This window comes from Sciurus carolinensis, chromosome 4, assembly GCF_902686445.1.
Source record: "Sciurus carolinensis chromosome 4, mSciCar1.2, whole genome shotgun sequence".
NCBI lineage: Eukaryota > Metazoa > Chordata > Mammalia > Rodentia > Sciuridae > Sciurus > Sciurus carolinensis.
The window spans coordinates 112,351,365-112,408,169 of NC_062216.1; the positions used below are offsets into that span (position 1 = coordinate 112,351,365).

The following is a 56,805-nucleotide window of genomic DNA, read 5'->3' on the forward strand; positions in this document are numbered from 1 at the left end:
GTCACCCTGGGGTCAGATGCTGGACCCAGGTAGGAGCAGACGTGTGCCCAGTGGCCACCTTATCACAATGCCTGTTGCTAGTACCTGAGTCTCAGGAGCTGGGAAGCAAGGCCCTGGGGTTGCACTGAGCACCCCAGCTCTGTGCGCTGAGGGTGATGTTGAGACAGGCTGCATGATGTGCAGACACTTTTCAGAACAACCTAGAAAGGGCCCTGACAAGTCCCAGAAGGCACTGCTTTCACAGTCACTGCTGTTGTTGCTGCTGCTGCTGCTGCTTCTGCCACCGGGGGCACGAGCTCCAGCCCTGGGCTGGCCCAGCCTGGGGAATCTCTCACTTTAATCAGAGCCCCTGAGTTTAGCTTGCTGGCCCAGATCCCTGCCTCCAATTCCCTGAGAGTTCAATTCTTTATCTAGATCTGGCAAACTCTGTCAGGACCCAGATGTATGTTCCCCAGGATTTGATGGACATCTGATGAGTGACTGTTCCTACTGTTAACCCTTCTCCCTCCATCCCTGACTCTGAGCAGGGACCTGTTATTCCCTGCTGCTGCAGACTATGCCTGCTCATTATAATGGTCAGTGCCCATATGCAGGTAGTTGGGGGTGGGCTGGGGATATCCTGTGCCTTGTAATAGGCATATTTTAGTCACACCATACATATTCCTGGTGCCTGGCTTCCTATCTCTAAGGGCTATTGTTTCTCTGGGGCCAAGAACTTGTTGATTTCTTATGGCAGGTAACTGACTTTTCCATCTCTCAGTAGCTAAACAGGCCATTCAAGGCATCCACATATATAAACAACATTTTTTAGAATGAAGTGTCTCAGAAAGAACTGTGCAGGCTGAAAAATGGAGGGAGGGAAGCAATGTGGTGATGGGACTTTTCTCTTTATCTTCCAGATATGCAAAGACACATAAATGCATGCATATGGAGAGAAGCAGAGCAACTGCTGAGCACCTGCTGTGGACTGGCCTATTAGGCACTGGGAGGGAGTGGACAAAGATGACATCATGAGGTTGATTTGCACAGGCCTTGCGGAGCGGCAACTTGCAGCGTCATAGAGGACAGACACGTGGCATCAGCAGGCACTGAATTCTTTTTCGATTTTTTACATCTGCAGGACTATTCCAGAAAGATCAAACCTTTTAGATATGTAAAAACAAAGCAGCAGCTTTGTTGGGAGGAAAAAAAGCAAAAAACAGAACATACAACAAAAAAAGAAACAAACCTCACAAACCCTTAGTGACCAACCATTGAAACTCGGGTCTCTAAGGCAACCACTTTTGATTCCAGTGGTTACTTACCAGTTGGCTCCTGTCTACCCCTGCCTGCTGGGGAAGGAATGCTGGGAACGTGGCAGAGAGATCCAGGTACAGGGTTTGATGATTTAAATAAGATCAGTAAATGCATAATTATTGTTAACATAATGCGACAATACCAGAAGTCAGACTGTGCGCTCTTCATTCTCTCTTCCCTCTCTTCCCAAGCGCCTCCTTCTCTGAGAGCTCAGGGCCTGAGGAGAAGGTCCTGGTCCCAGTGGGGTGTGGAAAGAATCCTGGCTTGCTTCTCCTCCTACCCCAAGTCCCACAGACTGCGGGCTCCTGACCTACTCCTAGAGGGCTGAGGTTCCTCCCTTAAGCCTTGGCCCGTGGCCTCAGTTCAGCCCTCCCTGCCCAGTCTGGGTCTGAACCCCTGGACAGAGAGGTGTTTGCTAGCCCACGCCTGGCACTCTGTCCCTGACAGTCAGGATGAGCAGGTTTGGCCGCTTGAGCTGGCTACAGCCTTCACTTTTGGTGAGATAAATCAAGAGAGCTCTTGGCTACAGCTGAGAGAAGTTTTTTGGATTTTCTTTTTGGAATCATTTCTAATTTATGGAAAAATTGTGGGAAGAGTACAAAGAACTATTTCTCCTTGGAACTATTTAATCTGATAGCCCTTAACCCCAAATACTTAAGTATTTACAAACAAGGGCATACTCTCTCTTGCTTAACTAGAATATAATATTTGAAATCAAGAATTTAGTATCAATATGGTACTGTCATTTAATCCTCAGACTCCATTCAAATTTTACCAGTTGTTCCAATAATGTCCTTTATAGCAAAAGGACATGGTGCAGAATCATGTGTTGTTGCATTTGATCATGATTTTTTTTTTTTTTTTTTTGTGGTGCTAAGGATCGAACAACTTCCACGTGCTGAGTTGCATCTCCAGCCCATGGCTATCATGTCTTATTAACCTTCTTTAACCTTGAAGAGATCCTCAGTTATGACTTGACACCTTTGAAGATGATAAGCCAGTTATTTTGTAGAATGTCCCTCAATATGAGTTTGTCTGATGTTTCCTCATGATTAGATCCTGATTATTGATTTTAGGTAGAATATCACAGAAACCATGTGTACTCTCCCAGTGGCATCCTCTCAGGCATTGTGTGACATAAGTTTATTCCACTATGGTGGTGTTAACTTGATCACTTGATTAAGACGTATCTGCTGGTTTCCTCCATGTCCACAAAGAGACCACTCTTTGTAATTAAGAAGTAACCATGGTAAGATTCTCTGAGACCATGTACATTTCCTGATCCTCATCAAGCTTCCTTCTATTAGTTTTAGCACCATTGATGTTTCTTGGCTTAATTAATACTACAGTAGTTGCCAAGTCCATTATCCCTACTACATTTATTAGCTGGCATCTTCTGTATGGTAAAACAACAACAACACAACAAAAACAACTTTCTCTTCTCTCTATTTACTCACTTATTTATATTTGTGTAGACTAGACTAAAGGATTCCTACTTTAATCAATATTTTCATTTTATTAATTATTTATTTCGATGTTCAAAATCTTCCAACTTTGGCTGGCGGGGGGAAGCCCTTTAAGCTGGCCTCTGTCCTTTTGATATATCCCTTCCACTCTTTAAGTACTTCCTAACTTTCTGAAAGGAGGTGTTCCTTCCTATTCTTGTGTTTTCGTGTTCCAGCCCTGGAGCTAGCCATTTCTCTAAGGAACATTCAGTTCTTTCAGTGGAGAATGGTATGTTGATGCCAAGAACTGGGTATTAGTTGTGCTCATTGCCTTTGAGATTTTGTTGTGGACCCTTGAGTCAGGAAAAAGGATGCTGCCTTCAAGCTTTAACATTCTAAAACAGTGATTCTAAAGCCTGTTTGGGTGGCGGACAACATGGAAATAATGGAATTTTTAATGGAAAAATATGACATACAGTTATCTCTCGATATCCATACGGGATTGGTTCTAGAAACCACTTCATATGTCAAAATCCAAGATGCTCGAATTCCTTGTATAAAATGTGGAGTATTTTCAAATAACTGGTGCAAATCCTCCTGTATGCTGTACATCATCTCTACATCACTTATAATATCCAACACAATGTAAGTGCAGTGTATGTAGTTGATATTCTATATTGTTTAGTGAACAATGACAAGAAAAAAATCTGTACCACTTTCAGTACAGATGCAGTTTTTTTTTTTCAAGTATTTTCAATCCACAGTTGATTGAGGATTCAGAACCTGTGATTAAGGATGTCTGGGTTGTATTGATTGAGTAAATAATATTTTATAGGAAATAAAATAATCACTGGAGGGTTAGGCAATACAGTAAATGTATCTCTCTGAATAAGTGTATAACTATGTACATGTGTTTACATATATACATATATACACAATTTAGATCTGTATGCATTTTTAATCTGTCTGTCTGCATATCCATCTTTTTCTTTGGTACCAGGGATTGAACCCAGGGGTACTTAACCACTGAGCCACATCCCCAGCCCTTTTTTCATATTGTATTTAGAGACAGAGTCTCGCTAAGCTGCTTAGGGTCTTGCAAAGTTGCTTAGCGCCTTGCTAAGTTGCTGAGACTGGCTTTGAACTTGTGATCTTCCTGCCTCAGCCTCTGGAGCCACTGGGATTATGGGTGAGCACCACTGTGCCCAGCTGCCTATCCATGTTGAAGGCTTTGAGTTCACATTGATACTTCTACTTCCAAAGCAGACATCACATGCTTCACTCAGTTTTTCCTTTCCTTGCTTGTGAAGTCCTTCTGCTGCAGAGAGAAACCTGTCTTCCCTCACATGCAGGTGTAAAACCAGCCTCTCCTTGCCCTCTTCTGTGCTGAGACAAACGACCTTGCCCGCTGCTCCTCTGTCAGGGATGCCTGCCTTCCTTAGCCCCATCTAATTGCTCTGGGACTGAATTATTCAGGCAGGCAGGCAACATTTTGAATATTTTGCTGATTAATGACTCATGACATTTCCAATGTTTGGAATGTTTTGCCCAAGAGGATGGCTTCCTGTTGGCTGGGACCTGAGGGTATTGGGTCTTGCAGACAGAAGACATAAATCCAAGGCAAAACCTCTGGTGTTCATTACCAGGACTGTGATAGTGCTGGAAGGGCACACGAAAGGTGCACACAGGACCCTAAACAGAATCCTCACCATGGGTAGGTTCCTTGAGGATGTTATGTGGTGATACTACGAGAAGCCTTACTGCCAGGACAACAGGGAGCCTGTGAAATCTGCCACTGGATCTTTCTTTAAAATTTTTTAAAAATTTGTTCTTTTTAGTTATACATGACAGTAGAATGTATTTTGCCATATTATATATACATGGAGTATAACTTCTGATTTTTGTGGTTGTATATGATGTGGAGTCACACTGGTCATGTATTCATATATTAATTCTACTCTCTGTCCTATTCCCATCCCCACTCCACACCCTTCATTCCCCTCTGTCTAATTCAATGAACTTCTATTCTTTCCTCCCCCTCTTATTGTGCGTTAGCATCTGCATATCAGGGATAACATTCAGCCTTTGGTTTTTTGGGATTGGCTTATTTCTTTTAGCAAGATGGTCTCCAGTTCCATCCATTTACCAGTAAATGCCATCATTTCATTCTTCTTTATGGCTGAGTGATATTCCATTGTGTGTGTGTGTGTGTGTGTGTGTGTACACACACACACACACACACACACACACACATATATATATATATCACTTTTTCTTTATCCATTCATCTGTTGAAGGGCACCTAGGTTGCTGCCATAGGATCTTCAACATGGAAATGGTTCGAAGATCAAATTCTTGATGTGAAAGAATGGGGTACATCTGTGACTGGGCTGCAGGAACCTGTGGATAGGAGGCCCTTTTCCAGTTTGTGTCTCCATCTCTTTTTTCTCCAACTCCATTTTCTGTTCCTTTCCCCACAGTGAATTCAGTCCCACGAAGGCCCACATACATAGACGCCACCCACAGTCAGCAATGTGCCCTCTCTTGTTAATTGAAAGTCCGAAAGTAGTTTAGGAGCAGAGAGATGGGCGGCCCTGCCAGGGAGGGAACCATGGGAGTTAGCGTTTAATGGGGGCGGAGTTTAAGCTTCAAAGATACAAGCATTCTGCGGATGGATGGTGTTGAATGTGAATGTGAATATCCTTAAGGCCACTGAACTGTATACCTCAGTGGTTGAAATGGCATTTTATGAGTATTTAACCATGACAATTTTTTAAGAGTCAAAGAATGTTTGACTCAAAACTTGTCCTTAAAAATGATGTGTTTTGTCATTGTTAAAAGCTCAAACTACAGGATTAATATTGGTAACGGAAAATTGTTTCTTTACTCACAACATTTATGACACCAACCCTATGGTTTTTCTAAACCAAGTAATTCTCCAATTCTGGAGTCCTACAAATTGATTAAATTCTGATACTAACTACCTGGAGTTTGTGGAGGCCTTGCAGGGCAAGAGCTCAGACCTACAGATGCCCACACTTCAGACACCTGTCACAGGTATTGGGCCCAGGGTACCCACACTTGTGTCCGACGTGGCTAAAATTCAGGGGCTCCTACCACTCCGTGGCAGTTTTGGTAATTTGCTATAATGACTCTTGGAACTTGTAGAAATACTTCGCTCTTGTCTACCAGTTTATTGTAAAAGAGGCTGAGGAGGTAGCTCAGAGGTAGACTGCCGGCTTAACATGTGCAGGGAGGGCCTGGGTTGGGTCCCCAGTACCACACACACAACATGCAAATGAATAGGCATACAAAATAGGTACACAGGGAGATGACTAGAAGGGTCCTGAGCCCAGGAGCTTCTGTTCCATGGAGCTGGAGTATGCCACCCTCCTGGCACATGGATGCATTCGCCCATCTGGACGCCCTCCTATCCTGGTAGTTTAGGGACATTTATGGAGGTTTCATCATGTGGACATGGATGATTATTAACCAGTCTCTAGTCCCTCCCCTCCCTGGAGCATGGGGGATGGGCTGAAAGTTCCAAGCTTCTAATCCTGGCCTTTCTGCAACCAGCCCCCTTTCTGAAGCCACCCAAGAGACCATGGGAGCGGCCTCCTTACAACAGAAGAAGCTGGTATCACCCAGGAAATTCCAAGGGACTCAGGTGCTCTGCATCAGGAACTGGAGTCAAAGACTAAATATTAGAACAGAAGATTCTCCTAGCACGTCTGCCAGGAAATTCCAAGGGTTTAGGAACTCTGTCAGTAACTGGGAGCAGAGACCAAATATATACTTATGTTTTATTTTGTCACAATCTGTCACACAGAGAAAGGGAAAAGTCACCCACAATTTCACCTCTTGAATACAACAATTGCTTAATACGTAAGGGTATTTCCTTTTTTTTTTTTTTTTTTTTTTTTCCCCGGTCCAGGACATCTGTTTTTCTTCTAACTATTACAAGTGTGATGTAGCAACATCTTTCCATTCTGCCAGTCTACTTAAGACAATGAGAGCATAGGCTACTTATGAAATACCTGGGACAGTATGTGCCAGGCTCTGTATAGGCTGTTTTCTCTTTCTCCTTTAATCCTTGACATAATCCTGCAAAGTAGGCATTTTCCTGATGGTGGAGATAGAGACAGAGTCTTGCACTGCCCTTGAAGTAAGTGGTAGAGCTGGCACTGGGACCTTGACTCTGGAATCTGTTCCCTGCCATTGTGGGGCCCAGCATCTCCAAAGCATAAATGTTTTTGTTTTGATAATAGAACATGATTCCCATAACTGATTCTATATGCAGACATGATAAATCAATGAGGAACTGTTGCACAACTTATTTAATGCATCCCTGTTGTAGAACATGGGGCTGGTTTTTTTTTTCTTTTTTTTCTCTTTTTTCTCTCTCTCTAAATAATACCATGATGGACATCTTCATGGATGTTTTTACCAAATTGATTTTCGAATGGGTTGTGCTAATTTAAATGCCAGACTCAAATCAAAATGGCATATTACTGTTTTTAAAAAATAGTTGATACTCTTTTAGGCAGAAAACCTTGGCATAGCCTTTCTTTTAATTTAAGTGTACCTAGAGATGTGGGGCAGAACACCCTGGCCAGTGGGCTTGTGGCAACTACCATTTTGGTTGAGAAAGTGGCCCATTCCAGAACATTCTGAGTCTCTCTCATCAGGTCTAAAATAGGAAGTATCTGACTGGGCTGAGAATTGCTGAATGGAGAAACTGAAGCTAGGATGTTTGGCAGCTGTAGGCTCCCATGGTCAAGAGTATCTCTTGGAGATGGGAGTCCACTAAAAATAGTCTCTCTTGATAAACCCACACAAATAGTTTGTTGTTTATTCCACTGCGTAGCCGCAGAACAATTTCATTTCAACCCTATTCACCAATTATTAGTGAGTGCTTAATAAGGGATAGATGCTATGCTGTGGGGATCTGGAGGTCCAGTTACTAGTCCTTGTCTGGAAGGTCCACAGCCCCCAAGGGAAGACACACATGTGAAGAAATGAATGATGGCTCCCAATTCAATATGGCAGGTGGAACATACATATTAATCTGCTGCCTTTTGAAATCCCTGAAAACTGTAGCGAGGTTTACTTACTTATTTAGATATAGTCAATCAGTTGATTATTTTGAAAATGGAAACTGGTTTCAACATGATTGATACCTTATGGAGCAATATGAGCGTAATGTGAATTTCATGTTTTCTTATTTACAGTTTTGTCTGTGAGCAAAACTGGAATGCAGAAAATCATACCATGTATAACTGAGCCACATGGGACTACACAAAAAACACACACCTTAAACATTTTCAGTTTGCTACTCTGATTTGCTATCCACATGCATTCACATCAGGTGTTAAAATCTTCTGTTGTCAGATTTCGGATAACCTTCCTGCACTTCACAAAGCTGTAGTCCTCCAATTTCCCACTTCTACAAGCAAACAGGGGCTTTCAAGGTAAAATATCTTCTTTGTTGTGATAGTTATGCAGTTCTTAACCATTTAGTAAAACAGCTCTCATTTTTATTAGGTTCCTATCTTTTTGTGTGTCATCAATAAAGTTTTTGAGTGTTATGCTCCTAACCCCATTTTCTCCCTTTAAGCCCTTTTTTTAAAATTATTTTTCGTGTAGCTTGGTGCTTTTTAGGAATGCATCTGTAATGTTATAGAGTACCACTGACTGATTATGAAAACAACATTTTCAACTGTCAGCATGTACAACAGACAAAGAAAACAGCAAGGGAGATGATTGCAGAACTCTTTTGAAACTAGAAAGTAGAACAAGTTGTGACTTAGGCCCGAGAATGCTGAATCTTAAGCCAACTGTGGGAAAGAAGGGAGCTACGCAGGAGAACTCCAGCTATCTGCACTGGGCTCCTTGAGTTCACTGCTAAATGGTGAATTGCATCTGTGTAGGGCATAACTCTGCCAGGCCAGGCAAAGTATAATGATTGAAGAGTTGTGAGCTGAACAGTTTCCAGAGCTCAAGTGGGGCTGTAAGACATGTCACGTTTCAACCAGCCCAAGAGAGTCCTTATTGAACACTTAGGTCATTCAGCAGAGACCCAGCAGGGTCATGTTCAGTGGGAGGCTCAGGCTGTCCAGAAGAAGGATTACTCTCGATTTACCCTAGCAAAGCTTATTGTTGCAGGGCTCATACTCTTAATTCAACACCTGATACAAAACTACAGTAATCAAGGCAGTATGATACTGGCAAAAGAATAGACACAAAAATCAAAGGAACAGACTAGAACCTAGAACAATGCATATGTGGTCAACTGATATCAGACAAAGGTGACCAAGCAACTCCATGGAGGAGAAATAGTCTTTTCAACAAATGGTCTTGGAAGAATTGGATATTCATCTGAAAAAAGTTATACAAAAATTAATTGGATATGGATCATATACCACAATAGAAAACCTAAAATCATAAAACATCCAGAAGAAAACAAGAGAAAATCTTTACAATCTTGGGGGACAGAGAGAGGGAGAGAGATTTCTCAGATAAAATACAAACTATATGGAGCATAAAAGAAAAATATCAGCTAACTTAGACTTAATAAAACATTTTGTCTTTTTGAAAGACACCATCAAAAAACAAAAAGGCAAAACCACAGAATTGAAGAAAATATTCATAGTTTTGAATATTTGATAATAGACTTGGCTGCAGAATATGTAAAGAACACTTACAACTAAATGAGACAAAGAGACCAATTTAAAAATGGGTGAAATATTTGATCATATGTAAAACAGAATAAGATATATTTATGGTCAATAAATATATAAAATATGCTTTGTTACTAATCATTAAGAAAATTAAATTACAACTATCATACATATCACTATAACTCCCATTGCAAATGCTCAAAATATCAAGAGTTGAATATGTTGAACAACAGGGTTGTTCATGTGTTACTGGTAGGAAAGTAAAATGGTACAGCCACTTTGGAAAACAGCATCGCAATTTCTTTCAAAGTTAAAAATACACTTACTACATAACCCAGAAATTTTGCTTCTAGGTACTTATTTATCCAAAAGTAATGAAACTTTATGCTATAACAATACTTGTACAAAAGTGTTTACATCAGATTTATTCATTTAATAACCCAAATTGGAAGTACCTCAAATGTCTGTTAAATGAATTTATAAAAAATTGTTCTATTCACACATGAATGCTGCTCAGCAATAATAAGGAATGGAAATTGATACATATTGCAACATCGATGAGTCTCCGAAAATTTATGTGAACAGAAGAAGCCAGATGGTCAATAGTACTTAATGTATAATTTTATTTATGTGAAATGCTAAGGAAGACAAATCTATTCTATAGAGACAGAAAGCAGTGTGTGTGTAGGGGGAAGTGTGCTTGGATCCTGGGGTTGTGGGGATTGACTGTCAAGAGCACAAGGGAATCATCTGGAGGTAATGGACATGTTCTATGTCTTTATGTTGGTGATGGTTACATAAGTGTGTACATTTATCAGAACAGATTCAAATGCATATTTAAAATGGATGCACTAGACTGCGTGCAAATTGTACCTTTACAAAGTTGGTTTAAAAAATCCTGGAAGATTGATTAAGTCTGTATAATAAGCCACTGGACCTTGGAATCTCCACTGAGAATAGCTAGATTCTGTCCCTTCCCACCTCAGCAGGGACTGTAGCTTGTTCTCTGGAATGGTTAAAGAGAGACAAAGCCTGTTGAGCCCTTTTGTGGGCATGGACATCTCACTGAAAAGATGGAAGTAAGTGAAAGTTTTCAATCAAATGCTGAGACCCCCCCAGCCCTCTTCTCCTCCAGCACTGTGGAAACCTGGTCTATATTTCTAGGTAGAAATTTGGAAGATTCTTCTCTGGACATGACCAGTTGAAAAGAAAAACTTCCAGAACACTCTATATCATATGAGAACAGTTCAGCCAGCTTACCTAGGGTAGAAAGGCTGCCTCTGTGATCCTGGAGCACTCAGTCAGCTGTTAGTGACACCTTCTGATTTGCAAGTTGGCCTTGGGTCATTGGTCATCTGAGAAGGGCCTCCCACAAAAACTGGAGCTCAGACTACACATAGGAACAAACAAAACCCAAATGAACAAAACAGGACTCCAAAACCCCCCAAATGAAAACAACAACAACAACAAAACAAAACAAAAACAAAAAAAACCCCAAATGTGCCCATGGTGGTGCACGCCTGTAACCCCAGTGGCTTGGGAGGCTGAGGCGGGAAGATCGCAAGTTCAAAGACAGCCTCAGCAAAAGGAAGACACTAAGCAACTCACTGAAACCCTGTCTCTAAATAAATACAAAATATGGCTGGGAATGTGGTTCAGTGATAGAGTGCCCCTGAGTTCAATCCCCAGTACAAAAAACCAAAAACCAAACCAAACCAAAACAAAAGAACCCCAAGACCAAAATGCCTGGAGAAAGCAGAGATGAAGTAGGAAGATGGAAACACTGAAACTGAAAACTCCCTTCCTTTTACTAATATTCTGAGAGAGAAAGAGGGGATATTTTATCCATGAAATAGGAACAGAATGCAGTAAAAATGGCAGTCAGAAAACAATATAAAAATGGCCCTTGGAAATCGATGATAGCAGAACTGAAAAATTGAGAAAAGTCTTTGAAGATAATCTGTAGGAAATCTAGAATGAATGTAATTTAAAAGGACAAGGAGATAGAGGGACAACAAAGATAAGAAAACTAAAGAAACCGGCCTCTGAATAAGTAGAGTTCCAGAAATAGAAAAGAGAGAAAATGCGAGCTTTAAATAAGTCATCACAGAAATATTCCCAAGGAAATTTCCAGAACAAAAGGTATGAATTTGCAAATTGAAATAGCTCACTACATCCCAACAGATCTCACCATTTACCAGAAGGTTATCAAACAATATGCTCTACCAAACTAAGCAGTAAACTAAGAAAGAGAAAGAGATAGAATGTAGAAGATGGGGAGTCCGGGGCCAGAGACAAAGGAAGAGAGTCACCTGGTGATGGTGAAGGAGATGTCCACATGAGAGCAGAGCAGCAGGCCTGGGGAACAGGGGGAAGACCCTGGGAGAAATGACTCTAGATGGTAACACTGACCCAAAGTTTGCCATGTTTGAACAGACTGAGAGGTTTACACCAGTCGGGGAGATTCTGGGATAATTTATTAACTCAGAGAAAATCCGAATAAGAAGGTATGTTGGTTGCATGGTTCGAAAGGTAAACGAAATAGAAGCCAGGTGCAGTGGGCACACTTGTATTCCCAGCGACTCGGGAGGCTGAGGCAAGAGGATCTCAAGTTCAAAACCAGGCTCAGCAACTTAGTGAGGCACTGAACAGTTTAGTGAGTCTCTGTCTCAGTATCTCAAACTAAAAAATAAAAGGGCTGGGGGATGTGTCTCAGTGGTTAAGTGTCCCTGGCTTCAATCCCTGGTATTAAAAAAAAAATGTATATATATATATGTGTGTGTGTGTGTGTGTGTGTGTGTGTGTGCGCGCGCGCGCGCGCGCGCACGCGTGCGTTGCATGGTTCTGCTGTGAATATCAGTTAGTGGAATAATTATCAGAGGAGGTGGGAAATGTGGTGGCCTGGGGATTTGTGATAAAGAGATGAATTCTTACTCTCCAAGGTGGCAAGTCAATAGTTAATGCCTAAACCCAAAGAGTTGAGAAGTAGCAATGTAAACATATTATTTAGAAATATGGATATAAAATGATAAAGTAAAAGGTAAAAATTGGCGTGGTTGCCTTTAGGGAATCAAGGTTGTGTGTGACTGAGAGTTGTTATTTTTCATCATGAGCCTTACAGTTTGCCTCTTTAAATTACACGTGTGCATAACTGTGGTAAATTTATATATCTATACCTATATCCATCTGTCTATCACCCATTGATCTCTAGGGCGAATTGGGGAGATGGTGGATAAAAGTAGAGAAGGGTAACTTCTTTTCTCATTGTCCTGCTGGCTCAAATGCTTAAATGATAGGATAGAATGCTCATCAGCTAATAAAGGTAGGCAGGGAAATTTGGTTTCATACTGGAGCCCAGAGCAGATAGGAGTAGGAAATGAGGTGATGGATGGCTGTGTGTGAGGGCAAAGGACAGACGCTTTCAGAAACACAAAGACATCCCTGCGAACCATTTCTACAGAAACTACCCAAAAAGGTAGGCAAATAAAAACTAAATAAAAAAAATGAACAAATAAACCAATCCAAAACTTGCAATAAAGGAAAACAAATACTCCAGGAAAGAGTGAGGAACAATAAAGCTAGTAAAATTTATAGTAAATAAGTGGATGAAGATAAAAGGATTTGAAATGAGTATAAATTGAAAAGGAGTTTTGAAATAAAAGACAAGGGAGGGGCTGGGGTTGTGGCTCAGTGGTACAGCGCTTGCCTAGCACATGTGAGGCACTGGGTTCCATCCTCAGCACCACATAAAAATAAATAAATAAAACAAAGGTATTGTGTTCATCTATAACTTAAAAAAAAAGACAAGGGAGAATAATCCTTAGCAGTAGATTGGAGCTAAAATTATAGATTATTTCAATCAAAGCCAAGATTTGGGATGGAGGTTTGTGGGATTGAGAGAAGAAGGGACTTAGGGAAATAAAAATTGCTAATGTGCTACAGGGTCTGATCCAAGTCAAGGGGTTCAGGCTACTATATTCTTTTGATAGAGTAACCTGGGCTTAAATATAACTTGAAAAATAAAAGTAACAGTTAGCAAACCAGAGATAGGAAAACCTTTAAAATATCAGGGAGGGGAAACTTGAGTAGCCACCTATGGGACAGGTAAGGGGAGTGGGATTTTCCAATTTCCTCCAATGTTCTTTAGTTTTTAAATTCTTTTTTAACAAGGACTCTGCACTGATTAATGACCTTCATAATTAAAAAGAATGATGTAAGAAATACTGAGAAGAAGATGGTGTTCTAAGATGCAAGTTGATGCCGTGAGAAAAGTCTCTGGAGAAGCTGCTTCCCACCATCACTTCCTGTCACTTTCCCAGCATGCTTTTCTTCTTCTTCTCAGAAACAATGAATAGCAACTGTCACTGGGGAAAAGGGCTAGAGAATGGTATGTAGATAACCCTGGGAGGCCCTGAAGTAAAACCAAAGAACTTATGACATAAATATAGATGGGTATCTGTGTGCTCACAAGTTCTTATTTGCTGGAGGAGGGCGATGTTCTAGCATGCCCTACAGGGGATTCGTTGTTCTCATTTGTGAGCATTGGCCTCTGTGATGGGATTTAGAGGCCAATAGGGGAGCAGCAGGTGAGAAGATCTCTGGTCTGGAAGTTAAGGCGCCTGCTTGTGTTTTAGTTGTGTCTCTGCCATTTTTGTGAGCTATGTGTCGTTGTGCAAGTTATTTGTTCTCTCGGAGACTGATTTTATCTCCCCAGAAATGCTGTGTTGCCGCACATGGTCAGCATTGGCTAAATGTTTGTTAAATGAATACTGAATAGATGAGTGATTGACGTGACTTACCCAAGGTCACCCTCTGTGCAAGCTGTGCCCAAGCCCTCAGGGGTCCTGATGTAGCTGGCATCTCTGCCCAGCTTAACATGTAGTAAGGACGGGCCTCTCACCTGCCAGTGCTTCACTCACCAGCCTCAGCACTCTGCACACCTCACGCAGGATCTGTTCCTGGTTCTTCACCGAGCACAGCACCAAGGTGCAGACCACCATGTCCACAGAACTGTCAGCCACCTGGTGCATGTTCTCCCCGGCAGCCACCAAGAAACACTCGAACTGCAGGTGGCGGTTCTCTGCAAGGCTCTTGAATAAGAACTTCTCAAAGTTGGGGTTGGGATCAACACAGGTCACCGTACACTCAGGCGGGTAGAACTTGAAGTTGGTCCCAGTGCCACAGCCCACCTCCAGTAGGGAGAGCTTCCCTGAGGGGCCCACGAAGTCCTGCAGGTTGCTGAAGAGCTCCCGCTTCTTGCCTGCCATTTGTTCATTGTATGTCACAGAGAACCTTACCAAGAAGTAGGGAAACCATTTTATTGATATCTAGTTCCACAAACTCAGAAAGTTCAGCCAGGACATGGAAAAGCCAGGCTGCAGAAGACCAGAAAGAGAAAAGGCAGAAGTATATTAGAAGGAGCACCCAGAACCATGGGAATGGGGAGGAGGGGAGTGGTGGTAGAATCCGCTAACCCCAGTACCACATTGTGGTCAAATGGGGGCAAATTAAGGGTAGTGGTATCCTGAGTCCTGATCTTCTTAGTCCCTGTTATGGTTTGGATATGAGGTGTCCTCCAAAAGCTCACATGTGAGACAATGCAAGAGGGTTCAGAGGGGGAAATGATTGTGTGGTGAGTCTCAACCCGACCAGTGAATTAATGGGATTAACTGAGTGGTAACTAAAGGCTGGTGAGGTGTGGCTGGAGGTGGGTGATTGGGGGTGTGCCTTTGGAGTATATATTTGTTATCTGTATCTGGTAAGGGGAGTCTTTCTCTGCTTTGGGATCATCATGTGAGCCGCTTCCCTCCACCACACTCTTCTGCCATGATGTTCTGCCTCACCTTGAGCCCAGAGGAATAGAACCTGCTGTCTATGGACTGAGACCTCTGAAACCTTTAGCCCCCAAATAAACTTTTCCTCCTCTACAGTTGTTCTGGTCAGGTCTTTTAGTCACAGCAGTGAAAACTGACTAAACAGTTCCTCAACAGAAAAGAGAGGTTCACACAACACAGCAGAAGTTTCAATGATTTGCAGCTACAATCATAACTTTATTAACAACTTCCATTCGTTGAATCTTGGTGATGTGATCAGGGTTTTAAGTACATTATCTTCTCTGATATTTAAACCCATGAGAAAGACACTGATTCCTCATTTTATATAATAAAGACTGAGTCTCACAGAGGTCAGCTACAACATCATGCAGCTAGAAATAGGCCGTTTGAGTCAAACCAGAATCCAACCTACCATTAGAGTGCTGTGTGGTTTCACGAAGGCTTCAGATCTTTTACAGGCTTTAACTGCCATGTGGACTGAGACCAGAAAAAGTTCATGGGCAGGAAGATCAGGCATAAAGAACTCAGGCAGAAGAGGCCCACACGATGTGTCTATCTCTTCCAGAAGCAGAAGTAGCTGTTCTTGGAGAGTCTGTGGAATCTTTTCTGATCTGGCCTCCTCTGCCCACTTGTGAATATCTGTATCCTTGTCCACCATCGGCTCCCCTCTCCTGCCACAGACTTGGAGGCATTTCTCCTGGGCACCATGACTGGCCCCACCTGGATGCAGACCCAAACCTCTGGACCTTGCTCCATTAATTAGCTTCAATCTCTCGTGTTTATGATGTTTTAAACAAGTCTCTGCCTTCCCTTTGTCATTCCGCTTACTCAGGTCTCACTGGTCAACATTATTCTTTTCTTAAGCTGACTTTCTGTTCAAGCTAACTTCCCATCTCACTTTCCCTTCCTGCCAAACATCTTTGGAAATGTTGATCAGCACTCCAAGTTTCCACTTCTTCACCCCATTGAAACCTGGGCCCGCTGACATCTGACTTCTTTCCCCACAGCTCCAGTAAAGTGCAGGCTGCTAACTCTGGCAGGAAGCTTGGCCGTGAGGAGAAGGGAAAGGGAGCCAGGGAAGGAAGGCCTGACCGCATTAGGAAGGAGGGTCAGTGGAAGATCAGAATATCTTAGGAGGTGAGAGAGGCGGGTGTCCAGGGCACAGGTGGTGGGATAGTCTGCCGCAGTCTGTGGGGAGGGAGAGATGTGGAAAGGCAAAGATGTTTTTACCAGTTGAACTTAATGTTCTCAGTGAAGAAGAATGCAGCGATTCTTTGTTGAGGGGGAAGAGAATTGGGGGTAGGCTGGGGGGTCGAATGAAGGTCCAGAGGTCTTGCAGTAGCAATCTGGAGGCCGGGAGAGGCTGCCAACCAAAAGCAGAGACTTTGCTACTGGATGCCCAGTTGCAAAGAGGCCGAGGCTGTGGACTGTGTGTCGAGGTGACACCCGATCTCGGGGATGAAGTTTTCTTCCCTGGGCAATCCACAGTTTAAAGCTGTAGGAGGGAAGTTCAGTGTTCCGGCTGATGGGGGCTGGCTATCTAGGTGGAGGAGGCTTCAGGGGAGGGGTCAGAGAGTGAGGTCATGATCAAAGCATCTGAGTTGTAAGAAAGAGGGTGGTGGGCGGGGAGGAAACGGAACAGCCAGGCTCAGGGCTGGGTGCTGGTGCAGCAGATGAACCCATCCGCTCACAGTGAGCAATTTCGGAATGGTCCTGCAGCTTAAGAATTCAGAGGCGGAGCCGTTTAGGATCTAGAGTGTGACGACAGGCAGTCATGAGAAGAATGGGAAAGTGAAAGTTTCTGGAATTGAGTGGCCCAAGGAGCCCTGAGAGTGAGATGTGAGTGGGCCTGTGTGGAGCATGAGGGTGCCTGGGGTGGAGGGAGGGCCAGGACTCAGGTGCCAGGGTCCCTGGTGAACACGAGGTCAGGAGGTAGCTATGAGTCAGCAGGGATCAGTCAGGAGGGAGGGAGGCATGGTATAGCTGAATGACCTGAGCCCAGAAGGAATTTTTAAAATTACAGTGATTTTATAATCAATATGTAAAGGTTAAAAATCAGCTGGGCGTGGTGGCACACACCTGTAATCCCAGTGGCTTGGGAGGCTCATGCAGGAGGATTGTGAGTTCAAAGCCAGCCTCAGCAGCTTATCGAGGCCCTAAGCAACTCAGTGGTTAAGGGCCCGTGGGTTCAATCCCTGGTACAAAAACAAAAAACAAACAAACAAAAAATCCCCAATCAGCATATAAAAAGAATTTATTAATTTCAACGAATAACACCCTGTTGAATGCATCTAGCTTAATTCATTTATTCACACATAAATGTTCCCACTTTTTCAGGAATATAAAATAGCAGCAGAGACCATGTGTGTATTTACACATTTGTTGTGAACATCTGTAGGATAAGAACCTGGCAGTGGAACTACTTGTTTGAAAGAATAGTGCATTCATTTTTATTTGTTATACTTGTTCATGTAAGGGCTAATGTCTTTCTAATTTTGAGATCTTTTGCCGACTTACCTGCCAAAGAGGAAGTGCCAATCGATAATTCCTCCAACAAAGGACAAAGCTTTCTATTACGTGTACAGCCACCAACCTGGAGTGCTGTTATTAAATATTTCAGTCTTTGATAATTCAACAGATAAAAAATGTTTTTTAAAAAAGCATTCATCTTTTTAAAAGGATTTTTTAATAACTTTATTTTATTTATTTTTTTATGTGGTGCTGAGGACAGAACCCAGTGGCTCACACGTTAGGCAAGCGCTCTGCCACTGAACCCCAGCCCCAGCCCTTTTTGTTTTATTCTTATTGTATTTCTTTGAGTGAAGTTGAACTTTTTTTTTGATAGTTGCGAACTGATTTTCCTTCTTTTTATTTGTTTTTTGTGATGCTGGGGATGGACCCCTGGGCCTTGCACCTGCCTGGTAAGCACTTTACCACTGAGCTACACTCCTAGCCTATTTTCTGCCTTTTGTCTTTTTCAAGTAATCTGGTGATTCCAACTACCAAGGTTCAAATGTTAACTCTTCTACACACTATCTGTGTGAGCTTGGGTAATTCACTTAAATTCTTTGTGCCTCCGTTTCTTCTCTTAAAACAGGGATAATAATACTATATACCTGCATCACAGGGTTATTGTGAGAACTAAATGGCTCAGTAAGACAGGGCCAGGCACGTGTGTAGGAGGCACATGCATTGCATGTAAGCAGTAACTCCTAGGATTCACATCTGTTGCACCGTTCCTTTGGGTCATTTGTCTTTTTCTTATTGATTCATATTTTCAGGAAAGTAGCCTGCTGGCTGTCACATGTGTTGCTTCCTTGTCCTTGATCACTTGACTTTTCAAGTTTTTTGCATTCCACCAAGGAAGTTAAATGACTTTTTAAAAAATGATTATACACATTCACATTCCAAGATAATGAAAAAAATGATCATTTTGTACTTTAAGAATGAGAAGATATGTTTTTAGGGAATAATTGTTCTGAACAGGAGGAAACCAGAAAGAAGAACCAAAAGTTCCCCTTGGAGGCTGGGCTGCAGGGGTCCTGGTGTCCAGGTCAGATTTAGTAGAGCCAGGGAGGGCTGGGAACCTGGTGCTGCTGTTCATAGCTGGGTTCCAGAGGGCGCAGCGGGACAGAAAGAGGAGAGTGGGAGGATAGCAAGTGTGGGCCTGGCTTGGTGTGTGTGTGTGTGTGTGTGTGTGTGTGTGTGTGAGAGAGAGAGAGGGAGAGAGAGAGAGAGAGAGTGTCTTGGGTGGGCAGAGGACTATTGGGGAAAGGCTCTGTGGGAGTAATTTATCAAAATATCAAAATACTGTCCAGGATCTTGAAAGGTGGTCTCTGTGAGGCCGGCAGAGGCATGTGGGACACGCGCATGCGCATACATGGAGCCTGAATTTGGGCTACTAGACTGTGAAACCCTGCGGGGCAGGAATTTGATCTGAGGTCTTGTGGGCCTGGCAGCTCCTCAAGAAGCCCTCCAGAGGCTGCCGTGTGCTGCACTGCCTGGCACCGAGTGGGCTCCTGGAGTTGGCTGGGAATGTAGGAATCTGGAGAGCACTAACCTCCAGGGATGCTTCCAGGAGGGATGAGAGGCCCAGGGTGGGTGTGGGGCAGGCCCTGGAGTGGGAATGTTGCTGGAGGGGGGAGAGGAGCTCAAGCCTGAAGAGCCCAGACACCTCTTGTTCTTAGGAGAGCCCTCTCGGGTCCTACTAGGTGTGGAATCTAAGGATTTGGTGAAGGAGCTATGGGCTAGGGAAGGGCAGCGACACATACCGGGCACTGGCAGAACCCTGCCAAGTCTTCTCAGCCAGGCTTTAGGAGACAGGGAGAAACCCCCGGGACAGAGAGGGGAGAGGTAGGAAGGGGTGAGAGAGGCCAGGACTCGGTGTGAGGGGTGTGTGTGTGTGTGTGTGTGTGTGTGTGTGTATTAAACAATTGGTCTCTTCTGCATGCCTAGGAGTTTCTAATTGAAATAGCAAACCAGGAAGGACATTCCATCCTCACCCTCCTCCACTCAAGACTCCCCCAAGGGCTTGGCCAGAGGTGACAGCCTGCCCAGAGGTGGGGCTAGGGGTGGACTAAAGGCTAAGGGAGGGGGTTTGACTGGAATGAGTGAGGTGTCTGGGAAGGATGGGGGAGGGCCAGGCCGCAGAGGAGCTGGGGAGTGAGCAGCTGACTGGGCCTGGGATTCCCTGGGCTGGAAACGCGGTGCTTCCAGCACTCTCCCTCAGGCTGGGAATTGTCTGCTGGTGACTTCAGTTGAGGAAACATGGGAGCCCTGGGCTTTTTTTTTTTTTTTTTTTTTTTTTTTTTTTTTTGTGGTACTGGGGATCGAACTCAGGGCCTTGTGCTTGCGAGGCAAGCACTCTACCAGCTGAGCTATCTCCCCAGCCCAGCCCTGGGCTTTATAACCAGAAAATGGGGGTGGGATTGGGGAGGAATGCTTGAGTGTGAATAGAAGCGTCTGCACACAGATGTGCACACAAATAAGTGCAACCGTGTACATAGACCCTCCATGCACACACAGATTCCCACTCTGTAAGTATACTCACAGATGTACAGAGGCACGTGTTCAGGAGTGTGGGCACCCAGAAGTGCACACATAGCCACCAAGTGTCAGAAACACACACACAAGCATTCCCTTCTTCTACAGGGACAGAAAAAATAAGTGTGGAACACTGGGGAAATGTGAGCGTGGGGGCGGGGGGGGGAGTCTAGGGTTTCAGATGCCCTGGGAAGGAGAGGGGCCAGAAGTGGACCCCCCTCATTTCTATGTTTAAATGTGGCATATGGTCTGGGATGCAGCCAAGGAAACCAGTTAGGTCAAGCCCATTCTGGGGTCAGATTATGCAAGACCTGAGCTGATTTTTCCAGGAGTAGCTGGACTTGGGGGAGGGAGAGGGTCAGGAAGTGTCTTTCTGGCTTGTGGCTGGGGGCTGTGGGCTCTGACACCTGAGCTGGAGCATTTTTTGTTCACCTCTTCCCTAGTCTTTTACCACCTGGTCTCTCTGCTGGCCTAGGGAATCTGGGTGCTCTTCCCCCTTGGAGAAACCTTCCCTGAATCGGCTATAGGTGGTCTCTGTGAGGTCAAGGCACAGCTCTGCCTTCTGTTCCCTGCTGTTCTCTGCAGCCGCCTGCAGAAGCTGGGGGTGTCTGTGGATGGCGTTTCTGAAGACAGGCAGATCCTTCCTGCTTGGACCCAGAGCCGGGGCCGCCCGGGGTGGGCGGTGCGGAGGGCGGAAGGCGGCCCCAGGAAGGGCCTGGCGGCCAGAAAGGTGCCTGGCGGCCAGCCCTGCCCCGCCCCGCCCCTACCTGTGAGAGCCCAGCCGCCCGCGCCGAACCATAAAAGGGGCCCAGTGTGCCTGAGGTCAGCGAGTTCGCCCACCTCCTCGTTCGCTGCAAGTTCCAGGGGGGTTCCGCCACCATGTCCGTCCACTTCAGCTCACAGGTGTTCAGCTCGCGCTCCGCCGCCTTCCCGGGTCGTGGAGCCCAGGTGCGCCTGAGCTCAGGTCGCCCGGGCAGCCTCGGCAGCAGCAGCCTCTATGGTCTGGGCGCCTCGCGGCCGCGGGCGACCATGCGTTCTTCCTATGGGGGCCCAGTGGGCGCCGGCATTCGCGAGGTCACCATCAATCAGAGCCTGCTGGCCCCGCTGCGGGTGGACATCGATCCCTCCATCCAGCAAGTGCGTCAGGAGGAGCGCGAGCAGATCAAGACCCTCAACAACAAGTTTGCTTCCTTCATCGACAAGGTGAGCCGGGTAGGACCCTGCCCCAGAGCCGCGCTGACCAACCCTGCCCACCTGCGGGCCTGCGCTGGTAATCTTGTCCTTCTCTTAGCCCACCAATATCTGGAGGATATCTCTGTGGCCTCTTCCCGCCCCTTGAACTCTGTCGTTGTTTTGCCCCTCAGCCTCCAGTCCCTGTCTCCCTTGCATCAAGCTCCCCAATGACCTCTCCCTCTCCTGCAGGAATGTGTCCCCAGGTTCTGTCTGGCTGCCCGGATGGATGTGCTCCCAGTTCTATGGGGTTCTTGGGCCAGCTTTGTCAGGTATCAGATTAGGAGATCCAGAGCCAAAGCCAGGGATTCTTTGCTCTCTAGGTCTCTCTCCCAGAGTGGGGGCTGTTAGCATCAGGCATGGCGTGGGGGTGACTCTCTGTTTGCAGCTGAGGAGACACTGGTTCCTTCAGATGCTGGAAATAAAGGCCTGGAGGGAGGAAGGCTCCTGGCCCCACCCACCTGCCAGGGCCTCCAGGCTGCCTTTGGTGGTAGAAGGTGGGGTTACATCTGTCCTTGGAGATAGCCCAGCTGGGGACAGGGAGTGGCATCAAGGGAAGGAGACATTTGGGAGATGTTTTTCCTGGTTGTCTGTTGTTGCCACACATGGGCTTCTGTGGGTGGGAGGGCAGACTACTAGAGGGTCTTGGAGAAGGGGGCTTTAAGGAAGCCTGGACCTAGGAACTAAGTGCTGTGGTCCTGCTGAACCCTCTGGCCAGGACCCCCTCCCTTGGGCTTAGACCGATGTCCTCTCTTGCCTTTGTGTACTTCCAGGCTCCCCCATCCCCATGTCCTCCTTGCCTTTACCTTTTGGACCTACACATCCTTCAGGTTCTACTGAAACCCCCAGGCTGCCCCTGGCCCGGGTTCCTTCCTTGCTGTTGAACAGCACTGTCTTACGGTGAACATTCAGGTGCTGGTGCCTCAAGTGGCTGATTTGGAGGAGGCCTCTCTTGCCTGCCTCCCTAGCCTTGCTAGGTGCTCCTTAAGGACCTTTTGGGGCCCCAGGGCAGGGCGCATGGGAGGTACTCCTTTCATATTGGATTGATTGTAGGCCCCTGTTCAGGGCCTTGCTGGAATACCAAGACAGGATACCGAGGCAGAGACCAGGTCCCAGCCTAAAGGGAGGGGTGGCTCAGTCAGCCCCAGGCCCCACATACAGGAACATATAGGAACAGGGCCCTTCAGAGGCAGGAGGTAGAGAATGCAATGGGAATAGAAAGCAGAAACTCTGATATATCAGTGAGGCAGTGTGACCTGGCTCATTCTTGAAGACACTTGAGACAGAGTCCTAGAGGAGAGGGCCAAGTGCTAGGGCCCCTGGCCAGGGGAGCAGTGGTGGGAACATGGGCTCTGCTGGGTGACTTGAAACTCTCTTCAACCCTGCTGTGGTGGCCTGGTCACCCTCTTGGGAGTTTCCTCTTCCATGATTCTTTCAGGTGCGCTTCCTAGAGCAGCAGAACAAGATGCTGGAGACCAAGTGGGCGCTGCTGCAGGAACAAAAATCGGCCAAGAGTAGCCGCCTCCCTGGCCTCTTTGAGGCCCAGATTGCTAGCCTACGAGGGCAGCTGGAGGCACTGCAGGTGGATGGAGGCCGCCTGGAGGTGGAGCTCCACAGCATGCAGGATGTGGTGGAAGACTTCAAGAATAAGTAATGCTCCTGGTGTCACCTGCCCTGGGACAATGTGATTCTCATCCTGAGTCTCTGCATATCTGTCTGGTTCAGGGGTCAGAGTATGCAGTTGCTGTATAATTCCCTGAAGGGCCTGTCTTTTCTAACACATTCCCTGCTCTCCCCCCCCCCCCCCCCCCAGGAGCTGTTGGATGTTCTAGTCCTTTCTCTTAACTCTGCCTGGGGGAAGTATCTCAGTCTACCCTTACCTGAATGGTCCAGTGCTTGATAAGTCCTCAAGAGAGGGCAGGCAAAAAGTATCCTAGGAGAGGGGTGCTTCAGTACATGCATGATACTCACAGATCATTCTAGAACAGTTCCCTTTTGTGCATGCAGGGAATTGGAAACCTGAGAAAGTTCAAGGACTTCGTCAAGATCACATAGTAGGTCACTGGAATCTGGGACTTAAACTTTGGGTCCCTGACTCCCATGAGGGGACAAAGGGTGGGAAGAAAAGAAGCAAGGAGGGAGGATGATCATCCTGAACAATGAGTGGGTTCAGGGGCTGAGGTGGGTTTGGTCAGGGCAGAGCCAGGAAGGAGGTTATAAGGGAAAGGCAGGAAGGTTTTCAGGTCTTTGAATGCTCACTGAGCCCTTCTTTTTCATTGAACAGAAACCAAAGCCTGGGGCTTGGGCAAGGCCCCACCCTGGCACACCTGCCAGTAGGCACTGGGGACAGTGAGTTGAGTTCTGTGCTCTCCTGTGGTCCTATGACTAAGCAGAAGCAGGTATCCTGGCTCTGATTGGAGGAGAGCAAACAAAGCTCTGCAGAGGGTCCCCACCTGCTACTTCCCTGGGGCAAAAGTCACAGATTAATCCCACAGCAGGTGGAATCACACGGAGCAGGGCTGGGATGGCCTGGGTAGCCATCCCTGTGTGTGTGTGTGTGTGTGTGTGTGTGTGTGTGTCCCACAGCCATCTCCACCAACTTCAGAGCCCTCAGAGCACCTTCTCGTGGGGCTGGCCTGGGCTCCAAGGCACAGGGAAGTGGTTCTGTGTATCACTGCTCCCGGAGCTTCAGTCTGTGCACCCTCCAGGCCCAGCAGTGCAGCACCAAGGCTGGGTGGACAGAGGGCCCGGCCATACCTTTTATAGAACTTAAGAGCAACTTTGGGACTGTGGATGCCCTGAGTCTTCTGGAGGGCTGGACTTGTCCAGACATCTTGTTTCCCATGAACAAGTGCTTTTTTTGTCCAGCCACTGTTGGATACTGCCGAGCTCTTGTTTTCTACACCGTTTTTTGACTCCCCTTCCCCCAAATTCTGGGTTAGGCCCTATTTGTAGACATTCTCCTAAGGGTGAGGGTCTGCTTCTTGGGAGGAAGAGGGATTGGAGGGATGTTGTGGGAGTAGAACAGGGGCTGGAACATCGAGCTGATGCCTGGTTCGTCTGGGACTCTATGTAGCTTCCTGCCTTTAGACCCTTCTTCTCCCTGCAGGGCGGGTAAACCAGTGGTTAAGGCCTGGCTCTGGAGCCGCCAAGGCTCACATCTGGGCTTTGCCACTAAGTCGCTTAGTGACGTGGTCAGGTTACCTGCCTCTCTGTGCCTTCATTCTTTTCTCTGATAACCACAGTACCATCCTTGTAGGATTGTTGGGAGGGTGGAATGAGTTAGGGTGCAGAGAGCACCTGTGGTCTGTAAGCATTTGCCTTCTTTCCCCAATATATGCCACCATTTTCCTTTAATTTGCATGTATTTCCTGGCCCCGCTCTACCACGCCAAGACTCAAAGCCCTAGGAATAGCCACATGGAAGACAAGGGAATTCAATTTTGTAGCTCTGATACCTGGTTTTTCCAGGTGTATCATTAAGACAGGGTAAAGGAGGGGCTGAGGATATAGCTCAGTTGGTAGGGTGCTTGCCTAGCATGCACAAGGCCCAGGGTTCAATTCCCCAGCACCACCAAAAAAAAAAAGAGCAAGAGGGTAAAGGGAGCAGAGTAGGTTTCATACCTCTATGTGAGGGCGTTGGAGGTAAAGCTGTGCCAACACCATGTCCCCTCCCCTGCTGCAGGTATGAGGAGGAGATCAACCGTCGAACTGCTGCTGAGAATGAGTTTGTGGTGCTCAAGAAGGTGAGGGGATGGACCGCTGGATGAGGGTTGTCTGCAAACACATAGAACAGAGGATCATGGGGTCTCACCTGAGCAGCTGGTAGGGACTGGTAGCCAAGATCCAGCCTGGTCTGGAAGCCAGGCCAGAGTGACCACAGTAGCGCAGCCTGCCCTGTGGGTGGGTGTGTCTGGTGAGTGACATACTTCTAGGCCTTCAGGATTAGAACTAAGACCAAAGGATGGAGATTAAGGAGGGAGATTTCAACCTCAGAAAAGCAAGTGTTCTATTCTAGTCTGAATGTTTTGTCCCAGACAATGTTGACACCTGGCCAACCTGAAATATTTGCTGAGTGAATGCGATGAGTGTTCATGAGGTAAGGAGTTCTCTGTCCCTGGAGAGGAGCTTGGCAGGCCTTAGGAGCACCTTTGAGGCCTTTGAGCTACATGCCCCTTAAAATTCTGCTTCAGTGCATTCTCACTGAGTGCTGGGGTTTCCAGGCCCATCCACAGAAATACAAGCTGCCCAGAGTGCTGGACCCTTGGAGGTTCGGGTTGATGAAAAGTGAGCTCTACCACAGGAGTTTAACCCCAGAAGTGTAACTAGAGAGGCCCAGACATCCTCTGACCTGGGCTCCTATCTGTGACCTGCCTGTCTCAGAGCCACCGGCACTGCCACTGCACAGGGCTGCTGGAGCTGTCCCTTCACCAGGACAGCCTCTGGGAGTTGAATGATGATAAACTCTACCCTGCACTGAGGAGAAGCTGAGGCTTGCAGTGTAGGAGTGATTTTATTCCAGGTCACACAGCTAGTGGTGGCAGAGCCAGGGGCTGTCCACACCATGAAGACTTTAGGAACTGGTCAAGGGCTAGGTCTGGGGCTTCAGGCTGCTCTGGGCTGCCAGTGCTGGGAAGGCAGCTCTGGTTCTGGGGCCCTGAGGAGACAATGCCCAGCAAGAGGCCTGAGGGCCTGTGGAGGGAGTGTCCTGCCAGCCATGTTAGGTGGCCTGGAGAAACTGTGTGTTTCTTACTAGGCCAGTGGTGTTTGGCTGGGGATTGGACGGGGATGGCTTGATCCTATCATTATTAAATGTTCCTGTGCTAAGGACATGATATTCCTCTGCCCTGTCCCTTTCACTGCCCAGGATGTGGATTCCGCCTACATGAGCAAGGTAGAGCTGGAGGCCAAGGTGGCTGCCCTGAACGATGAGATCAGCTTCCTTAAGACCCTCAACGAGACGGTGAGAATCTTGGGTGACTGACATTTCCCCTTCTGTGTCCTAGGCAGGGAGCCATGTGGTCCAGCACCCTGCCTCTGGGCCACTAGGTGTGTATTGGGGATAATGGTGTCATCCTGTTCTTTATTCTGGACTCAGGAATCCATAATGGGCTAGGGGTCAGGAGGAGAGCGGGTGGTAGCAGAAGGGGTAGGGTCTGTCAGGACGGGTCTTAAGAGACTTTGGATGACCTTGGCATTTGTCAGGTGGGGGGATTGGGTGGGACTGAAAGGAGCCTAGAGGAGGCCAGGCTCTGACACGGTTCACAGGTACATTGAATGGGACAGGCTGGGGATCCCAGGTGAGGAGGGCATGGAGTCCCAGAGGGACTAGGTGGGTGGCTGTGATTTTCTCATTCTCTCCCTCTCACCTATGTCCTGCCTGGGCTTCCAGCTCTTTTCCTTTGTGGGGATTTAAAAACCTTTCCCTGGCTCTCAGTGTGAGTCTCTGGGCTTAGGCAGAGGTAGGGTGGCCAGTCATCTGGCAGAGGGTGGGCTGGAGCATAATTAGCATGTGGGCTTAAGAACCGACTAGTTCTCAGTTCTCTTCAGTCAAGCCTTTGCCTGAACATCCAGCCTTCATTAGCTCCTCAGAGCAAATGTCTACATGTTTGTTAATTTTAGGGACTGTCCTTGAGGCTACTTCAGGCAATTGAAGTTCAGCACAGGTGGTGGTCTTCTTCTTCTTCTTCTTTTTAAATTCATTTTAGCTACACATGAGAGTAGACTGTATTTCGACATATCATACATACAAGGAATATGACTTCCCATTCTTGTGGTTGTACATGATGTGGAGTTACACTGGTCATGTATTCATATATGAACATAGGAAAGTTATGTTCAATTTATTCTACTGTCTTGCAGGCCTTCTTATATGCGACACATATTATAAATATATATATGTATATCATCTGTACCTATATGCACAAACACATGTACACTGTGTTTGTTTATAATATATAATTGTTTCTTCTTATTGCAAAAGTAATATACACTCACTGCAAAGAAAACCAGAAAATTCAGTGAGGCATAAGATGGAGAACAAATCACTTTTACCCATTGTAAAAACTTGGTGCTTGTGCCTGATGCTGATTCAGGTTTTTGAGAAAAAAGAAAAAAAATAGATTTATTAATATGCTAGCAATGGGAAAGTCAGTGGATTATGGTCGTGAAAGACTGCTGTCCTCCTCACAAGAAGAAACAAAGGCTTTAAAGGGGTACTCAAGAATTGGGCTCCTCATATAATTGTTGGTAGGTGCATTTAATGTCCAGCTGGTGATCGTGAGCGAGCTCTTGTTCAAACTCACTGGCACCAGATTCCAGGTCTGAATTTTCTTTGTTCTTTGGTGAGTGAAGGACATGATAAGTTGGCCTAGGATGGAAAGAAGGTTAATCTTGCTTCCCTGCTGTTACAGTGGGGGAGAAGGAAAGAAAAAAGAAAAAGAAGAGAAAAAAGGGAAAAAAACAAAACAAAAGAAAAAACAACTTCAGAAATGTAAGGTTTATACTCAAAGCATGAAGTGCACCCCTGTTATGTTACCATCTTTGTATTGACATGTCCAGACTTTTTTGTGCATGGATACACATGGGGATAAAGAGATAAATATTTTTCACATTGTGGTGTACTGCTGACACCCTGTCCTGTCAGTAAATACAGCTCACCATCAGTTTTAAAGGCTGTGGGGCGTCCTGTCATGGAGTGTAATATGATCCGTCCCCCCACACACACCAGTGCTGTGCCCTGAGGGGACCCCAGAGCACCACACTGTCATATCAGCTCCTTTAATCCTACCAGACCTGCTTTGAGACTCCAGGACCAGGGCTGGGCAGGCTCACTCCAGCTCACCTTACTTCTCCTCCTCCTTGTGTGGGCAGGTGTGGGCATCGGGATGTGTCATGCCCCAAGTCCCACCATTCTGTCCGGTCCTTCCAGGAGTTGGCAGAGCTGCAGTCCCAGATCTCAGACACATCGGTGGTGCTATCCATGGACAACAGCCGCTCCCTGGACCTGGACGGCATCATCGCTGAAGTGAAGGCCCAGTACGAGGAGATGGCCAACCGCAGCCGGGCTGAGGCTGAGGCCTGGTACCACACCAAGGTGTGCCACCACTGGGGGCATCTTTCCTCCTCCTGCCAGGTCTCTTGGTGGCAGCCTCCCTCCTCCTCACCCCATCTGGGGCCTTCAGGGCTGAGGGCCCCACTGTCCTGGTGGGCATCAGTGGTTAAGTCTGTGGTGCTCTCTGGAGTCCAGGGGAGAAGAGGACATGAAGACCATGTCCCTGGCCTGAGGGAGATCCTAGCCTGATGCAGGGACCTGTCAGGAAACAGACATGCATTACTGATAATTAGAATTTGTTACGTGCATAATGCTGGGCATATAGTTCCAGAACTTACGCAGGCATGGCGTGCTTGCATAGTGCTGGGTGATATTTCCCATGTTTTACCTCTATTGACTTCATTAATCCACAGAATGCCTCTGTTAGGTGCGAACCATTACTCTTACCATTGCAAAGTTGAGAAAACTGAAGTACAGAGAGGTTAAGTGATTTGCCTCACTTCACACAGCTAGGAGATGGAAGAGCAGGCTCTGGATTCTGAATGCCAGGGCTCCTGATCTGGGAGGCATCACCATTACACATACTTCATGGAGGCAGGGCAGCCCAGGGTGCAGGTGCTGAAGGAAGGGGAGGTGATGCTGGGGCAAGCTAGTGCGGCTCGAGGAGGGAGCCCAAGGCAAGGTTTCACCAGCAGCATAGAGGACTGTTGCTGCAGCGCTAAGGAGTCATCCATGGTGCAGGGGTGAAAGCCTAGGGATGCCAACAAGGGACTGGAGGTCCTCACGCTGCCATTGATTTGCTGTGTGAGTCCTGGACAGTGCTTCCCTTTCACTGGGACTCAGGCTCTGCATCTGTGAAATGGGTGGTGCTGGAAGCAAATGTTGAATAGCGCCTCAGGCTTTCAGTTATTGTCCAGCACTAGGGCAGGGTGGGAGTGTGAAGAGCCCCAGGGCCAAAGGGGAAGGGCCCTGGAAACCTTTGCTGTCTTGGCGATTGAACCCCTTCCCTACCCCACTGCCCAATACGCTGGCCTCCTGGTATTGGGTGCAGGTGGCTGTGTTTTCCCTGGAAATAGAAGCAGGGAGGGGGGCTTTCCTTGGATGGGTAGCCAGACCAATCACCTATAATCATTGCCCACCCCTGTGGTACTTGTCTCTATGGTTCCTCCAGTTCGAGACCCTCCAGGTCCAGGCTGGGAAGCATGGGGAAGACCTCCGGAACACCCGGAATGAGATTGCAGAGATGAACCGAGCCATCCAGAGGCTGCAGGCTGAGATTGACAACATCAAGAACCAGGTGGGGCTGCGCCTTCTTCCCTCCTCCTCTCTGCTCCTTGGGGCAGGTGAGAGGTAGCCATCTGAGGCCAAGTTCTGGGCGAGGGGCAGAAAGGTAGAGGGGGGACTGTCATCTTGTCTTCCTTGGGCCTCAGCTAGGGCAGCTCGCTTCTCAGGGACACTGGTGCATTCTGCCAGAATGGAATACTTTTGGTCAGGTGCTGGCTTGGGGCCAGAGCAGGAAGAGTCCTGGCTGGGCACAGAGCCTGTGGACAGAAGCCTGGGCCGGTGAGCGAAGAGCCACCATCAGTTACCACATTGGTACTGAACACTCTGCTTGCACCTAGCTCTGGGGCAGTGTGCAACATCTGGGAGCTCACAGCTCATTACCAGGGCTGACAAGTCTCTTCTCACTCTGCTCGGGCCACAGCGGCCTGCTTCCTATATCTTGCATTTGCCAAGCGTGTTCATGCTGCAGGGTTTTTGTACCGGGCCTCTCTCTGCCTGGAATGTGGTTCTCCTAGCTGTCAATGGCTGTTCTTTCTCAACCCTGAGTTTACAACAAAAGACCCCTTCTTGGAGGTGGCTTTCTCAAACACCTAACCAGTATCTCAGCAGCTTGTCTGAAGTTCTTTGAAGTGCCCGTTGCTCTGAAATGTTCTGAATTATTATTAAGCTATAGACTGTCCCCATTCCCCTGGTATATATAAATGCCTTGAGAGCAGGGACCCCATCTGCCTGCTTCTCTGTCCCTTTCTTCCAGCACCTGGCACATGATAGGGGTATAGATCTCCAACAAGAGACTGAGAACTGGAAGCTGGGTTTGGGGGTATTGATGAGGGAAGGGTCCCCCATGCCCTGGTGGAATTCAGATGTGGATGGGCAGCTCAGCTGGAGCAGGTGTCTGCAAGGGGGAGGGAGGGCAGGAGCAGATGCAGCACCTTCAGAGAGCTTATCTCCAGATGAGCTGGGGAATGGGAAGTGGGGGTGATTTACACAGAAAATGTCCTCACCTCAGAGCCCTGCAGGCCTGTTTATACAGGGGTGGAGACTGCCTCCTGGCACAGATGTTGGGTCATGAATCACCCTGTGTTCCAGGCCAGGAGGGGAGGCACAGAATAATGAATGGCAGTTTCCCAAATCTTACATCCTCCACCACATCCAGTTCTCCTCTCACATGACAGGGCAGAACCAGGGCCCAGAGTCATGTGTCTATCATCACCAAGGACCCTTGAGAACATCTGGGAGGGACCTCCAGAGGCAGGGGGTATGGTTTTGGACTAGGGAGTACCAGTCTGACAAGACAGGGCACTGAGAGGTAGTTGAGGGACAAGGAGGCAGGGGGTGAGACTTTGGCTGAGGGAAGAGGACACGGGGATAGGGAATGGTTGATGAGAAGCAAGAAGGAGAAGTAAGTCCTGAGCTAGGGAATGGGGGCAGCAGCTCTCTGAGCTGAACAAGAGGCCTGGGGCTAGACAGACTTCTGGTAATAGCTGTGTTAATCAGCTTTCTGTCACTGTGACAAAATACCTGAGAAAGTCCACTTAAAGGAGGAAAGCTTTATTTTGGCTCAGTTTCAAAGACTTCAGTCCATGGTTGCTTTGGGCCTATGGCAAGGCAGAACATTGTGGCAGGAAGCTTGTGGCAGAGCAAAACTGCTTATCTCATGGGAAACAGAGAGATGAAGGAGCAAATGTCCTCATCTCTTCAAGGGCATGCCCCCAATAACCTAACTTCCTTCCACTAGGCTCCACCTCCTAAAGGTTTCACCACTTTCTGAATAGCACCATTAACTTGGAACAAAGCTGTCAACACATAAGCCTTTGGGGGACAATCAAGATCTAAACTATAAGAGTGGGGAGGAGCCCAAAGCAGGGGAGATTTAAGGCCAGGTACAAGTGGCAGTTGCTTAAGGCAGACACAGATGCACTGGAACCAGACTCTCCCTACCCAAACCTATAACCTGTGGATGTGGTATATGTGATGATTGGTGGGATCTTTCTGCCCCAGGTCCCCCTCGTCTGGGCTTGTTCCCAACTGATTTTTATTTTGAAGACTGTTTCTGGTCCTTGTGAGTTGCCTGGCATTTGGAGACTCAAACAGAATTCCATGGTCTTGGAACTTCTCTAGTTGGGGTCTGGGGGACTGAGGATTTTGCAAATCATAATAGCATTTATTTATTTATTGTTAAAATTTTTTCTAGTTGTCAGTGGACCTTTATTTTATTTATATGTGGTGCTGAGAATCAAACCAAGTGCCTCACACATGCTAGGCAAGTGCTGTACTACTAAGCTACAACCCCAGCCCCATAAGAGCATTTATTAATAATAGCAATCATAGTAGCAATTTGTGTGTGTGTGTGTGTGTGGTGCTGGGGATCGAACCCAGGACTTTGCACATCTAAGCAAATGTTCTACCACTGAGCCACTTCTCCATTTCTTACAGTAACATTTATTAGGCACCTGCAGTTTTTGTGGTAAGACCTCTGTGTCTTATCTCTTTTCATCCTCATAGGATCCCTCTGAGATAGGTGCTGTGATCATTGCTCTTCTAGAAAAGAGGAGAGTTTGCCTTAGAAAGGTGGATTCATGCAAGGCCAGATAGCTAGTAAGTGGCAGAGCCAGGCTGGGAACCTGGGTGTTGGGTATCCAAGTCCATGTGTTTCATCCTTGGGGGAGTAGGCAGTTCAAGGAATCCACCTTAAGCAAGTCACCCAGGTGCTCACTGCTGGATGGGTAGACAGGAAAGCAGTGGCTGGTGAGCCCTGTCTTCCAGCTCACAGTTCCACTACCACCTGCAGCGTGCCAGGTTGGAGGCCGCCATTGCCGAGGCCGAGGAGCGTGGGGAGTTGGCCCTCAAGGACGCTCGTACCAAGCAGGAGGAGCTGGAGGCCGCCCTGCAGCGGGCCAAGCAGGACATGGCGAGGCAGCTGCGCGAGTACCAGGAGCTCATGAACGTCAAGCTGGCCCTGGACATCGAGATCGCCACCTACCGCAAGCTGCTGGAGGGCGAGGAGAGTCGGTGAGGAACAGGAAGTGAGGCAGGGGATCCTGGGGCTCCGTGGGGTCTGACGTTCAGCCATGTACAAGCATTTCCTCTTCTGCAGGGCACAGGGGTAGGAGGTATAGGGAACTCTGAGCTGATGTCTTCTAGAAGGAAAAGTCACTTGGTGTAGAGCCCCTTTGTGTGTATGGCCATGCAGGGGCATCTCATTTGATCCTCAGAACACACTCAGGGGAGCAGGTCAGATAGTACTGACTCCCTAGTCTCCTGTTTTATTAATTGACCAGTCAAGGAGCAACGATTCCTGGTCAGGCACCCTTCATGATACCAGGCTGCTTCTCATGACGTAACTCAGCTAAATCATGTGGTGCTGACAGAGTGTGCTGGACAGGGAGGATTCCTCGGTCCCCAGAGGTATTTGCATACTCACCTACAACAGGAGAGGAGGCCAGGATGAGTTAGTCTTGTAGGATATTCTTCAGGAAAGACCAGGTGCCTCTGACTATGGAGTTGGGCCTTGGTTTTCTCCTCATCGGATTGGTTGAGTCTGTCAACAGATAAGGCTTTAGTGTTGCGCCTTGGGGGAAGGTTAGAATTTGGAGAGGTGAGAAGCAACAGTTTGGCAAAGGCTGGGAAGTGGGACTCGTCTTGTTTGGTTTTGGCTTGTTAGAACCTGGTGTGGACACGCTTCTACCCTCCGGGAGGTCGTGTATCAGTTGAAGAGATAAAACATCCTTAAAGGAAGTACTCGGTGAATAGTGGCTTGTATTTTAAGTGCTAAATTTATTATTATTTTTTTAAATATGAACTTTCTTTTCTGAGCAGCATTTCTGGGGCAGAGGCTGGAGGATGACTGGAGTGGAGGGGAAAGGAAGGGAGAATGAGGGCGTGCAGGAGCAGAGCCTGGAGCGAGGGGGAAGCGGGGCAGCAGGACATGAGCTGGGAGGCATGGGGGAGGAGGACGGGCTCTCCCCAGCCCTTGACCTGCCCCTCCCTAGGTGGGCACGCAGTCTTTGCGAGAAGAGAGATGCTGACCAGGGGTACAGAGCAGCTCCAACTGAGATGCCTTTCTCTGCACCCTCTTCCTCCGTGGGCATGGGGGCCCCAATTTCTTGAGAACTCATACACTAGGCCTCTTTTCCTCATAGAAGTCAGAACTGGGGGACCCTTAGAGTAGGACCTGATCCAGCTTCCTCCCATGGCAGATGAGGGGACCGAAGCTCAGAATGGTAAGTGGCATACCCAAGGTCACACAGCAAGTGGAAACAGCCCTCTTCTGAAGGCCTAATCCCAGTTCAGGTTGCTATCATCCGGTTAGAGCTTGGTTCTCGTAGAGGAGATTGGCCTTCCCCACTCTTGGGACACCTTTCTTTCATCCCTTAGCCTCTCAACCCTTCCTGGGGCAGATCCAGGGTCATGGTCCCCAAACTTTTACAATTTGTGGGGGGTGTTTTTTTGAGAACACAAAATTACAAATATAAAATTAGGCACAAGAATACTCAGAATGAGAAAATAAAAATCACGCAAATCGCTAAGACTTGGACATCGAGGTCTCTTGCTTTTGGGCTCGCTAGGTGTTATACCAGAAATTCTTAATACAGGATCGTTGCTTGGTGGCAGTCAGCTCACGCTGTTCTGTACTTCTGGCAACTCCAAGCACTTGCAGGGGCCGTGGGAGCTTCCAGAAAACCCTTCCCTTGCCCCCTTCTTGGGCTTGAGGCGGCTGAGACCTGCTGAGCTCTCCTCACTCCCTTCACCAAAGAGAGATGCCCCTCCCTCCTGCAGAGCAAACTGACCCCCAAGGCCAAGGGCTTGGTGACAATGGGGCTGTGAGTCACAAAACAAACACACCCCGCTGTCTCAGGTGGATTTTTAATTTCCACTGCAAGACCTGTTTCAACCCCATAGGCTGCTTAAAGCCACCCCACCTACCCCCACCGCCCCTCCTTGGTCCTAGCTGAAGCTACGTTCAATCAGTCAACAATTCACTAATTATTTCAACACATAGTAGGTAATTACTGTGTTCCAGGCCTCATGCTAGGGGCTGGAGACATGAGAATCAATAGGCAACAGCCCACTTTTAGGACTTTATGATCTGGTGAGGGAAGGCAGACATGTACATAAATATTAAGTGCGGCTACCATTTACCAAATCCTGGGTGTACAGGGCTTTAGATAACTTATGTAACTTGACCTTCACCAACAAATCTCTGACCTTGGTCCTTATGTTAGACCCAATTTACAGGTGGGCAACAGAAGGCTCTGTGACTTTACCTCAGGGCATGTGGCCAGTAGGTAGAAGGGCCCGAGTGAACCTCCCCACCCCCACCCCATTTTACAGCAAGGCGGGAGGCAGGCTGGAGGTGTGGGGACCCGAAGGAAGGAATAAGGATCCTGCTGGGGCCTGGACGGGGCTGCCTGGGATGTTGCCTCCAGTATTGAGGCTGGAGCTGTTCTCATGGTCTGTCCTCTGCCCCCAGGTTGGTTGGAGATGGAGCAGGAGCTGTGAACATCTGTAAGTCCTTGGCAGCCACCCTGTGCTGTGCAGACTGGCCGGGTCATTAGGATGACAGACTGGCCTGCGGGGCCTGCTTGTGGGGCTGGGAGCCTCTTCCCTTCCACCCTGGCAGGTTCCCTGGAGCGCACATCCAGCTCAGTGACCTCCGCGTGAAGTCAGTGGAGGAGGGAGGGGCTGGGGGGGGGGAGGGCATTGAGCCCCTATGGAGCAGCCCCTGGTTAGAGGCTCTTTATGGGTTGGCAATGGAGGGGTCAGGGAAGGGAGGCAGGGTAAGAGAGGGAGGCACCTGTGGCCAGACAGGGTGGAGTGAAGGGTGGAGTCCCTGTGGAGGGCCTTACCAATGGAGCCTCCTCTCTTCCCCAGCTGTGGTGAATTCCACCGGTGGCAGTGGCAGAGGGCTGGTCTTCGGGGGAACCATGGGCAGCAATGCCCTGAGCTTCTCGAGCAGTGGGGGACCTGGGGCCCTCAAGGCCTGTTCCCTCAGGGCTACGTCTGCTGCCCGCAGGAGCCTCTACAACTAAGCTGAGGCTACAGACACACATTCCCCTGCCCTCAGTCATGGGGGACTCCCCTTCCGGCCTCCCATCCCTGGTCCTGAGATTGCAACACAGTCTGAAAACTGATCCCAGTAACTTCAATAAAGAGGATTTCTGAGTCCTGGGTGAGCCCCATGCCCCAATGCCTGGCATCCTGACTTCATTAGAATGGGCATGGAAGGGGTGGGGAGTGGGGACAGGGGACTAGGACAGGCAGGGCCTGGATGCCCACGGTGGCATGGGGGTGCTGCTCTGACGGACTGGACTCTTACTAAGGACGATGCCATGGCTTCCTCCCAGTCTTCCGGCTCAGGAAGCTCAGGAAGACCATGGGGAACTTCAGGCTGTCAGCAAGTGGGCACTGGAGTCCTCCCCGGTCCAGAGATGGCAGGACTGTTTGCGCCCCTCCCCCACACCCTCTGCTGCCAGAGCACATTCCTCTTGTAGTGAGAAGGACATACCGGGTTTCAGGTAGCTCAGCCAACTTTCATGCCAGCTGCCGCCAGCCTTCCTGCTGCTGGGTCAGCCAGGTCCTGGGGCCCTGGATGTTGTGTCTGGGTGCTCTCTGCATTTGGGGTGCTTGGGGGTGATGGTCACGTCACAGATGAGGTCTGTGTATGTATTGGGTAGGGGTGTGTCAGAGTCTACGTCCCTGGCAGGCATCTGTGCCTGGGTCCTTGGGCAGAGGGATGGGCTGTGTGTCTGGAGTGTTGAGGGTTTTGTATCAGGACCTATGTGTGGGGACATCTGTTCCTGATGGGCAGTAGCACATCTGAAGGATACTGGGAGGGCAGTAGGAGGTCTCTGACCTCCAGGGAGTGGTGGTGTGTGCGTGTGTGGTGGAGAGTAAGAGGAGCATCTGGGATGTGCTGGCTGCTGTGGGGACATCTGTGTATTTGATCCCACGGACAGGGTATTTTCCTATGTTGAACTGGGGTTAGGGAGTGAGCATGGGGGAAGTGGACTAATGGTGTCCCAGCAGCTATAGGTGACAAGTTCCCCGCTTAAGGTGATAGGAGACCAGGCTCCTGCCCTCCCGGCTGAGGCTCCTAATGGGCCTGCTTTGAGGGCTGCTGACCCAGTGTGTGCAGGCTAGGTGGAGGGTACCCAGAGACAGCTGTCCCTGCCTCCATGTGGGAGAACAGCTCCTCTGCCTCCTGGGGAGTGAGACCTGGGCAGGAAGCCTAGTGGGCCACGCCGAGGGGAGGTGATCAGAGCACATTATACATGACTGTGAGCTTTATTGCAAATGTGGAGACCAAGCATGAGGGAAGAGAGGGAGCCAAGGCGGTGGTAGGAGCTTGGTCCCTCCCAAACGGAAATGCAGCCTGTCACCATAGCTAGGCTTGGAAGGAAGAGGAGGCATAGCTCAGGAAGGTTCCTGGGGCCAATCTGTGAGAAGCCACGGGCGTCCAAGCGCCTAGAGCAGCCCGAACTGGGATCGGACCTCTGCCCAGGGCGACGAGGAAACCGGTCATATAGACACCTGGGGGTGGGCCAGCGCTGCCAGACCTGCAGGCCAGGAGCCCTGCTCTCCCCGGAAGACACCAAGGGACAAGTGCGGAGGGACAAGACCGTCGCGCGCGGCAGTGTGGGCTGGCCAGGCCGCTGTGCCCGCAGCCCTTCTTCCTCCTCAAGTCCGCAGCCTTCGGAGCTCCAGGACCGCGGCGGGGCGCAGGAACTGCGGGCTAGCCGAGCGGGGTCTTCACGCAGCCAGGGCGTTATGCGAAGCGCACGGAGCGGCTGCTGCCGCAGCTCTGGCCGCAGGGCGCGCACATCCCGGTGCTCACCGCCAGGTTCCCGCTGCACTGGGCGTTGCAGGCGCTGCCCGTCACCGGCCGGGAGCCAGTCACGCAGAGGTCCCCGCACACGACTCCGCCCCGGGAACTGCTGACACCTGTGGGAGGAGACCAGGGCTTAGCCCAAAGCGAGGTCCTGGCTGGGGGTGGGGGGACCCCTTCCTACTGACCAGAAACCCTTGCCCAGCTCAGGGTTCCTCTGGGAGGTTTCTAGTGCCTTCTCCCACGCCATCACTCCTGGGCACCCTCTGTCGTCTAATCTCAAGCCCGGGACCTCCCCACAAGCAGAAACAGCTACTTAAATTACCATAATCACGCTACCCTACTCCTCCTTCCTTTTAGTCTCTTTAAACTATGGCTATCTGCTGACTTAATTGTTTTGTAAATACAGTTTTACTGGAATCCAGTCATACCGATTTAGCATTAGCTATGACTGTGGTTGCTTTCATATTACCAAAGACCACACTGCCTCAAAGGCTAAAATGTTTACAATCTGACCCTTTAAGAAAAAGTTTGCCCTACCGAAACCCCACCTCCTTATTTCCAAACCCACAGTGTGGCTTACTTACAGACATTTACAGCACCGATGCCCTCACACAACCTGTGGGGAAAGCAAAGAGACAAAAATTAGGGAGGACAAAGCTGCTGCAATCTTTTAACCTTCAAATTCCCTCCTTTAAGTACTGTTGATGCAAATTAGATGCAAATGATATGCAAACACGCTCCTGACTTGAAGCACAGCAGCCCTACTTGGGAGATTGAAGAGACACCCTCTCCATAGGGGTGGGCCCACCTCTGCTCCTCGCCCTCCAGCAGGCGCCGGTAGGTGGCGATCTCGATGTCCAGGCCCAGCTTGGAGTTCATCACCTCCTGGTACTCCTTGAGCAGGCAGGCCATGTCCTGCTTGGCCTTCTGCAGGGCGCCCTCCAGCTCAGCCAGCTTGCAGCGGGCGTCGCTCAGGGCCGCCTCGCCCTGCTGCTCAGACTGGGTCACGGCCGTCTCCAGCTTCGTGTTCTGGGGGCAGGGGAGAGAGTTATTCAGGCCCCCTATTCTGGGTTCAAGATCAGAGGCCTGACATCCACTGACCATTGACTCTCAAAAGATCCTATTAATTTTTTTTTAGGGATTGCAAATTAGTGCTCCCCGGGAATATAGGCACAGTGGCTTCAATTTTGGAAATTTAACAGAGCAATCCAGATCCCTGGTTTCTTTAGAAAAAATCAGGGGATCTGACCACACTAGACCTACAATTCTGTATAACCTGCCTCAGGTGGATCTGGTTAGTTTTACCCTTTGTGTTTGCCAGTTTGCCACAGTCCCTGCCCTGCCACAGTACAGGGGCCTTGGGTACAGCCTGTTCACCCATTCACTAGAGTCTCTTGACATCTGAGGGTGTGATCACTGATCTAGAACATGGACCAGAGAGGACAAATGGCTCTACCATGTCACATGGTGATAGGCCTGGTTTGGGAGCCCCAGTTTTCTGTAACTGTGACCGGTGCCATTTCCTCTGACCCATCTGCCCCTGGACTAGTGAACCCTTGTCACCCATTCCTTCCATACTACCCCTCCTTTTCCATTCAGCGAGAATGTAGAGCATTTTTCATGAAGACTGTCCTGATGTCTGATGTTTGCTTCTGTCCTCACGCAGTGGCAAGGTGTCTGACTTAAATCCCTCTGCTGCAGACTGACCCCACTCTCTTCCCACACTGAAGGGGAGCTGGGCTTCTGTACCTGACACTTGGCGTTCTCCACCTCAGCTGTCAGCCTCTGGATGATGCGGTTCAGTTCATTCATCTCCTCCTTAGTGCGGCGCAGGGTCTCCCCATGCCGGATCACTGTGGCCTTCATCTCCTCGCACTGGGGGAGTCAGAGATGCTCATGAATCTCAGCATGGGACATCCCACCCACTTAAGAAGCCACTGATGCCTGTGCAGGTTGTACAGTGCTCAACCTGTGCAACCAGAGATGGCAACCTTGCCATCCCAACCTGAGAGCTGGCAGCCCTTCTCTTATCATCCTTAGAATAAAAGAAGTGCTTCCTAAAATATACCTCACATCCCTCCCACCGCCATGTGCAGGAGGCAGGTGTCCAGGGCCTCTCACCTTGCTGCGGTACCAGGACTCGGCCTCAGCCCTACTACGACTGGCAATGTCATCATACTGAGCCTTGATTTCAGCCACGACACAGTCCATGTTCAGGTCGCGGCTGTTGTCCATCTTGACTACGACTGAGGTGTCTGAGATGTGGGAGTGGAGAACGCGGATCTCCTGCAGGAGGAGGGAAGGGGGAGAACTTTGTCCGGCGCCCTACCCTTGGCATGGCACCCTCTCACAGTCTTTCCCTGACCCTTCCCCTGACCCTTCCCTTGCTTCCTGCACTGTGTGAAGCCCAAGGTCCAAGTCATGGTTTTTCCCTGAACCCTGGGACCTCAACACCCCTCAGGCCCAGAGCCCTGGGGTTGAGAGGAGGAGGTAGAGGGAGGCCATGTCTGAGGCCAACTGCTTGATCTCAGACAGGGTGTAGGACCCGAGTTGACCACCCGTGCTGACTGTCAACACAGGAACCAGGAACCCCTTGTCCGGGCACGGGACACCAGAGGTCACGCTCTCCTTCTTCACCTTTGATAGTCAACCTGCCTGGGTCTCTCAGCTGCTCTGCACTCCCCACCTGCTGCCTTGGGGTTTAGAAGCCAAAATGGTGGCAAGTCCTTCCCGGGTCTAATGTCCTTCGTGCTGCCCCCTGCTGAGCCCCTCACCTCCTCGTACAGTCGCCTCAGGAAGTCGATCTCCTGGGTCAGCGCCTCCGCGTTGGCCTCCAGGTCTGACTTGCGCAGGTAGGCACAGTCCACGTCCTGAAGAGGAAAGATGAACCAGGGGTCTCACTGGGGAGACGGCCAGAACTCTCCCTGTCCCGCCATGAGGCTGAGCAGACCCCCTGGGGTGCCCGTTTAGATGTCATCCCAGCGTCTGGCGTCATGACTTGGCAAAGCCCTTTATGAAGCTGGCGGGCTCGGGAGCAGCCGGGGGAGAAGAGCGGGTTCCCGGGGCTCCAGGCACTTCCTCTGGGACCACAGGGAGAGTCCTCTAGAAGTCACACCTGGCACCATCACCAACACTTCCCAGCTAGTGTGATATGGCTCATTCTAACAACGCCCCACCTCTCTCTACTCTGGGTCTCATGCCAAGAAAAATCTAGATCTGTGGTCACAAGTGTGCTCAGCCATCCAGCCTGCCCCTTCCAAACCAGGGCACCTCAGAGCAAGACCCTCCACCTCTGTGCCTCCTAGTGTCACACTGAGGTGGATGGAGGAGAGGCAAGGGGTGGGGCTTGTGCAGAGCCAGGCTGAAGAGGTGGGGGACAACACCTGGCCCGGCCATCCCAGCAGTCCCCAGCTGTCACTGGCCTGAGGGGGCGAGCGTTCCCTGGCGTTCACGAGCCCTGTCCTTCATGCATATTGATTGAGGATCTGACCTATGCCTGGCCCAGGGGGTGGGAAGCCAGGGGCCAGATGCCAGCATGTTGCCCTGCTTGAGGCTGGCATCGTACTCAGTTGTCAGGGGCTAAACGGGAGCCGTGGGGACTCTGGGGAAAGGAACGGGGGGGCAAAGTTGGGTCGCGAGATTCTGGGGGAGCCGCGTAGCCTCTCGAATGCACAGAGTTCCTGCACCTCTGCCCTTGGCTCTGGCGTAGGGATGGATACGTTGGGGTCACTCACCTTCTTCAGAGCCACGAATTTGTTCTCGGCAGTGGCCCTCAGTGCCACTTCCTCTTCATACCTGAGGACCCAGGACACAGAGCTCAGATGAGGAGAGAATAAAGGCCCAGGCAAACACATCCCAGGAACTGGACTTTTGGAGGTGGTCAGAGAATCCAAACAGCATTGAGCTAGAAGGGACCACATCTGCCCCTATGCCCTGGGCATTCAGACCAGCCCAAGTCACCAAGGCGCTTCCCGTTTCGGGGATTCTCGTGGCTGATGTGGGTTGGGGTGGGTGCTTCTTTTCTGTTTCTGGACTGTGACTCACTGTGGGGCAGGGATCTTGCCCTGGTTCTGGTACTACTCCTTACTCTCTGAGCTCTCCCCAACTCAGGGCCTAACACAGCACCTAGAATGTTGAATAGATGCCCAGTGAATGTTTGATGAATTAATGAAATAAATAGATCATGATGAGGTAGCTGGAGCAGCTCAGAGTCTCTCTACAATCTTTAAACTCCCAACTCCAGGGAAAAGAAATCCCTCCCCTCCAGAAGCTTATTGTCACTGTCTTCTTCCTGTTGGGAAGTTCCTCTTGTAGTCTAACCCAAATTTATCTTGTTTTGACTTATTCATGTTTTATTTCTCCAAACCTGCCTCTCCACTGTACTCACTTCTTCTTGTAGCCCTCCAGCACCTCCTGCACGTGGTTGAGCTCAGAGGCCAGCCTCCCGCTGTCGGCCTCCACACACTCGGCCTCCCGCCTCAGGGTCTCAATGTAGCCCTCGAACAGGGGCTCCAGGTTGCTCTCGCAGCACTTGCGGTTCTGGTAGAACTGCCACTTGGTCTCCAGCAGCTTGTTCTGCTGCTCCAGGAAGCGCACCTAGGGTGGAAGTGGGAGAAAAGTCTGTGGGAGGGGCCAGCATGCCCTACTCTCCTTAGAGAATTGGCAGAGTCAAGACAGAACTGGCAGCATAATGTGTAGAGGCCAAGGTGGATGTCATCGTCCCCCTGGGCTCCCCGACCTGAGGATGGACCTGCAGAATCCTTGTTTCACGATTGCTTGCTCAGACCTGAGTGAGGGTCTGTCTGGATGGGCCTGGGGCGGGACCTGAGCAAATGGGAGGCATAAGGACAGTGCCAGGTTACTGTTGGGCTGGGGGAGGGGACAGGTAGCTGGGGAGGATAGTGAGAATCAGGGAAGGCTTCCTGGAGGAAAGGAACACAGAGTGTTGGGCAGGATCGAGTGGGAGGAAGGCTTCAACCACGAGCCCCCTTAGCGCAGACCCATGGCTTGTTTACAGATGTCCTCCGGGTTCAGCCGGGGCTCTAGGCAGTTGCTGAATGGTCAGGGTGGGAAGGACTTCCTAGCTGCGGAGGGCAGAGAAGTTAGGCTCTTTCCAAGCAAGATGCCCAAGGTTGGAAGAGACCTGGAGGGATGTGGGGTATGGTCGTAGGTGGCAATGTGGATGGGGAAAGATTTAGAAAAGAGGGAGGGTGAGGCATGCCACCCTTTACTGGAAGTCACTCAAACTGGAGAGACCCAATGGCAGCAATACACTGTGCTGACTAGGAAGACTGTTGGGGAACAAGACTAGGCCCCCGGCCTCCAGGTTTCCACTCCTCATACATTTCAGGTGGAGTGGAGACCTCTCCTGCCATTTAGCCTTGGGACTCTTTCCATCCAATTCCACCAGCACAGCTGGGAATTCCCAGGCTGGAACTTCCAGATGGGGAATTGGTCCTTAATGGATGATTTTCGGTGGTCTTGACTGATGGATCTCATGGCTCTCTTAGCCCCATCTTCCCTTTCAAAGTCATGTCTGGCTCACACGCAGTCCTCGTGGGGAGAAGGCTGGGCTGGAGCTCGGGCCGGGCCCTTTCCACACTCCACCTCTTGCTGCCTCTCCAGGGTGTAGTGTCTGTGGAGGCAGCCAGCCCCTCCTAGAGGGGAATGGGGCAACTGGGGACCCAAGCTTTGGACCTTCTAGCTCCAGGGGTCTGGGGAGCCTGGACTCCTTCCTGGTCTGGCTTCTCTTCCTGTGGGCCCTTTGGAGCCCCTTTCCCTGCCACTTTTCTGTGTACTCTCAAAGGATTACAATTCTCATATATTCACCCTTCACAGGCTGACTTCAGGATTTTGCTATCCCTGGGTGCTATTTCTCTCAAGAGACAGCCCTAGGTATATTCGCCCAGTGAAATCTGTAAACATTTATACCGAGGGAGTCAAAGTGGTAACTTCATGTTATCATGTATCACTAGGCAGGCACATAGGGCATTCACAAAACAAATCCTAGCTGAAACTATTGTCCCAGACAGCTCTGAACCCAGGGCTTGCTGTCTTTATTAAAAGCAGGAGGGAAGCAAGTATTCGATGTTACACACATTGCAACTCAATGAGATTTTTCTCCACCCACTCTTAAGGAATGAAGCAGGACATGAATTTTCTCATCAGATGTTTCAATATTATTTAATATCGTGGGTCTGTACTCCCGAAAATTATCATAAAATAGTGGTCCACATTTCGCATTTCTATAAAGACTAGCCTGGGATTTCCCATCTCCTTCTAGAACAGCTAGGTTCAGGAAGGGTGTGATCCAGGACACCCACCTTGTCAATGAAGGCAGCGAACCTGCTGTTGAGGCACTTGATCTGCTCCTTCTCCTCATGCTTCACGCACTGAGCATTGGGGTCGATCTCCAGATTGAGGGGGGCCAGCAGGCTCTCGTTGACCGACACGGTGGTGATGCAGGGTGGGGTGGGTCCACACACGCCGCCGGAGCGGTAGCCGAAGCTGCGTCCGCAGGATCCGGAGCGGAAGGCGCCGCAGACGCTGCGGCTGCCGAAGCCCCCGGTGATGCCGCGGTAGCAGGAGATGCCGCGGTAGGGGGCGGCGGTGATGCAGCAGCGGCCGGGCCGGGGCCCGCAGGCCGAGGCGCAGCTGAAGGCGCGGACCCCGCAGGGGCCGCCGAAGCCGGAGAGACAGGACATGGTGCAGTGGCAGGGGCAGGGGCAGGCTGGACCCCGACGCCCGCGCTGCACCTTATATGGCGGCCCGCGGGCCCGGGGAGGGAGCTCGCCGCCCAGGCGTTTACGAGCTTGGAGGGCTCGGCCCTCGCGCCTCGCCGAGCCGGGAATCAAAGCGGGCCGGGCCGCCCGGCAGCCCACATGAAACGGCCTTCGCTTCCTGCCAGCGCTTTATGGGGCCGGGATGCGCCTGGTCAGCTCCGAGGGCCGTGCACTGTGGGCACCGCGGGCGGATCCCTTACGTCCCTCTGCTGGGGCTCAGCCCGGGAAGCGCTGGATTATTGGCTCCATCCCCGGGCGGGGTGGCTGGGCACACCTGGACCCCTCCTGGGTCCCAGCCCTGAGGGCTGGGAAGCCTTGGCCTTAGTTATCCATGCACGTGTGCACGGTGTGGGGGGCCAGGCTCAGAGCGTTGAAGGGGGTGGCCCTCTAAAGTCATGGGCAAGTTCACGTCATGACCTTGGACAGGTGAATAACCTTTCGGAGTCTCAATTTTCTCACAGGCTAGGTAGGGATAATGAGAGTACCCATCTAAGAGTCGTTGGGAGGATCTAATGAAATAATGGACCAGAACGCATTTAGGGCTCTCCTTAGTGCTAAGAACTCCATAAATGAATGTTTATTTATTTGTTTTGTCTATTCTACTATTACTAATTTGTCAATTCCAAAACTTTCTCTTTTCTCCTCAGGACTTACTTTATATCTCCTCTTCTAGTTAGTGTTCCCCTCACCCTGAGCAAATGTTCCCTATACTCTTCCCCCTTCTACTTGGGGAGGAGAAGGGAGTTTAACACGCCTCACTGTTACACAGTGCACCTTGTACTTTGGGGAGGGCTTTTTGAAACATTATTCATCTAACTCCCCAGGCATCCTTCTGAAGTTGGTATTATTGTACTCATTTATCTGTTAGGAAGGTGACATTTTAAAGCTCTTACATGGAAGTTTCCATAGAGGAGTGGAGTCAGAATCAGAGACTCTTCTACCCTCATCCATGCTGGCCTCTCTCAGGGTTGGGGCTTGCGGGGCTCAGTTCTTGGAGGCAGGGGCATGGACTGCTGGGGAGGGATGGGACTGATCCAGAGCCTTCCCCTCAACTGATGCTTGGTCATGGTCACCAACTCCAGAAGGCCATAACCTGTCATAAAGAGGTTAATTATGGGTCTGACGACTGCCAGAGGAAATCAGAGTGTGCGCTCATCAGCTGGCATTAAAGAGAAGCCTGCAAGTCACCCTGCACTTCCTTTGCTTTAAAGACGAGTTATTGTGCATACAGTAATTAAATCTTGGAACTCCAGAGGTCATCACAGCCAGCCTGGCATCTCTTTGCCGAGGAGTGTCCCTTTGGCCCCTTTTCTGTCTTTTCCACATTCCTGTGGCTTGTCTTTGTCCACACAGCAAATCAAATACATTCGAAATTCAGAGAGACTAGAAGCTGCAGGCTGACTTGTGCCCACTAAGAACACACCCTGAAGAGGATGAAAGTGAACACTGGACGTGTAGATCCCCCAAGTGCTAGCACTGGTCCCTGAGCCAGCTTCAGGGAAACATGCTCCCTGGTGGCCTCTTTATTATTCTTGGAACACAGCGGGAGAGAAATGGGCTTGACCATGAGAAATTTCACAATCAGGGAAAGATAACAAAGGACAGTTACCTATAGAGAGGGATGGTGGTCCCATCACAGGTGAGGGCAACAGGACTTTTCCATTCTTGGTCAGATCTTCTAGAAGTCAGTCTCCTGCCCCTTTCATGCCCAGTATACCATTCTATGGATGGAAAGCTGATGTCCTGTCTTGGTCATCATGTCTCTTCTTTATCCCCCAGTAGATCCCAGGAACCAATTCAGGGCAGAGAGCATCTCTGAGGGAACCAGGCTCAGAGCGTGAGGGAGGAGTCTGCATCCCAGGCAGGGTAGGTGTGCTTGGAGGACTCCATACAAACTGCAGGGGTCTGGCTTTAAGGGACAGTGCCATGCTGTGGGGACTTCCTGCAGAAGAGCCTCTAGTGTGGGTGCTTGGGGCTGAGGTCAGGCCTGGGCCCTTGGAGGAGACGACACTTTGGTTGGGCTTGAGGAATGGGAGGAATTAGAAGTGCTGAGATTAGAGAGGATGAGGAGGACTAAGTCTGAGGGAATGGTATAAGCAAAGGTATCAAGCAAGAGAGGCCAGAGCGTGTTTGGGGAAAGGCAGGCAGTCCTCTTTGACTGATGAATGGGCAGATAAGGTGGATGAGCAGGGTGGGCTTAGAACATCAGGCTGAGCACCAGAGACGCTCCACCTGGAAGGATCCCTCTTCATGGAAGTGTGTGTGTGAACAGGACGTGGGGCTGGAATATAGAGGGTGCCTATATGTGAAAGTTTGTGTGTGTGTGTGTGTGTGTGTGTGTGTGTGTGTGTGTGTATGTGTGCTTGAATATGTTTGTTTATCTCTGGTAACTTTATTATGAAATATCTTAAATATCAGTTTTCCCATTTTAGAAAGACATTTCTTCCTTCTCCATGGTCAAGTGTCTCTGGAATCAGCCACATCTTGGCTCTGCCATTTGCAATCTGGGTAAAAACATACATATAACCTCTCTGAACCTCCTAGTTTCCCTAGAATTGAGATAATAAAACTTGCCCAGGGACAGTCTGAGGATAAAGTGAGCATGTAAAGCATTAGTACAATGCCTGGTATATAGTCAGCTGTCAATAAATTGTGGCTGCTGCTATAATTGTTACTATTTTCCTGTCCATTGCCTATTGCCTGGGTAATAATCCAGAGCCCTCCATGGCCTGGCCTGCTCTCCCAGGTCTTGGGACTGTGGCATCCTGTACACTGATACTGTTCTGATTGGGGACTCCCAATCCCACTGCTCATTTCAGACTCTGGGGGGTCAGTCTCAGAGCTAGGGGACAAGTTCTATTATAGGGTCCCCAGATAACAGAGACCATCTGGAGAGTGTGGCCTTGTGTTTTCTGTCAAATTGAGGCAGGAGACTGTGTGGTGTGGGGTTGATAAATCTTGAAGGCGCATTGAAAGGGATAGAGGTGGGTGGCAGTTTGGGGAGGTTTTAGGGATATTTGAAACCCTCAATCCAGGTGCTTACCATACCCACCATAATCTTGAGTTCTTCAGCAAGGAGAGCTAAATGAAGAACTGTTTAGGTTCTGTGGCTGTCTTTTCCATGTCTCAGAAGGGGTAGACACATCTCCCTCTAGCCATGCCAGGACTAGTGTCCCAGATTGTGCTGAGGACTTAGCAGGGGACTTAGACCCTGGAAGGTTCTTTCTCTCAAAACTGCCCTGGTATACCTCCTAGAGTGAGGATGGCCTGTCTTGTCCTTGGTCACGGGTCATCTTTTGGCCCAAACTGAAAGACTGTGAGGTTATGGGTCTAGCCAACCACCTGAAGGAAAAGTCCCAACCCAATCCCCTCCCCCTCCTTAATGGCCCCCCAAAGTGCAGAGTTCAGGCCTCTGCAGACCTGGACTGCTTGGGCACCCTCAAACTATCAACTGAAGAGGAAGTATTGCCAAAATTAGGACTAGTCCAAGGGTAGGATTTCCAAAGCTCCATTTTGATGATGCTACCCCAGGAGGGAGGAGGAACGAATGTGAAGTTCCCCAAGCCCATAAAGGTGGCGAAATGGCTGCTCCCCCAGGCAAGCAGACAGACATCGGTGCCTGGATTTATAAAAGGAGAAGGCGGGGAGGAGAATTCAGATTCCTGTCTTTTCCTTTAGCTCCACCTGCTCCAGCCTGGAGTCACCATGATGTGTGGATGGGCTTGCTTGAGCTCTGGTAGCGGAACCGGTAAGTCCTACTCCTGGGTGACCACTCAGAGACACGGTTCGGGTCACACTGTCAGTTGTGCCTTGGTCTGTGGACCCCTGCCCAGTCACTGCTATATTGCCATCGTCCTGGGGTTTAAGTGGCTGCAGCATGGGCCTTCTGCACTGCTCTGTGGTGTGTGCAGACCCACCCTGCTTCACCACTGTCACCCCGAGAACCTGCTCGCACCCCTCAGCTGGGAGATGAACCTCAATGTGCAGTGCATGAAGCACGAGAAGGGGCAGATCAAATGCCCCCACAGCAGGTTTGCTGCCTTCATCGACAAAGATGGGTGTCCACATTCTCCATACCCACGTCTCTGACACCTCATCACTGTCAAGATGGACAACAGCTGCAACCTGAATGTGGACTGCATTGTGGCCGAGATCAATGTCATTATGATGATATCACCAACCGCAGCCGGGTTGAGGCCGAGTCCTGGTTCTGCAGCAAGGTGAGGGCTCAGGACACCTCCCTCCTAGACATAGCACTGGGAGGAACAGGAGGTACCTATTAGCAAGGCTTCTTTTGTCTGAAGAAACTGCCTCCTGACCCCTCCCACAACAAGTGAGGTGTTTCCTTCCTGGGGAATGTGTAGGAGAAGATCAGATGATTCTATGGGGGACATGGACAGGGCAGGCACATAGGCGTGTGCAGCTGTGGACATGCTGGGGGTGGGCCTGCTATCATTTCTGGGTGGATGGGGCCTTTTTGGTTGTAAAGTGCTTCTCTTGCAAGGATGTGCATAGGGGGCCTGGGCATAGACAGAGTTGATGGGCAGCCCCATGCTGAACTTCACGAGCATCTCTGCCTCCCAGTGCAAGGAGATGAAGGTCATGGTGATCAGGCACCAGGAGACCTTCACTGCACCAGGCAGAACAAAGCTGAACTGAATGATCCAGAGGCTGAAGGCTGAGGTGGAGCATGCCAAGTGCCAGGTATGGGTCACAGTGCCCAACAGCAGGGAGGTTGGGGCCTACCCAGTGCCACACAGACAGGGTGTGCCCTGTCTCACGAATACAAAAAATAATAAATGCTGGAGAGGATGCGGAGAAAATGGGATACTCTTGCACTGTTGATGGGATTGTCAATTAGTACAACTACTCTGGAAATCAGTATGGAGGTCCCTCAAAAGACTGGGCATGCAACCACCATGTGACCCAGCTACGCCACTCCTCGGTATTTATTCTGAAGAATTAAAGTCCTCATACTACAGTGATACCTGCATACCTGTGTTTGTAGCAGCACAATCCACAATGTCAAACTGTGGAACTAGCCTAGTTGTCCATCAATGGATGAATGGATAAAGAAAACCTGATAGATATTCACTATGGAATTTTATTGAGCCATAAAGAAAAATGAAATTATGTAATTTCTAAGAAAATGAATGGAAATTAAGGTTATGTTAAGCAAAATAAGCCAACTCAAAAGGTCAAGGGTTGTATGTTTTGTCTCATATGTGGAAGCTGGAGAGGAAAAAGAAAAAGAAAGTCGGTGGAGGGCTTGTGGAAATCGAAGGGAGATCAGTAGAATAGAGGAAAAGGATGGGGTGGGGACAAGAGAGGAGGAGGGGAGGGGGATGTGCTGGGGAGTGATATTGGTCAAATTATAGTTACATTGTGTGCATGTATGAATAGATAACAACAAATCTCATCATTATGAACAACTATAATGCACCAATAAAAATGTGGAAAAAATAGCATATATGATTATAAGAAAAAAAAAACCAAAAAACAAAAAAACCAAAACCGAAACCTTCAACATCTAGTCTCTAGCCCATTTGCTCAAGGAAGAGTCCCTGGTTTTGGTCACTTGGGGTATCCCAGCTGATGAAGGCAAGAGGCCCTTTTTTGGGGATATTCCTACCCAGACAGATACACTGGACATATCCAGGCAATGGGCAGACTCGCTCAGGGGCCCTGACCTCCCTGTCCTCTCTGGGCCCCCAGAACACCAAGCTGGAGACGGCCGTGACCCAGTCTGAGCAGCAGGGCGAGGCGGCCCTGAGCGATGCCCGCTGCAAGCTGGCTGAGCTGGAGGGCGCCCTGCAGAAGGCCAAGCAGGACATGGCCTGCCTGCTCAAGGAGTACCAGGAGGTGATGAACTCCAAGCTGGGCCTGGACATCGAGATCGCCACCTACCGGCACCTGCTGGAGGGCGAGGAGCAGAGGTGGGTGCACTGCACAGCCCACCTGTTTCTGCTCCATCACTTAGCACGCTGCGACCACTTTTGCTCTTGTATGACCTGGGTCCAGTTTCAGTTGATGCTGCCTGACCATTGTTGTGCAGCTGGGAACCTGATATTGTGTTGTGCCTGGTGTCCCTGGTGTCAAGAACTCTGCGGTGCGGTTCTTCTAATGAAATGTACAAATTCAGTTCACCATCTCAACAGGAAACAAGTTCAAAGACTTATTACAGATCCTGAGCAAGGTGGGTGGTACGAGTTGAGAGGCCAGTTTTTGGTATGAGTTGACATGTCCAGTTGCAGTCAGGACATGTGAGGCAGGAATGGTAAAGATGCCTGGGTGGCGGTTGGGCAACTGATGTAGGGACTTACAGAGCGGCTGCCTTTGCCAAGAGCAATAGCAAATCTCTTCACTTAGATTTGCAATGGCCCCATAGGCAACTTAAAGCAGGTTAAAGCTCTACCTCTCTGCCTCCATCTTGTATCTGCCTCCTTTATTACCTTAAACGGTGGGTCAGATTCTTGCTAAATCTGCACATGAGCATGTCAATCACTTGAGGAGTGTAATACAAGGTTATTAGCCCTAAATTTACCTATCCTATCTCATCTGCCTTCAGGACTGAGGACACTAAGATAAGAATTGCTAAGATTCAAGATTTGCATCCAACCACAGAGCCTGGAAATCTCTAATCATTGCCCTAAATCTGCAGTCACCTTGGAAACCAGGAATAACAGAACCTCACAAACAGAACACTTCATGATAAGGTCAACCCCCAAGTGGGAGCAATTATCCCCTATCAGGAACTAAGGCTGTCCCCCTAAGCAGGAGCAAACATCTCAGGGGAATCAGATTGCTCTCTCAAACTGACTTCTCCAGAGTCACCTCTTATAGTCAGAGCTGAGATAATGATGGACCAGCCTGTGGTCTGACCAGATGACTTACTCTGTCAGCTCTGCAAACCCCTAAGTCATACAAGTTCCCTTTTCTATAAAACCTTGAAGTGTCTGTCAGTCCTTTAAAGACAGATTTTTGGCCACTGTATCCCTATATCTATTCTTCCTAGTGTGGCCATGCTGATCAAAAGCTCCTTTCCTGTCCTTCACCACTGCTCATCTCTCTGATTGACATATTGGAATGGGTGGCTGAACCTGGTCTCTTGAGACCACTAGAGCAGGGTCCTTTACCCAAGGACTCTGGTAACATTAGCAGGGTATATAAGAGAATAAGGTGTGGTTGCTTTGAGTTTGTAGTCAAATGTCTGATGGTCCATTTAAAAGGAAGGGTAGAGATAGTGTGGAGCCCATTCTGCTGGGAGGAGAGATGCCTCTAAGTTCTTATTTCTGCCCACAGGCTGGGCCATTTGGTGTGCCTGGGCAGCAATCTCCTAATGCCTGGGCAGCAATCTTTGTTGTGTCGTTCCCATTATAGTAGGGTCAGTGGTCTAGTAGACAGATGCATAGAAATTCTCCAGTCCGAAGAATAAAGAAAAAATAGCAACCTCAGGAACCCATGGTACCACATCAAATAATTGAGCATATATGTAATAGGTATCCCAAAAGGAAAAGAGAATGGGAATGAGGCAGAAAAATATTTGAAAAAAATTTTTTATATTTGATAAAAACATCAACTCCAAATTATCAAGGGACTGAAAGCATAATAATTAAAAATAATATCAAAATAGACATATCAGAGTGTAAATTCTGAACTCCTAAAAGTTAAAAAAAAATGTTTTGAAAGAGACCAGGACAGTACCACTGACTATCAGAAGTGATAATGGTCAGATAATAGTAAACTAAGAATTTTATAGCCAGCAAAAATATCCTTCAAAATATGGATGAAATAAAGACATTTTGGAAACACAAGAGTGGAGCAAGCCCAGTGTAGTGGCGCACGCTTGTAATCCCAGTGTCTTGGGAGGCTGAGGCAGGAGGATCGCAAGTTCAAAGCCAGCCTTGGCAATTTAGTGAGACCCTAAGCAACTTACCATGACCCTGTCTCTAAGTAATATATAAAAAGAGGTGGGGATTTGGCTCAGTGGTTAAGTGCCCCTGGGTTCAATCCCCTGTACCTCCCCGCCAACCTCCCAAAAAAGATGGTACAAAGGCATCCATCACTGTGCATTATAAAGGATACAATCAAGAGATGCATAGGGTTGGGGGTGGAGCTTCCAAGCTTCATGCCCACCCCCCAGAAACCCCATGAAATCAACTATTCAGAAACTCTCCAAATCCTGTCCTTTAGGGTCTTAGGGTGGTTTCATTACACAGGCATGATAAACTTGGTCATTGGCCACTGGTGACCAACTTCATCTTTAGCCCCTCTTTCCTCCCTAAAGATGGGGTTGGGGCTAAAAGTCCCCACCCTTTAATCCTGACTTCTTTCCTCTGACCAGTCCTGATCTAGAAGCTCCACAGGGGCTGCCAGCCATCAGTCAACTCAGTAGCATACACAAGATACTATCACTTCTGAAATTCCAAGGATTTTAAGAGTGTATCCCAGGAAACTAGACAAAAAGCAAATATATATTTCACGATATCTGTGTGGGTGAATGAATTGTGCTGTGGAGTATGAAATGTCAGTGGAGAAGTGTGGAGTAGCACAGTGTTAGCTCTAGATTGATTTTGATAGATTAAGGATGCATATTGTTAGTTCTAGAGTAATTACCAAAATAAAATATTGCTATAAAACCAATAAAATAAATACAATTATTTTAAAATATTTGATTAATCCAAAAGGAGGCAGGAAAGGAACAATAGAGAACAACTAAAAGCAAAACCAAAACAAGCAAACAGAAGGAATGATGGGAAATCACAAGTTGGTTGACTTAAATGCATTCATCGATAATTACATTAAATGTAAAAATAAAGAAGTCTGACTTCAACAGTGAGAAAAACAATGCAATTAAAATGGGCAAAAGACTTGAATCAACTTATTACAAAAGGAAATATATTAAGGGTCAACGAGCACGTGAAAAGTTGCTCATCATTATTAGTCATGAAGGAAATCCAAATTAAAGCCACGAGGAGAAAATACATAATACCCTCTGCCTGGCAGTTCTTTGGGTGTCCTTGGTCTGACCCAGTTCTCTCCCTTTCTTGCTTGAAGTCCCAAGAAAAACTGCAGAATGTACTGAGAATTCAGCATCCTGAGACGGGGAGGGGCTGCTGGAACAGTCTGGGCTGTCTTACCGCCAGAATGTCCTTCAGTATTTTAGTTCAGTGTTTCATGTCACCTCTGAGGGATAGAACTCAGGGCAGCTACCTTTTGGGGTCCTTCATCTGGGTGCAAATGGTGCATGTGCAGTTGTGACTCCATCCCCTCCAGGCAGCTTCCTGAACCCTGGGCTCACAAGAGATTTAAGGCTTCCATTGTTCTTTGCTGCTGATCTGTAAGTAAGAAATCCACTTCATGTAACTTGATGCATATAGTGTGTCCTGTCTCACCAGACTCGGACAAGATGGTAACTGCTGCACAGTGAACCTACTTCACACCTGTTACTGACTTAAGGCTCAGAAGCTCAACCAATCTGATAGATGAGTTGGGGAGAAAGAAAGACTTTGCTTGGTGACCAGAGAATGGAGAAGTGGGAGCCTTGCTGGCAAATCTGCTTCTCAACTCCAGAGGGTTGAGAGATTACAGATATAGGATGAGAATAATGAGGGAAAGAGATAGGCTAATGAAGGGGAGGAATATTCAAATATTTTCTGGGAATACTTCCAGGAACTTGGGTCCACCCTCTTTTCATTCTTTCCATAGTCTGGTGTTTCCTGTCTTTCCTTCCTTCCTTCTTTCACAGTATTAGGGGATTGAAACCAGGGGGGCTCTACCACTGAATCATGATTAATCCAAAAGGAGGCAGGAAAGGAACAATAGAGAACAATTAAAAGCAAAACCAAAACAAGCAAACAGAAGGAATGATGGGAAATCACAAGTTGGTTGACTTAAATGCATTCATTGATAATTATATTAAATGTAAAAATAAAGAAGTCTGACTTCATCAATGAATGTTTTTTATTTTGAGACAAGGCCATACTAGGTTGCTGAGGCTTGCCTTGAACTTTCCAATCTCCTTCCTCAGCCTCCCAAGTATCTGGGATTACAGGCATGTGCTACTGCACCCAGTTCATCTATCTGACTTCTAGTTTCAAGGAAAGAGTCAGTGTTTTTAGCAAGTCACCATTAGGTCCCCATAGAGTAACCTAGGCAACTGTTATCATCATAACACACACATCAGAGGTGTTATCTATAGCAAAACCAGTGGGAGACTCACAATGCATTACCAGCTGTGAATTTTTAAGTCAATTAGGAGTAAACGAAGTTGAAGGGGGGTTTGTTTAGATTTCCCCTCAGTAACACCATGAGAAAGCTAAAATTTGAAAGACTGACAATGCCAAGTGTGAACCAGCTAGAATGTTAATGGCGTGTAAAATGCTAGGCTACCTTGGAAAACTGTATGCCAATTTCATTTTATTTTGCTGTGCAGGGAACTGAACCCAGGGCAGTACACATGCTAGGCAAGTGCTCTATCACTGAGGTACATCCAGCCCTTGTGTGACAATTTCCTATTAAGTTAAACATGCATTTATCAAATGATACAGTGATTGGGGCATTTTCCCAAGAGAACTGAAAGCAGGTCTATACAGAGACTTGTATACAAATTTCCTAGGAACTTTATTCATAATAGCTCCAAACTGGAAACAACCCAAATGTTTATCAACAGGTGAATGGATAAACAAACTGGGATATAGTTAGACAATGGAAGATCACTCAACAATAAAAATGAACTACTAGTAGGTTAATGAAGCAACAAGGATGAATCTAAAAAATAATTGGCTAAATTTAAAAAAGAAATAAAATATATACTGTATGATTTCACTCATTTGAAGTTCTAGAACTAGTAAAACTTATCTTCAGTGATAAAAATTAGATCAGTATTGATCTGGAATGGAGTGAGGAGCTGATGACAAAGGGCATCAGGGAACTTTCTAAGGTGATGGAAATGCTCTCTCTTTTCATTCAGTGGTGGTTAACGTGAGGCACACATCTGTCAAAATTTGTTGAACTGTACTCTTGAAATGTGTGCATTGTATTGTATGCAAATTTTATCTCAATAAAATTGATAAAATTAAAAATCCATAAGATACTTAGAAATAAATGTAATGAATATGGAGAGGTCTATACCTTGAGAAATATATCATTTTAAAAATGTTATAGAGGGCTGGGGAGATAGCTCAGTCAGTAGAGTGCTTGCCTTGCAAGCACAAGGCCCTGGGTTCGATCCCCAGCACCACAAAAAAAAAAAAAAAAATGTTATAGGAAATTAATGATAATAAAGAAGACCTAACTAAATGACAGATATACCATGTTCATAGATAGGAAGCATTGCTATGATAAGATATTGATTCTGGTTAAACTGATCTACAGGATGTAACTACAATCAAGTTTCAAACAACAAAAATCTTGATGAGCTGATTCTAAAATTTATAAGATTAAATTTTATTAAATTTATAAGATTAAATTAAATCTATTGGATGTAACAACAAAAATCTTGATGAGCTGATTCTAAAATTTATAAGGAAGAACAAAGGTAAAGAATAGCAAGGCACCAATAAAAAGGAATGAGTGGACTACCCTTCTTTCAGGGATCTTAACTTATTATAAAGCAATAGTAATTGGGGCACTGTGGTATTCATATAAGGATGGACAAATTAACCAATGGAACAAAATAGATATCCTGTACATTTATATACACATATAAACAAATTTATGTGTAAACTTTGATAAACAAGAGCATAACCTTAATATAACAATGGTTATATAAAAGTTTGATATACAACAGAGGTACAGGGAAAAGAGGACCTGTGCATAGTTATCTACAGGAAAAAAATTGAAACTGGATGATCTCTGTCCTCTATTATACACAAAATCAATTCTAAACAAATTAAAATCATAAATGTGAAAAGCAACAAACTTTCTTTCTCTGATTTTGGTATAGGGAAGGATTTTTAATCAAGAAACATAATGCTCAAAATAAAAGATTGGTAAATTAAGGATGCATTACATTTAGAACTTTTATTTCTGAAAAGAGGCCATGAAGAAAGTCAGACAACTTGTAAACTTGAAGACAATATTTGTAGTACATATAAGTGACAAAGAAATAATGTGCAAAAATACAAAGAACATTTATAATTTAAAGAGATATTAAACTTCAATAGTAATCATGAAAATACAAAGCAAGACCAAAAATGACAAGATTTATTGCATCATTTAATTATTAAAAATGAAGATCCACTGGGAAGGATGTGAACCTTTTATACACTGTGATCAAAGTATACATTATTACAACAACTTTGGAAAATAGTTTTATATTATCTT

The 56,805-nt window shown here is 48.1% G+C and overlaps 2 protein-coding genes and 2 pseudogenes across 2 annotated transcripts; 2 read left to right on the forward strand and 2 right to left on the reverse strand.

Annotated features, from left to right (window-relative positions):
• Positions 1–11,729: 11,729 nt before the first annotated feature.
• LOC124982887 (putative methyltransferase-like protein 7A) lies at positions 11,730–21,179 on the reverse strand (annotated as a pseudogene).
• On the forward strand, positions 20,974–36,049 carry Krt7 (keratin 7). The gene is made up of 9 exons (XM_047548473.1): positions 20,974–21,501; positions 22,967–23,178; positions 25,213–25,273; positions 26,395–26,490; positions 28,459–28,623; positions 29,753–29,878; positions 32,657–32,877; positions 35,339–35,373; positions 35,740–36,049. Exons 1-9 carry the CDS (start codon positions 21,178–21,180, stop codon positions 35,895–35,897), a joined length of 1,398 nt encoding a protein of 465 aa, XP_047404429.1. The 5' UTR covers positions 20,974–21,177; the 3' UTR covers positions 35,898–36,049.
• A 1,102-nt stretch (positions 36,050–37,151) lies between these two features.
• On the reverse strand, positions 37,152–44,400 carry LOC124982214 (keratin, type II cuticular Hb1-like). The gene is made up of 9 exons (XM_047548472.1): positions 44,020–44,400; positions 42,084–42,292; positions 41,431–41,491; positions 40,471–40,566; positions 39,818–39,982; positions 39,446–39,571; positions 38,505–38,725; positions 38,281–38,312; positions 37,152–37,809 (listed from the first exon to the last, which is right to left on the reverse strand). Exons 1-9 carry the CDS (start codon positions 44,398–44,400, stop codon positions 37,634–37,636), a joined length of 1,467 nt encoding a protein of 488 aa, XP_047404428.1. The 3' UTR covers positions 37,152–37,633.
• A 4,132-nt stretch (positions 44,401–48,532) lies between these two features.
• On the forward strand, positions 48,533–50,519 carry LOC124982888 (keratin, type II cuticular Hb1-like; annotated as a pseudogene).
• The last annotated feature ends 6,286 nt before the right edge of the window (positions 50,520–56,805 follow it).

Bases quoted from the DNA above. Each gene is read 5' to 3' on its own strand.
- LOC124982214 (XM_047548472.1), bottom strand. From the start codon at position 44,400: ATGTCCTGTCTCTCCGGCTTCGGCGGCCCCTGCGGGGTCCGCGCCTTC. The intron at 40,567-41,430 runs GTGAGTGACCCC...TTTCCTCTTCAG, and splicing joins AATTCGTGGCTCTGAAGAAG to GACGTGGACTGTGCCTACCT. The intron at 38,726-39,445 runs GTACAGAAGCCC...CCCTGCCCCCAG, and splicing joins TGGAGAACGCCAAGTGTCAG to AACACGAAGCTGGAGACGGC.
- Krt7 (XM_047548473.1), top strand. From the start codon at position 21,178: ATGTCCGTCCACTTCAGCTCACAGGTGTTCAGCTCGCGCTCCGCCGCC. The intron at 28,624-29,752 runs GTGTGCCACCAC...TGGTTCCTCCAG, and splicing joins AGGCCTGGTACCACACCAAG to TTCGAGACCCTCCAGGTCCA. The intron at 35,374-35,739 runs GTAAGTCCTTGG...TCTCTTCCCCAG, and splicing joins AGCAGGAGCTGTGAACATCT to CTGTGGTGAATTCCACCGGT.